The sequence below is a fragment of the Microtus oregoni genome, unplaced genomic scaffold, assembly GCF_018167655.1.
Source record: "Microtus oregoni isolate MIOR12 unplaced genomic scaffold, Mior012 000019F_ref0000042, whole genome shotgun sequence".
In the NCBI taxonomy this organism is placed as follows: domain Eukaryota; kingdom Metazoa; phylum Chordata; class Mammalia; order Rodentia; family Cricetidae; genus Microtus; species Microtus oregoni.
The window spans coordinates 3,014,067-3,074,248 of NW_024543078.1; the positions used below are offsets into that span (position 1 = coordinate 3,014,067).

The 60,182-nt window shown below is 53.6% G+C and overlaps 3 protein-coding genes across 5 annotated transcripts; all 3 read left to right on the forward strand.

Moving 5' to 3' along the window:
- The first annotated feature begins 4,340 nt into the window (after positions 1–4,340).
- On the forward strand, positions 4,341–9,941 carry Fstl3 (follistatin like 3). 2 transcript variants are annotated; one of them, XM_041669988.1, is made up of 5 exons: positions 4,341–4,432; positions 6,094–6,279; positions 7,215–7,430; positions 8,281–8,508; positions 8,592–9,941. In XM_041669988.1, the coding sequence occupies exons 1-5, from the start codon at positions 4,417–4,419 to the stop codon at positions 8,633–8,635; spliced, it is 690 nt and encodes a 229-aa protein (XP_041525922.1). In that variant the 5' UTR covers positions 4,341–4,416; the 3' UTR covers positions 8,636–9,941. The 2 variants fall into 2 exon arrangements, with proteins under 2 accessions (XP_041525922.1, XP_041525921.1); XM_041669987.1 differs by lacking the exon at positions 4,341–4,432 and adding an exon at positions 4,844–4,945.
- Positions 9,942–20,363: 10,422 nt separating this feature from the next.
- Palm (paralemmin) lies at positions 20,364–44,174 on the forward strand. 2 transcript variants are annotated; one of them, XM_041668887.1, is made up of 9 exons: positions 20,364–20,606; positions 31,150–31,201; positions 31,503–31,583; positions 31,898–32,028; positions 33,635–33,785; positions 35,201–35,222; positions 38,619–38,678; positions 40,027–40,158; positions 41,762–44,174. In XM_041668887.1, exons 1-9 carry the CDS (start codon positions 20,602–20,604, stop codon positions 42,283–42,285), a joined length of 1,158 nt encoding a protein of 385 aa, XP_041524821.1. In that variant the 5' UTR covers positions 20,364–20,601; the 3' UTR covers positions 42,286–44,174. The 2 variants fall into 2 exon arrangements, with proteins under 2 accessions (XP_041524821.1, XP_041524820.1); XM_041668886.1 differs by lacking the exon at positions 40,027–40,158 and having other exon boundaries at positions 20,430–20,606.
- Positions 43,616–52,720, forward strand: LOC121459312 (mitotic spindle positioning). Its single transcript, XM_041668884.1, has 5 exons — positions 43,616–43,881; positions 48,682–50,402; positions 50,757–50,887; positions 51,875–51,913; positions 52,508–52,720. Exons 1-5 carry the CDS (start codon positions 43,616–43,618, stop codon positions 52,595–52,597), a joined length of 2,247 nt encoding a protein of 748 aa, XP_041524818.1. The 3' UTR covers positions 52,598–52,720.
- The last annotated feature ends 7,462 nt before the right edge of the window (positions 52,721–60,182 follow it).

Below are 60,182 nucleotides of genomic sequence, written 5' to 3' on the forward strand. Positions count from 1 at the left end.
AAAATGGCTGAAAGACGCTTAAGGAAATGTTCAACATCCTTAGTCATCAGAGAAATGCAAATCAAAACAACTCTGAGATTCCATCTTACACCTGAAAGAATGGCTAAGATCAAAAACACTGATGACAACTTATGCTGGAGAGGTTGTGGGGAAAAGGGAACACTTCCACATTGCTGATGGAAATGCAAGCTGGTACAACCCCTTTGGATGTCAGTGTGGTGATTTCTCAGAAAATTAGGAAGCAACCTTCCTCAAGACCCAGTAATACCACTTTTGGGTATATATCCAAAGGATGCTCAATCGTGCCACAAGGACATGTGCTCAACTATGTTCATAGCAGCTTTGTTTGTCATAGCCAGAACCTGGAAACAACCTAAATCCCCCTCGACCGAAGAATGAATAAGGAAAATGTGGTACATTTACACAATGGAGTACTACACAGCAGGAAAAAAATAACATCTTGAATTTTGCAATAAAATTGATGGAGCTAGAAAACATTATTTTGAGTGAGATGACCCAGGCACAGAAAGACAATTATCACATGTACTCACTCCTATGTGGTTTTTTAAGCATAAAGCAAAGAAAGCCAGCCTACAACCCACAATCCCGGAGAACTTAGACAACAACGAGGACACTAACAGAGACTTACATCTAATCTACATGGGAAGGAGAGAGTAGAAAAAGACAAGATCTCCTGAGTAAATTGGGAGCATGGGGACCTTGGGGGAGGATTGAAAGGGGGAGGGGAGAGGCAGGGAGGGGATCAGAGCAAAATGTAGAGCTCAATAAATACCAATTTAAAAAAATATAGTGTTGCCGGGCGGTGGTGGCGCATGCCTTCAATCCCAGCATTCGGGAGGCAGAGGCAGGCGGATCTCTGTGAGTTCGAGACCAGCCTGGTCTACAAGAGCTAGTTCCAGGACAGGCTCCAAAGCCACAGAGAAACCCTGTCTCGAAAAACCAAAAAAAGAAAAAAAAAGTATATATATATATATGTATATATATATATATATATATAGTGTTGAATGACCTTGGCCTTCCAGAGTCTTCCCCAGCAGAGGGAGAGCAGTTGGCTTCCCCTTCCTGAGTATTGGTCTCTCAGGTATGGGGGTGGAGCCCAGGACTTCTGCCACTCCAACACCCAGAGCTAGAGCTGTGACTCTGTCTGTTTGGGTTTCTAAATTTCATTGTTTTCTGGCTAGCGCCTGAACCAGTCTAGTAGATCAGGCTGGCCTTGAAATCACAGATTAAAGGTGTGTGCCACCACACCTGACTGGCCCTGTCTTTCCCTGCAGCCAGGACTAGCCAAAGCTTGTCATCCTCCTGCCTCAGCCTGGAATGGATGCCTGTGTGGCATCACGACATCGCACTCAAGACTTGGAGGGTCCTTAGCTGGACAGCTTCTTTTTTTTTTTTTTTAAATTTATTTATTATGTATACAATATTCTGTCTGTATGCCTGAAGGCCAGAAGAGGGCGCCAGACCTCTTTACAGATGGTTGTGAGCCACCATGTGGTTGCTGGGAATTGAACTCAGAACCTTTGGAAGAGCAAGCAATGCTCTTAACCACTGAGCCATCTCTCCAGCCCCCTGGACAGCTTCTTGTAAGTAGAGATAGGGACAGATCCCCAGGCTCTGGCTTAGAGCCCTGTCTGCCCCACTCCAGTCGTCCTGGGTGCCTCCGGGCACATCGTTCAGACTCCAGCCCAACAGATCCTTCCTTTGTGCTTAGCTGTAGAGAATGATCTGGAGCCCCAGACCAGTCTGAGCTACAGAGCCAGACATTTTGTCAAAAAGAAATGAGGGTTGGGATGTGGCTGAAGGGCAGAGCACTTGGCACAACCGTGGGGTTCTGAGTTGAGATCCTTGGCACCCGTGGACACAGCTGGGTGTGTGGATATAACCCAGCACTGGAGAGGTAGACACAGGAGGACCCCTGGGTCTCTCTGACCAACCAGTCTAGCTGAATTAGTGACTTAACTTCCAGTGTCCCCAAGACCCCCCATTTCAAAATATAAGGGGGGAGCGATCAGGTGTTGGCCCGGGCCTCTGGCCGCCACGCACACAAACACGTACACACAAATCTTTCCTCAGCTGGCCGTGACCTCTTCTGTTGCTCTCAAGCATGGCTTCACCCTCCAGGCTTTTCTAGCTGTCAGGGGCCACGGGGTCGTGAGCCTGTCATTTCCTCTGTGCTCCTGGGTCTGGGTGAGAGAGAAACCTGGGAAGCTGAGCAGAGATCATGGGGCGTGAGTCACTAGGAAGTGGGTAGCCAAAGAGAAGGCTGAGCTGGGGACACTTGTGCCAAGGGTGTCCCTGGGGAACCCATGGATTTCCAGTATGTGGGAGCAGGACAGAGAGGGGCCCTGAACCTGTGCCAGCCACACAATGGTCCTTTGATTCACCCGGGCGAGGCCACAGCGGTCCAGCATGACAGGTCAGGCCTCGGCCAAGGTCAGTGCTGTCCACCCCCTCCACTCCCTCCTGCAAACTCTTGGTGAGAACATAGGGTCCTGTGCCCCACTCCAACATAGGAACACCCTTGGGGGATTTCCAGGGGCCAGAGCCAGGTCAGGATCCCTCCTCACTGGCACAGAACAGCTATGGTGAGGAAAAGGATGCCTTCCACAGCCAGTGGATCCGCTGGAGCTTCAGGACGCCAAGAATTGGGGGGAAGAAGTCACCTGAAGGGGTCTGGAGTAGATGTTAGGATGGGGGTGATCTCAGGAAATCCAGTGCTCCCTTTAGTACCCTCTGTATTTTCTAGTTCTAAAGTAATTTATCTGTGTATTTTTCAAGTATATTTATTTTATGTGAATGGGTGCTTCACTTGCCATGCCTATGCACCATGTGTGTGCAGTACCTGAAGAAGCCAGAAGAGGGTGTCAGATCTTCTGAAACTAGAGTTACAGACAGTTGTGAGTCTCCATGTGAGTGCTGGGGACCAAACCCCAGTTTTCTAGAAGAGCAGTCAGTGCTCTTAACTGCAAGTCCTCATCTGTGTGTTTTCTTTTTTTTAAAATATTTATTTATTTATTATTTATACAATATTCTGTGTGTGTGTGTGTGTGTCCACAGGCCAGAAGAGGGCACTAAATCTCATTACAGATGGTTGTGAGCCACCATGTGGTTGCTGGGAATTGAACTCATGACCTTTGGAAGAGCAGGCAATGCTCTTAACCACTGAGCCATCTCTCCAGCCCATCTGTGTGTTTTCTTGTCTAAACCATGAGCTGGGTGAGGATGGTTCTAGATCAGCCTTGCTCGTTGGGATATCCCAACACCATGGCGTGTCCACTAATCATCTCAACTCCACGAGCGACTCCATAGGACTCCAGGGCATTTCAAGGAAGAGTGACCTGGCTACTTTGGCCCTCAGATAGGAGGTTCTGGGTTCAGCAGTTACCCTTGTGGACTGTGTTCTACCTGGAGGAGGGGAAGACAGTCTCCCACTCCCTCTCAACACATTGTTTTTGTATATGGGTGTGCTACAGCTAGGTGTACGGGTCAGAGGACACCTTGAAGGAATCAGGTCTCCTGCCATGAGTGTCTGTCCTGAGGACGGGACTCAGGTTGTCAGGCTTGGCTGCAAGCACCTTACCCTTTGAGCCACCTTTTTGCTGTGCTTATTCTGAGGCAGGGTCTCACCATGCCCTGGAACTCACTCTGCAGACCAGGCTGTCCTTGGACTCACAGAGATCCGCCTGCCCCTGCCTCCTGAGTGCTGGGATCACAGGCACCCGCTGTCCTGACTACTTTGACATAGGGTCTTCCTGCCCTGGACTCTCTAGGTAGACCGGTTTGGACTTGAACTTGTGACCCTCCTAAGTGCTGGGATTTTAGGGTGTGCCTCCGTGCCTGATGATGTCTGTCTGAGGGGTGTGGGGGTCCAGATGCACGAATGCACCCACCGAGGCCAGAGGACATGAGGTGTTCTGCTCTAGCGCTCTTGGCCTTACCCCTTCCACACAGACTCTCCCGCCGAAGTTGGAGCTGGGCTCTCAGTCAGTGAGCCCAGCGAGCCCTCCGGTCTACGGTGCCCACAGTGCTGGGCTTATGGTCTCTCATAGGTGCTGGAGTTTTTTGAACAGGTCTTCCTGTTTATATGGCAATCAGTCATAACTCCTGAACGCATCTTCTAACCCCTGGGTTTTGTTTGTTCTTTTTGAGACAGAATCTCAGGTCGCCCAGACTGGCCTGAAGTTCCTTCTGACCTTAATCCTCCAGCCTTGTGGTCAGCTTGCGAGGTGGAAAGGCAGGTGTGCGCCATCGTGCCCACGGAATCCAGGGTTCGTGCATGCTGGGCAAGCCCTCTGCCCACCGAGTTAGCTACTGATGACCTCGACTCGTGTTTGACTCACTCTGAAGCCTCAGCTGGTCTGGAACTCGCAGCAATCCTCCTGCTTCAGCCTCCCAATGGCTAGAATGAGAGGTATGAGCCTTTAAACGGCTGGGAACAGCTCAGGGACACCCTTTGCCTCCTTGGGGCTTGTCAGTGTGAAGAAGGTCTGACCAGAGGTGCCCAGCCCCAACTTCCAGACACTCTCCAGGTGGAGACCCCAAAGGCACCTGGAGGTGTCCACCTTAGTCAACTCCCAGAACATGCCCCCGGGGCCGCAGTTTGTGACCTGACCCCACTGTGGACTGTTCTTTCTAGACAACTGTCTGGTTCCCAGATGGGACAGGGCCTGCCCCCGGAGGCCACCCCCGCGCAGGCCCGGGCCCGACGCCTAGGGGACACGTCCGTCCCGCCGCGCCCCGCCCCGCCCGCCGCCAGCCCCGCCCGCCTTGGGCTTTTATAGGCCGAGGCGCCCGCACTCACAGAGTCCCCGCTGCTCCACACTCGCCATGTGTCCTGGGGCACTGTGGCCGCTGCTTTGGGGAGCCCTGATCTGGGCGGTGGGATCCGTGGGTGCCGTGATGGGCTCGGGGGATTCCGCGCCCGGTGAGTGGGGCTGGGCGGAAGGGGCGGGAGAGTGGGCCACCCACGTGGCCTGCGGAATGCGGCAGGGGGATGTCTGGAGGTGCGCTCTGGTTGGGTAGGCGAGTGGGGTGCTCCACGCCTCCAGCCTCAAGAGAGGACTGACATTTATTTATTAAGCTCTTACTGTTTACCTGCTTTCCCATGAGACTACAGAACCCAAAGTTGTGGGTACTTTTTCCATCCCCGTTCTCAGGATGGGTAAACTGAGGCTTGGGGTCATGAACCTTGTAAGTGACACTGTGGGTGGCTCCTTTAGAGAGACATCTCTTTTAGAGAGACATCTCTGGGTGGCTGGACCTGCTAATGCCATCTGAGTGGAGGGTTTCAGGATCCCCTAGATGGACCGTCTCTGTTGGAATGGTGTACCTGCATCTGGCTGGGAGAGCTCTAGCCTCAGTTTCCCTCTTTTGAAAAGTGTTTGCTGAGGTGCTGGGGCCCAGTTCGAGGAAGGCGGTCGGTAGTGTGTCCTGAGCACGGTTGAGGGGATGCAGCTGTCCCCATTTAAGGGTGAAGAAAGCCGAGGGTTCTGCGTTCCAGCCTCCACCCCGCCCTGCAGGGTTGCTGGCCTCCAGGGGAGCCGAGCCCCCTCCCCTAGGGCTGCGTCCCCCGTCCCATCCCAGGGGAGTGAGCTCACGCAGAGGGAATGTTCCCCAGTTGGAGTGAGTAAGAGGCGGGTCAGGCGAGGGGGGGCTGCAGGCCGGGGGCTCGGCTGCCCTGGGCACTGTCTAGACAGGGCAGAGGCGGGAAGCCAGTGCAGGCCCACAGACCCTCACATGCCGAGTGCCCGGCATTTGAAGGGCTGGGCAGGGTGCCAGTTCTCAGGCCAGAGGCTGGGCAGGAGCTGGTGGTGGAGCACTGGGGTACGACTCAGAGGAAGAGGGCTCCCCACAGAGCAGAGTCAGGGCCATAACTGTGGCTTTCTGTGCCTTTCCCCTGTGTTGGGGGGCGGGATATCCATCATAGCAATGGGCACCTCTCAGTTGGAGGGGGCATTAGACCTGGAGTATGGGGGGTTGGTTAGGAGTTTGCAACACAGAGAATGTCCACACAGAATAATTCATAGGTAGAGATGAGGTCTGGAGTCTCCCTCCTTCTCCATTTCCGCATAGGTGGTGTGTGCTGGCTCCAGCAGGGCAGAGAGGCCACCTGCAGCCTGGTGTTGAAGACAGACGTCAGTCGGGAGGAGTGTTGCGCCTCCAGCAACATCAACACAGCCTGGTCCAACTTCACCCACCCAGGGAATAAAATCAGCCTGCTGGGCTTCCTGGGCCTGGTGCACTGCCTGCCTTGCAAAGGTGAGGGGTGGGGTCCTGACGGTCTCTCTGTGGGCTTGGGGATAGTGCTGGGGACAGACTTGGAGAGAATGGACATTAGATGGAGGGTATTGGGAGACGATTAGGAGTTTGCTGGGTGGAGCCCACAAGGAAGAGCACACCTTCTCTAGGAGGGCCGGCTGCCACAGGCAGCTTAGCCAGGAGTCAAGGCTGCAGACCCGCACTGGCCTCTGGGATAGGATTAATGTCACATCAGCCTGGCTGTGTCCCAAGCCCACTGCCACACACCCCTCCTCCAGACCCCACCCCTAGCTTCTGGGAAGAGGACTCACACCCAGAACGGGCAGGCCTGGGCCTAAGGGCCTATGGTTGCCTCCTGCGTCCCTGGGTCCTGCAGAAAGGAATTTGCCCCTCCCCTTTAGTCCCTTGGTTTCCTGAAGTTGGCTAGAGGGTCAGTTCCCGGTGCATGGGTGTGTGGGTGGGCCCTGTGATGTGGCTCCCTCCGGAGAGTTCAAGGTCTGCACCCACAAAGTAACTGAACTGGGAGAGGGAAGGGTGTCCACGAGTCTATCATGTTCTCAAGCTAGGATGTGTTGGGGTCCATAACAGCCTCAGTTTTCCCATCTGTAAAATGGTAAAAAGGGACACATGGACAGGAGTGGTGGTGCAGGCCCGGATTCCCAGCACTTGGGAAGGAGGCAGGAGGATTAGGAGTTCAAGGCCAGCCTAGGCAATGGGAGATGCTGTCTCAAAATAACAAAATAAAGTCTTGTGTGGGGCAAGGTGAAAACCCCAACACAAGACTTTGTCTAGGCGAGCCTCAGTTTTTCCACCTGAGACATGAGGATGTGCAGGGTGAACCCCTCCCCCAAGCCCTAGTGGGAACCCTCTAGGCTCAAGCACTCAGGCGTTGTGCGCTAAGGTGAACCACACCTGTGCACGTTCTGTGTCCCTAGATTCCTGCGACGGCGTGGAGTGTGGCCCCGGCAAGGCGTGCCACATGGTGGGGGGCCGTCCACACTGCGAGTGCGCACCCGACTGCGAGGGGCTTCCCACGGGCTTGCAGGTTTGCGGCTCTGATGGCGCCACCTACCGGGACGAGTGCGAGTTGCGCGTGACGCGCTGCCGTGGACACCCGGACCTGCGCGTCATGTACCGAGGCCGCTGCCAAAGTAAAGGCCGCGGTCGTGGAGGGGCGGGGCCATAGAAGATGAAAGCGGGGTCTGGGGCGGGGCTTAGGGAGATAAGACGGGAGGTGGTGCATCCCGAGGGTGGAGTCGGGCGGCTGAGGGGCGGGGACTAAGGGAGGTGTGACCAAGCAGGGGCGGAGCCTGGAGCAGAGGCGCTTGGGGAGCGCTGGGCCTACTTAAGGGCATGGTCTGAAATGGGTGGGGCTTAGGCTGCTCCGGGCAGGGCCTTGAGGGGCGTGACCTGTACGGGGTGAGGGGCAAATGTTGATAAATGGGCTCTGTAGAGGCGTGGCCACGACAGCCGCCTTCTACGGAGGGGCCTGAGGGTCAGGTCAGGTGGGTGTCAAAGCCGCCTGGCTGGCTTCAGAGTTTGAGCCCGAGCCCCGGGATAACTGCGACTCTCGGGCGTGTCCGGGGGCAGGGCTGCGCGCGGCAGCACGTAGCATTCCAAAGCCCTGCGGCCAGCGTGCCCTCACAAGTGCTGGCGCGGAAGGGAGACGCTGCGCAGCCGGGAAAGAGGCTAGGGATGGACGGGGAGGGGGGACGTGGGTGGAGCTTGGCCGAACGGGGCGTTGTCCTGGGGGCGGGGCTTGTCTCTGAAGGACTGGGCTGGACGGAGGTGAGCCGGGCTCGCGTTTTAGGGTGGGGGTTGCCCTCTAGGGCGACGTCTTGCCCGAGGTCGGAGCTGGCGTTCCAGGGCGGGGCTTGAAGAATGGCGGTACCTTTAGGTCCTAGGAATGGGGCTTTCTAGAGGAGTCCTAGTCTAAGGGTAGCTGGACTCATTGGGAGGAAACACCATCCAGGACCTGACCCGCCCTCTCTCGGCCCACAGAGTCCTGTGCTCACGTAGTGTGCCCACGCCCCCATTCATGCCTTGTGGACCAGACCGGCAGCGCTCACTGTGTGGTGTGTCGATCTGCCCCCTGCCCGGTGCCTTCCAGCCCCGGCCAGGAACTCTGTGGCAACAACAACGTTACCTATATCTCCTCGTGTCACCTGCGCCAGGCCACCTGCTTCCTGGGTCGCTCCATTGGCGTTCGCCACCCAGGTATCTGCACAGGTGAGACTCGTGTGGGTCTGGGCGTTGGTCCACCAAGGGATAGCACGGACGCTCACTCTCGTCCGTTTCCTCCACCCCTGCAGGTGCCCCCAAAGTACCACCAGAGGAGGAAGAGAACTTCCTGTGAGCTGCAGCAGCTGGGCCTGGGATTTGAGGCCGTCCCGATTTTATTTATTGTCACAGAAAAAATTCTAATTTATGTCACGTGGACATTCCCCAAACCTGGCCTGAAAGCACTTGGGGTCCCCTAGGATCCTGAGCATGTATCACAAGGATGGAAGGGAGGTTCTATAAGAGTTGTATGTGCCATCACCAGGTACTAGGACCGAGTTAGGATCCCAAGGAGGGCAGCTTCGCGGAGACCCCTGCTTGATCTCTCTGCCTGCTTTTCAGACTGGAGCTGAGTCTCAGGGCACGGTCAGTGGTAGTGTGTCCGCCTCAACTGTGGTTCACACAGGACCTCTCGGCCTCAGCTCAGAGAAACCCTGGGTTCTTCCCTATTCGCTCCACTTAAGGAGGGACCTAGTGGGAGCATCGGGCCGTGGCTGACTGACAGGCCAGGGTAGCCAGTGGCTGCCAGGGCTCACTGTGCCCAGAGCACTCCAGAGTCACTCTAGTGCCTACCGCCCTGCACATCAGCCTGGTGCTGCTTGGGGCATGACCCTTCCCTCTGACAGCTGCCACTCAGAGTTACCCATGTGCCTTGAAGGGGACCACGAAGAATGGAGAGCTGTAGCTCAGTAGCTACAGTGCTTTCCCAGCTCCCACAAGTCCTGGCCTTCATCTCCAGCACCACGTAAAACAGACACGGGGGCACATGCCTGTCACCCCAGCACTTGGAAGATAGAGGCAGGAGGATCAGGAGTACAGGGCCACCCTTGATTGCACAATGAGTTCAAGGCCAGCCTGAGACCTTATATCTCTAAAAAACTTACAAAGGGTTGGGTGGTTGTAGGGCCATATTATACAGGCCCATATTTTTACACGCCTTTAATCCCAACTCTTGGGGGGCAGAGGCAGGCAGATCTCTGTGAGTTCAAGGACAGCCAGGGCTGTTACACAGAGAAACCCTGTCTCAAAAAAAAAGTAAATAAATAAATAAAAACTTTAAAAAGGAAGACATAATGTTCAATCATACAGAGAATCATAGCATGCAGAGCCCTCCATGTGGGGGAAAGGATTTCCCAGGGTCTTTTCTATTATCCTCCTTCAAGTCCTCAGCTGGGCCTTTCTTTCAGTATCCCAAAAAGTGTTCTTAGCAGGTAGCCGAGGCAGCCTCTCCCACCCTGGGGTTCTGCCTCACCAAAGAAATAAAGACAATAAAACCACTATGGTGACCAGGACCACCTGCCTTTTCTCTCTGAGCCTAGAGACTAGGGTAGAGCGTGGGATCACCTGAAAGCTTCCAAAGATATAGCGCGTGTTCGTGGGTTCCTGAGGAGCATGGAGCAAGTGGAGGGGAGGGAGAAGAAGAGGGCCCTTCTGGGTCTTAGAGGTACAGGGACAAGATGGCTCAGGAGCGAAGATGAATACAATGATTGCTGTGTTGAGGCAACTTTAGCATAGGAGGCCAGGCTGATCTTCGATTTCAGGGATAGAGTGATACCATTTTTATTTTTTTATTTTATTATTATTATTATTATTATTTTGGTTTTTCGAGACAGGGTTTCTCTGTAGCTTTGGAACCTGTCCTGGAACTAGCTCTTGTAGACCAGGCTGGTCTCGAACTCACAGAGATCCGCCTGCCTCTGCCTCCCAAGTGCTGGGATTAAAGGCATGCGCCACCACCACCCGGCTACCATTTTTATTTTTGTCGTCACTATATATATTAGTCCCCTGTCTATGTGTTAGTGGGATTAGACTGCCGTCCATAGCAAACAGAGAACGCACAGAGGCCCAGGAGCCACCGGCAAGAGGGACCTATGGTGTAGGAGTGGATGATGAGCTCAGGAGCTGTGGAAGGGTCTTGGCACACATCAGGCCATGTGTCATGTGTCCTGCTAGCCTTCAGTGCCACTGTTCCTTTAGTGTGGATGCTGCAGCCCAAGCCTTCAGTTCCCAGGACTCTCCAGCCAGCTCTGAGCCATTCATCTCTGCTCCAGTGGGGACTGAGAAGCCAACATCCCTCACAGAACATCTCAGAACCACATTCCAGGCCACCAACGCATACACCTGAGTATAGACATCCGGAGACCTGAGGAGGAGACAAGGCCATGGGCCCGGCTCCCACAGACCAAGAAGGGTCCCCTGGAGTCTGCCTGGAGTGAGAAAAAAGGTTGGAGTTAGGTGTCCCCCAAAGGAGTCTCTTATACACAGACAGGTCTGGTTTTTTGAGCAATACACAGCCTGCTTAGCAGTGTGCCCCAGCCCTCTGATGTGTTTCCCGAAACAACTGAAGTTTCTGTTAAATCTCAGCTCCCAGGCTCTCCTTTCAGTGAAAATCCCCAACATAGTGTAGAATCAGCTTTTAGGAACCAAGCTGCTGAGAGCGTGGCTGTTTCTGCCCCCTGCTGGGCGTGTTTATGCCTGCAGTCCGTGACACAACCTGCAGAAATCTGTGTGTCTCTCAGCCACCGCTCCCTACCTGGGGCTCCTTTCTCCCTTTAGTCCTCAGAGGTGGCCTTGTCCATCTTGACCCCTCACAGAACCAGCCATCATAGAAACAGAAACCACACCACTGACGGTTCCCACTGTGGGTACAGAGCATGGCAGAGTTCAGCTGGCCCTGCCAGGAGCTGTTGCAGACACTCAATTCCATCAGCCCTGGCAGAGGCCCCAGCAGGATACAAGGCAGCGTGGCCTGGCACTTCTCTGTGCAATCACAATAGCCTCACAGCAGGGCCCCGGGCAGCTGAGCCCTTCAGCTGGGGGAGGAATGCTGCATCCTCAGGAACACCAAGGTACAGGTCCTGTCAAGAATCAGTAGCAGTCTGAGAAATGACGGCGCACTCCTTCAATCCCATCACTCAGATGGCAGAGACAGGTGAATCTCTGTGAGTTCAAGGCCAGCCTGACCCATCTACAGAGTCCAGAACAGGCTCCGAAGCTATACAGAGAAACAAAAATCAATCAATAAGTAGATAAATAAATAAACAATCAGTAGAAGTGGTGCTCCACCCACCATCAGGACCCTTGCCTCCTCTTCAGGCATCTCCATCCTGGACCGGAGATATGACACCCCACCCTACCTCTCAGCTTCCCCCATGTCCTCAGGGTGAAGGCTCCTGGCCCACCATTCCAGCCCCACCCCTGCCAGGCTCCTGAACTGAGGGGTATCTTTCCATTCAGTCTCAGGCCTCAGATAAGACTTCCGCCTTCAGGAACCTCCCAGAGTCCCCAGTGCAAACAGGCACCCATCAGCTGTGGAGCTGTTGGGAGCCTCTGCGAGGTCTCCGGCCACTCACTGAGGTGAGGGCAGAATGACCAGACCTCCAGGGAGGGATTGCTCCAAGCAGCTGCACCTTTACCTCAGTTTCCCCACCTGTACGAGATGTCAGCTGACTTTAGGGAGCCTCACCCCCAGACTCTGGCAGGTGGAACCCTCATTCCCTCCTTTTCATCCTAAGACACTTGGGAACCCGCTTGGCTGTAGGCAGTTCTGAGACACTTCCTTGAGAAGCAGGGCCTCAGGGCTGTTGGCTTTGACTTTGATTCTGGCAGAGGCAGGATTTATGGAGGTGAAAGACAGGATTCAGAAGCCCGAGATCCTGCCAGCCATTTTCAAACAGAATTCCAAGACCACAGGCATGGACCAGTGGCAGAGCCCTTTCCTAGACTAAGTGTGGTGGTGGCGCACGCTTCTAACCCCAGCACTTGGGAGGCAGAAGTAGGCTGATCTCTGAGTTCCAGTGAGACCCTGTCTCGAAAAGAAAAGAGTTCATCCCAACCCACAAGAAAATGAAATGATCTCCGAAACCAGGTGGGCCCGGTCTGCCAGCCACCCTCCTGCAGCTCCTCCTTAACAGGCAGATGTCGTTGGCCCCCAGTGTGGCAGGCTGGTAACCGGGGTGCTGGACAACAGCCGCAATGCTCAACACCTGTTGTGTGGGCTCCAGGCACCACCACAGTGGAGGAAGTCCCTGTGGGGACAAGCGGGTAAGATCACCAGTTCGCCGTGTCGTGAGCTCATGCAGCCCCTCGCTGTCTGCAGGGTTACAGCGTCCTCTACTACTTCGATGCTCCAGCCCTTGCCGTATCAATTTAAAGAGTTATAAAAAACACACTGAAACTGAACACAGTACAGACTTATCTGCTGTAATTCTTTCTTCCATGATACTATTTTGTAGTGCTGAGTATGAAACTAAAAACTTCAAGCTTCTTGCTAGACTAGTGTTCTAACCATAACCTTGCCTCGCCCCAGCCCTCACTGGGGATTCTAGGCGGGGCTCCACCCTGACCACGCCCCCAGCCCCTCTCTGGGGATTCTGTGCGGGCTTCACTCTGACCACGCCCCCAGCCCAGCCCCTTACTGGAGGATTCTAGGGAGAGCGCTACTATTCAACTTCAACTATTTATTTGTTTGTTTGTTTGTTTTTATTTGAAACAGGTTCCCAGTCTAGAGCTAAAATTTAACTTCAAATTTCTATCATCCTGACTCAGTCTTCCAGTCTTCCGGATAACTGGAATTCCCAGACGGTGCTGCTATTCCCAGCAGCGAGTGAAGCGCCCCCTTCTGCTGGACTTTAGTTGATTGCTTAGTGGCCCCAGAATGTCACCTGTCATTGAGGCAGTGGACAGCTGATGTGAAGCAGAAAGCCTCCACAGTGGTGACGGCCACTGAAGCAGAGACCAGGTAGTGCTGGGAATGTCGTGTCACTTCCTGGCCCCACAGCGACCTGGGATAGGTGTGGCTGTGTGAGCGATCAGGATGGGGAGATGGGCCAGTGGAGGCCAGCCCTGGCAAGGAGCAGGGGTGGAGTCTGGGCTGAGAGGAAAGGGGTAAACAGAGACACTCTGGAGACAGAGACAGGCAGATCTCTGTGGGTTCAAAGCCAGCCCGATCCACATGGAAAGTTCCAGGACAGCCAAGGCTACATAGTTGAGACCTTCCCTAACCTGAGAGAGAGGGAGAGAGGTGGGGGTGGGGTTGGGCATCCTGACTGGGTGTGGTGGTGCTCAAGGAGCATCCCAAAAGGTTGAGGTGGAAGGTCAGGAAATCAAGGTCATTCTCAGCTGCACAGCCTTTAATCCCAATACTGGGAGGCAGAGGGATCTCTGTGAGTTCAAGACCAGCCTGGTCTACAAGGTGAGTGAGTTAGTTCCAGTAAAGCCAGGGCTACAGAGAAATCCCCGTCTCAAAAAAAAAAAAAAAAAAAAAAAAAAAAAAAAAAAAAAAAAAAAAAAAAAAAAAAAAAGACAGTCTAGGCGGTGGTAGTGCACACCTTTAATCCCAGAACTTTGAACACTTTGGAGTCAGAGGCAGGTGGATCTCTGTGAATTCAAGGATAGCATGGTCTACAGAGTGAGTTCCAGGACAGTTTCTAAAACTACACAGAGAAAAAAAAACAAAAAAGATTTGGAAAAATGGTCCATCATTTAAAACCCCTGGCTGGTCTTGGTTTTGTTGTTGTGGTTTTTTTGTTTTTGTTTTTTTTGTTGTTTGTTTTTTTTTTTTTTTTTGGTTTTTCGAGACAGGGTTTCTCTGTGTCTTTGGACCAGGTTGGTCTCGAACTCACAGAGATCCGCCTGCCTTTGCCTCCCAAGTGCTGGGATTAAAGGCGTGCGCCACCATCGCCCAGCCCCTGGCTGGTCTTGGGACTCGGGTTCAATTCCCAGCACCTACACGGTGGCTCACATCCAACTCCAGTTCTAGGAGATCTGGCGCCCTCTCCTGGCCTCCTCAAGTACTGCATGCAAGCAAACCGCACATGTAAAAATAAAAACATGAAGGGAACCCAGAGCCCACAAGCCTGTGCCTGAGATGGCTGAAATCCCCATTCCTGGCTCAGCAGTTGGACTAGTCTGAGTCACCGGGAGTCACCTTGGGACGGGGTTTCCAACAGCAGGCAGCCCCAGCATCCAGTCCTGGGCATGGAAGGGATGGGGAGGGAGCTGTGGTCTGTGGTCAGGGCGTAGAGCAGACATTTCTGGGAAACGGGGAAGGTGATTCGATTCAACTCTCCTATATCCCCAATATCACACTCATGAAAGTCCAGAAGATCACATTGTCAGCCCAGACTCACCCGACATCTTCCTACCTGGTCGTCTGTCCCTCGCCAGGCAGCCCCAGGTCAGCACCTCGGCCCTTGGCCATAGTTTCCCCATCAGGAACCTCACGTCTGTGAGGAAGCTGACCCTTAGCAGATCTCGGGGTTTGGCTGACTCTGCTGTATTTAGTGAACCCCTACTGTGTACCAGACTTCGTTGGAAGAACTGGGAATATAGCAGAGGTCTGGGGTCTAGAGATCACCGAGCGGGAAATGCACTAGGCTTGGATGTCTTCATGTTGGGGACTTTTGGGAGAGAATGGTCCCCCATGAACCCCAGGCTGGCCTCAAATTTAGTGGCTGAGGATGATCTTGCGTTGGGGGAGGCTGCTCGTTTATCCTGGCCCACTATAATCACACAGAAACTCTATTAATTAAATCACTGCTTGGCCTATTAGCTCCAACTTCTTTTTTTTTATTGAGAAAAGGAAAAAAAAGTTTCCCCCTCTTCCCAGCCTCCCTAGTTCCAACTTCTTATTGACTAGCTCTTATATCTTAAATTAACCCATCGCTATTATTTTACATTTTACCAGGGGGCTCATGGCCTACTGGTGAGGTTCCGAGTGGCAGCTACCTTGCATCTCACTGACTCTGCCTACTGTCTATATATCTCTTTCATCCTGGCTTTACTCTGTTAAGCCATTGGCCAAAAGCAGTTTCTTTATTAACCAATGGCAGTAAAACATATTCACAGCATACATCACCTCCCTTTTTTTTTCTGTCTAAATAAAAGGGAAGGTTTTAACTTTAACATAGTAAAATTACATATAACAAAACAGGTATCAAGCAAGAATTATAGTTACAGTAGTTATATCTACTTTATCTTTTATCATAACTAAGTAAAACTATAATTATAACTATCTATTCTTCAACTTCATCAAAGACTTCAGAAGGATATACTATTACCTAAGTTAACAGGAAGTGCATAGTAAACAACTTCCAAAACTCTAGAACTGACAGAGACATCTTGCTGCCTGGACAGTCACCCAAAGTTCTTCTGTACCATTGGGGCATCCATCTTCAGCTTTCAGGACAACAGTGACCTGCAGACTTTCCCATGAAGCAGGAAATCCGAAGATCTGTTCTGCAATGGCAAAGCCCAATGGATGCTTTCTTCTGCGTCCTCAGACTCTTTCATGAAGCAGGAACAGTGAAGGATGGTCTCACCTTCCTCAGGCAGCTTCGGCAGTCATTTCTCTGTGGGTCCTGTAAGTTCAGTCAAGAAATTCAAGCAAGGCAGTTTCTTGCCCAAATGGCAAGCAAACTCCATAAGGAGCCTCTTTGGTGCCCATCACTCTCTTGAAGTAGATTGGTGCTGCCAGGAGCAGATGTGTCTTGTTGTCATGAAAAGTCTTAAACTCTTAAAACATTTTAAATACCATATTCTGAAGGTCTTTGAAAGATTTGAAGAATACCTATCCAACTGAAATATATCTCTCTATATCTAGGAAACCTAGCTAATATGACTATAAGCTTGACTATTATAGATGATCATTGATTAACCTATATTTCATAATTATACATTAAATTTTTAAATGAGCTGCACAAACATAATACTTTAATCAAGAACAGGAATATATATATGTATATATAAAAAATTGATACTAAATTTGTATCAATAAACCAAGATCCATACCAATGCAAATCTCTATAACATACCCCCCTTTAAATGTAAACAAACATTTATGAACAATATTTGGGAATTTGGGTGTAGTTCTCTCCAAACTGCTTCCTGCTTTTCATTGGACAAAGCAATTTTTGGGGGTGTACACAGCGACTTTTCAGGGGTTCTTGGTCCATCAAACCTCATTAGTCTGGAAGGAATCCACAGGTTCTCATTCTCTGTGGAAACAAAAGTAGAACCTCTTTTCTAAAGCAACATATCCTTAGACCCAAATTTTGAAATCAAGATACCTTTAAAGTATATATGTTGGTTTAGCTTAGCAGCTCCTACAATGAGATGTCTTTCAGTACTTAGCTCCTTCACAGTCAAAAGATTTAAATAAAACACAATAATATACATAATCAGGACTCTCTGTGTATATTCCATCTTTATGTGGCTTATTCTTCTTCCTCTATTAATTTTTCTGCAAGTTTACTCTCTCTTTGCTCTTTTTCCTCTCTTTCCCAAGCCTATGCACATCTATTCAACACTGGGACCCATTCAGAGGTCTTTTTCATCTGAATCTGTCTTTATTACGTATCTGTTATTATTTTCTGACCAGAATCGCTTTTTTTACAATGCTAAGCAGGCATGGCTAGGACCAACTCCATGGCCCTGCCTGCTTGCTCCGCCCAGTCCAGCATGGGGGAGGCGGAGGCATGTTCACTGCCTCTGAGAGCCATGCACATCACCCCATTTTCAGGCACATAGCGGGTCTATGTTGCCACTAAGCAGGTTGTAGCACTCTGCTCACAGAACCCATTCAAATGCTCTATAGCCAGACCTCCCGAAAGAGCCAGAGTCCTTTGTGCTGGCAAACCAGCCTATCTGAAAAAATGCTGTTACCAAGAAGCTGTGCTTGGTTCCTGCTTTTGTGGGTCTAGAAGCCTTTAAAAAAAAAATTCTTAGACTTTACCTGGAAATTCTTTTTTGTTTGTTTGGGTTTTTGTTGTTGTTGTTGTTGTTTTTTCGAGACAGGGTTTCACTGTTGCTATCAAGCCTGTCCTGGAACTAGCTCTTGTAGACCAGGCTGGCCTCGAATTCACAGGGATCTGCCTGCCTCTGACCCCGAGTGCTGGGATTATAGGCGTGTGCCACCACTGCCCGGCTTACATGGAAATTCTTATCCAATGCTGGTGTGCCAATCTGTTGGGGGAGGCTGCTCGTTTGTTTCCTGGCCACCCAGGCTTCCAATATAATCACACAGAAACTGTATTAATTAAATCATTTATTATTTATTATGTATACAGTATTCTTTCTGTGTGTATGCTTGCAGGCCAGAAGAGGGCACCAGACCTCATTACAGATGGTTGTGAGCCACCATGTGGTTGCTGGGAATTGAACTCAGGACCTTTGGAAGAGCAGGCAATGTTCTTAACCACTGAGCCATCTCTCCAGCCCCTAATTAAATCATTGATTGGCCTGTTAGCTCTAACTTCTTATTTGCTAGCTCTTTTTTCTTAAATTAACCCATCTCTATTATTTTACATTTTACCATGGGGCTCATGGCCTACTGGTGAGGTTCCAAGTGGCAGCTCACATCTTTCTTCTCTGGCAGCTACCTGGCATCTCACTGACTCCGCCTACTGTCTCTATATATCTCTTTTATCCTGGCTTTACTCTGTTAAGTCATTGGCCAAAAGTGGCTTCTTTATTAACCAATGGCAGTAAAACATATTCACAGCATACATCACCTCCCACATGAAGCCTGATCCTCTGGTCTCCAGCTTCCAAGTACCCGATGAGAAGACAGTGAGACCTACCCTGGCCCTACCAAAATGGGAGCTCCAAGCTCCCTCAGAGACAGGAGTCTAGAGCACACGTGGGCTGGACCTGCACTGGTTCATGTTTGGTGACCAATGCCCTAGCTTAGTTGGACACAGAGGCTGGTCCCCTACCCCCCAAAGCTGATGCAAATGTTTGGGCCTGGAAGGGGACATACTGACCTGGATGAACCCAGGACACACAATGATGCTCAGGCCACAAAGGGAGGGCATAGGGCCAGCAAGGCCACCCTGTGGGGAAGGGAAAGGGCACTGGTATCTTGACTACCTCTTCCCCAGGAGGCTCATCCTACCACCTGAGGTTGAAGCATGGAGTTCTGCACCATGGGCTTTGGAGGAAGAGAGGGTCAGGAACAGTGTACTGAGAGGCAGGGCTGGGGAAGGTGATGGCAGCAGATGCAAGGCTGGGGAAGTGGAGGGAGAGATCCCACATAGAGAGGAGAGACGGACAGAGCACAGAGAGAAAGGAGACAGAGGAAGGGGAGAGAGACAGAAAAGAGAGTAACTGGATACAAACAGAGTGAGACAGAGATGGATGGGAGGACAGAGGGACAAGGACAGAAAGAAGCCAAGTCAGCACTGGCAGCCGGTCTGTTTACAGAGTGAGACCCTGACAAACAAACAAACAAACAAAAAGCCTGAAAGAGGAGCTGTAGAGGTGGCTTGGTGGTTGAAGTGCTAGCTCTCCTTCCAGAGGACCCAGTTCAGTTCCCAGCCCACAGGGAGGCTCACAATAGTCTGTAACTCTAGTTACTCCCTCTTCTGGCCTCTGTGGGTACTGCATGCACAGGGCACACATACACAGGAGCACACCCAGAACACACAAAAATAGAATTAGCTGCTGGTGGTGGCGCGCACCTTTAATCCAAGCACTCAGGAGGCAGAGGAAGACAGGGCTCTGTGAGTTCAAGGATAGCCTGGTCTACAGAGCGAGTTCCGGGACAGCCAGGGCTACACAGAGAGACAAGACCACATAGAGCAAGTGAGGGAAAGGTGCAGCCTGCAGACTGGGCAGGGCTGTTGCTTCCCCATTTCCTCCTGCCTTGGTGAACAGTTGTGAAATGTAAAACCATCTTGTGTTCACCTCAACTGCCAAGCTCACAGCAACCCCCAAGAACACTGTATAGTCTTGAGAAATGCACGGAGGTTTTCAGTTTTGATCTGGGGTATGTGGAAACCCTGTGAGTATCAGGGCTGGGGAGGGAGAGAAATGTTTCCCAATATCTCAACCCTCCCATATGCCCACTGGGGTTTTCTCTCTCTCTTTACTTTGTAGTTATTTGTTAATTAAGTTATTGATTTAATTAATTTTGTATTATTGAGACAGGGTTTCTCTGTGTAGGCCTGGTGTCCTGAAACTCACTCTGTAGACCAGGCTGTCCTTGAACTCACAGAGATCCACCTGCCTCTGCCTCCTAAATGCTGGGATTAAAGGTGTGCACCTTCATCACCTGACTGTCAATAATGTTTTGACACATAGCATATAGCCTATCAATACTGATAAAGTTTTATTGGCACACGACCACATCCGTATGTCTCCTCCAGCACCTTTGGTGTTCATGACAGAGAACAGTCCTTGCAGCGCAGACTATCTGTCTAACAGCACTGGCAATGTAAAAACCCGTCAAAGCCACCGGACCCTCAGCGTGTCCTGGGCCCCGTTCTAAGAGCTGTTAACCCTCCAGCAGCCTAAGAAAGTGGGATGGACAGAAAGCCACAGAGGCCAAGAAAAACACAGATCCGAACCCAGGGAAGATAGACAGGTGTGGCGGCGCAGGCCTGGCCGAGGCGGGGGATCCATGTGAGTTTCAGGCCATCCTAGTCTATGAGGTGGGACCCGGACAAAAGAAAACAAAAGCAAGGCTCCTGAGGACGGGAGCCCAGGGTGTCCTTGGACCTCCACGTGCACACAAGGTGAACACACACTCTGCAAAACCAAGCCAAAAGACAACTATTCTATCATAAAAGCGAGTTTTGTGACACACTCCCCCTGCTCCGTCCCAAGGCCTAATGAGTAACTGTTTAGAGCCAAGGGGCTGCAGTCTAGTAGGAACGCAGGAGCAAAGTCTGAGTTAATCCGCTGCCTCTTCACAGCTCTCCCGCGGCTCGGGGCTCCACTTCAGGCCCTGAACTGTATCTGGGCTCTTTTCCTCCCATCCAGAGCTCAGGGTGACTGGGTCCGGGATCTGGGCGACTCTTTGGGGTGCAGCTGCGCCGGTGGGGGCGTCTGTGGCCAGCAGGAGGCGCGAGCGGGCGCGCGGGGTGCAGGGAGCGCGCAGAGGCAGCGCGCGCACGAGCCCACCCGGCCGCGCCCGGACAATACCCGGCGCGCTGGGGACTATGCCCGCGCCGGTGCCGCCCCCGCTCCGCGCAGCCCTGGCCGCCAGGCCCTAAGAGTCGGTCCTGCCCCGCGCTGCACCGCCCACGGACCTCGCGGGAGATGGAGTGAGTACCCGGCCACGCGCGCTCAGCCGCCCCAGGCCCCCAACGAGAGACCCAGAGGCGAAGCGGGGAAACCGTTCCCAGCTGCAAAGGGGAGGGATCGAGCTGGGCCGCGCGCTCCAGGCCTAATCCCCAATTATTGGTGGGGGGGGCACCCGGATTGCACCCACACATCGCTCGCAGGATGCAAAGGAGAGAGGCCCATGCTCCCGCAAGACCCTTCAATCCAAGCTGGGCCACCTGTGGGTGGGCGGCCCCCGAGAGCCTGCGGGATCTCGGGAGTAGTGGGGACCCTTCCTCAAAGGGCAAGGTGCTACCCGCCTCCCCTCCCCCATCTTCGACTCGCGGCTTCTGGCACTTCTGTCGGTCCCTCCTGCGTCCTGCCCTCCTCGTGGCCTCACCGGGGCACGTAGCCTCTTGGCCAAACCGATTCCGGCTCATTAGATGTGGTCCTGAGTTGCCACTAGCTTGAGAGGTGGATTTCCGCGGAGAACTAGGCGGGCGGTTCCCTGTCAGGGGCTCTAATCTGTTTCCCCCTTTCCCTCTTAAGCATGCTCCCCGCCAGGAAAAGGGGGGGACCTGATGGTGTGACTCAAAGGGGTAACTGGTTCAGGTTGAAAACGGTGGCGGTACCCAGTCCACAAACCCAGGCTGGTGTGAGCTGCGGTCTGTTTGTGTGGGTCTGAGAGAGATTTATGGGCAGTGGAAGATTTTGTACACAGCCGGGAGCCAAAAGAGCATGTACGCTCGCTCATTCAGGCATGCGGTCCCTTCTAAGCAATGTGAAGGTGTCCCCCAAGCCCCCCCTACTCCCACAGGTGGGAAGGATAGGTGCTTGAGGGGTGTTGAGGAAACATCGCCTAGGTCACAAACCCGCCTGCTTGGTGACTGGAGTAGTGGTACCCCACGCAGGGCCCCTGTCCTCATCTCAGCCAGGATTTGGGACATAGAAGTCCAGCCAGCTTGGCTGGTGGCCGCTCCCCCTGCCTTTCCCTCCCTGGGTGTGTTTTGTATGAGACAACTTTCCTCTTGGGATTAACCCGTGACCCACCACACCCACTGATGGGTGGAGACTGGCTGTCACATCCCTCCCTGGCCAAGAAGGCTAACTCCCAGTCCCTTACTTCAGAAAGCCCAGACAAAGGCCTGGCTGCTCCCCTCCCCGCCCTGGGAGCCCAGCCAGGGTCTCAGGGGAGCCAACGCCCGGATTGCCTGCCCCACATCCCCTGGCTTGTTTATCTGTTCAGCTGACCTGGCCCACGGGAGCCTCTGACAGCAGGGACAGGCCTGGGTGTGGCAGTGGCCAGGGGTTCACTGACAGGTGAGAAAACTTCCCACCCACAACAGCAGAGGAAAAACATTTTTCTGCATTTCAGCTTCTATTGTTTCCTATTCTTCTAGCTCTTTCTTTCCCACTGACTCAGAGGAGTCTAGGTGCTGCCCCAGGGCCACACAGCACTGAGGCCCTTAGCACCTGCTGCAAGGTTTTTGTGGCTTCTTGACATGGACCTCTCCCTGGGTGGGCGCCCAGTCGGTTACTGGATTTGGAGTGGGTTCAGCAGGAGGTTGGCCCGTGTGACCGTGAATGAGGGATTCCAGTGGACACAGGGTGGAAGGAATTTCCATCTGGCCCTGGCCGACCCTCATTTACCACAAGGGCTGAAGGCTCAAAGGCCAGGGAGAGGGGTGTTCACCATGCATTTTAAAGATCAGGGCTTGGCAGCCCACGCCTCCCAGCACTCAGGCAGCGGGCAGATCTCTGTGAGTTCCAGGCCAGCCAGGGCTACATAGAGAGACTCTGTCTCAACAACCAGAAAAAGCCCTTTAAAAATTGAGAAAAAGAGCCAGGTGTAATGGCACACACCTTTAATCCCAGCAGTCAGGCAGAGGCAGGCTGATCTCTGAGTTCGAGGCCCACCCCACCTCCCGCCCCCACTACCCTGCGTGCCTGTGAGTCTCTTGGTGGCTGTGTTAGGTCTGCCCTGATCGCTGAATGCCAAGCCAGCTTTGGTTTTCTCTGTCCCTGCTGTGTTGCTGAACTTGCAAACTCTGCCTCACGTGTCAGCCCGCTTAACTCTGGGGTGTTTGTCTCCAATACAAGGGAATTCAGTTTGAAATTCAAGAAATTTCTGGTTTGGTTTGGCTTTTATTTTTCTTTTCTTTAAAAAAAAATGATTTGTGTGTGAGTGTGGAAGAGTATATGGATTCAGGTGTAGGTTTTAGGAGTCAGTTCTCCCCTTCCACCGTGTGGGTTCTGGGGATTGAGCTCAGTTTGTCAGCGTGACAGCAAGCCCTCTTACCCACCGAGTCATCTAGCTGGCCCCTGAAATGTGAGTAAAGTTTATGCATCTAGAGAATTTTGTTGCTGTGTTTTAGTTTGTTATATTATTTATTATTTTTGTGGGTGGGGCATGATGCATGCCTAAAGATCAAAGGACAACCTGCAGGTCATTCTGTCTGTCCCCCATGTGGGTTCTGGGAATCAAACTCAGGGCCTCAGGTTTCGCAGCAAGCACCTTTACCTGCTGAGCCATCTTGACAGAATTCTCCTATTCTCCTTGCAATTTTAAATTTTTTTTTTGAGACATGTAGACCAGAATGGCCTCAGACTCACTACATAGCCAAGGAAGACATCAGCTTCTCCGTCACTGCCCCAGCCTCTCCATCACTGCCCCAGCCTCTCCATCACTGCCCCAGCCTCTCCATCACTGCCCCAGCCTCTCCATCACTGCCCCAGCCTCTCCATCACTGCCCCAGCCTCTCCATCACTGCCCCAGCCTCTCCATCACTGCCCCAGCCTCTCCATCACTGCCCCAGCCTCTCCATCACTGCCCCAGCCTCTCCATCGCTCCTGCCTCAGCTTTCTGAGATGGATCACCACATTCAGATTTTCTTTTAAAAGAGTCTTTTTTCCCCCTTTTACTGTGTAGCACAGGTGACTTCCAGTTCGTTACCCTACTGCCTCGGTCTCCTAGTCCACGAAAGATTTTCTGTTTTGTGTTGTTCCTTTCTACGCTGTCCTTTTCTGTAAAAGATTCTCCAGGAGCCGGGTGGTGGTGGTGCACATCTTTAATCCCAGCACTCGGGAGGCAGAGTCAGGGGGATCTCTGTGAGTTCAAGACCAGCCTGGTCTACAGAGTGAGTTCCAGGACAGGCACCAAAGCTACACAGAAAAGCCCTGTCTTAGAAAACAAAAATGAACAAACAAAAAAAGATTCTCCAGAACCTGAGGCGACAGAGGCACCTGCTGGCCAGACTAGTGCCTGCAGACAGACTCAGGGAGACAGCCTTCTGTGACCTGTGCTTGGACCCCAACCCCACAGGCTGCAGAGCCACAGTGTCTGTGCTAAAGGGACCAAGGGCATGGCGGGGCCAGGCGAGGAGGTCAAGCTGGGCTGAGAGGACTTGTGTCTGGAGCCGATGTCAGGCTGCAGAGGCCATCTGTCTCCTGGAGGTCTTACACCAAGAACGACGGACAATCAGAGCATGGTGATGGAGCCCCAGCCCAGCCCTGAATGACTGCGAGAAAGCAGCCCGTGGAGCCAGATGTGCAAGAACAGCTGTGCAGGGTGTGGTCCAGCCTGGGTGCCCAGCAGAGAGGCAGAGACTGGGGTTTTGTGACACCAACACAGGGACAAGAGACCATGTCCTTTGTCTTTTCTCTCTCTCTCCTTGTTGCTTGGTTAGTGTTTTCATTTTTGTTTCGAGAGATGGTCTGTCTATGTCCTGGCTATCCTAGAAGTCTCTTTGTAGACCAGGCTGGCCTCAGACTCACAGAGATCCACCTGCCTCAGCCTCCCAAGTGCTGGGAATAAAGATGGGCACCACCATGCCCAGTAGGCTGGAACTTATGGCACATTGACTGGCCAGTGTGCTCCAGAGATCCCTTGTCTCTGCCTCCCCAGGGCTGGGACGACAAGCCAGGGCCACCATGTCCGTCTTTTTATGTGGGTGATGGGGGGTACTTAAACTCAGGTCCTTGTGCTTGTGCCGCAAGCCCTTTACCTGCCAAGCCATCTCCCCGGCTCCACCTTGTTCGAATCCTCTGTCCATAGGAAGTCTGAGGGCAGGACCAGGAGGGTAGGGGGACCCCAGCCTGTCTTTGGCTCGGCCTTCAGAGGAAAGGTTTTGTGCCTGTAAATATGAGCTGATGAACACATTGTTAAATCAGCGACATGTCTCTGGCTCCGGGGAGGAAGGGTGTGTTCTGACCGCAGTTCGCCTCAGCCGTCAGGGCAGGGCAGCGGGAGCGCGAGGTGGCTGGTCACACTGAGTCCATAGTCAGGAGGCAGAGAGATGGCCCAGGGCTGCAGCCTGGGAACAGGGCTGCCACAGTCAGGGCGGGTCCTCTCACCTCAGTTAACCTAATGTAGTCTGTCTCCATGGCGATTCTAGAACCTGTCCAGTTGACAGCCACTGTTAGCACATTCTCCATGATTTGTTAAAGTTTTTTGTCTGTCTGTTTGGTTGGTTGGTTGGTTTTTGGTTTTTCAAGACAGTCTCTCTGAGTAGCCCTGCTAGGCTGGCCCAGAACTCACAGAGATCCTCCTGCCTCTGCCTCCCGATGTTGGTGGAGGCCACTTGTTTGTTTTCCTGCTGCCCGGGCCCAAAATAATCACACAGAAACTATATTAATTACAGCACTGTTTGGCCAATAGCTTAGGCTTCTTTAACTAAGTCTGACATCTTAAATTAGCCCATTCCTATTATTTTGTAAAACCACAACGAGGCTCTCAGTTTACCAGTCTGGTTCCTGGGCGTCTGTCTCCTTCGGCAGCTACATGGCGTCTCCCTGACTCCGCCTGTTCTCTCTCTATGGCTCTGTTCAGATTTTTCCGCCTGTCTTTACTTTGCTAAGCCATTGGACAAAAGCAGCTTCTTTATTAACCAATGGCAGTAAAACATATTCACAGCACACAGAGGAGAAATTCCTGCATCATCCTGACAGCTGGGATTAAAGACGTGTGCCACCATGTAGATCTTTTTAAATTTATATATAGGTTGGAGAGGTATGTCTCGGTGGTTAGAGCATCCAGCTGCCCTTTCAGAGGACCTGGGTTCAGTTCCCAGCACCCACGTTAGGCAGCTCACAGGCATCTGCACCCTTGTCTCCAGAGGATCCAGTCAGCACATGCACACGCGTGGTACACACGAACTCACACAGACACATGAGAAAACAGAATAAATAAGTCTTTTTGTTTTTGAGACAGGGTTTCTCTGTGTAGTCCTGGCTATTCTGGAACTCAGAGATTCACCTGCCTCTGCTTACCAAATGCTGGGGTTAAAGGTGTGCACCACCACCACCACCTAGCTATAAATGTCTTTTAAAAATCTGGAGTAAGCCAGGAAGCAGGTGTGGCGGCACACACTGTCACCCCGGCACTGGGAGTAAGAGGCTAGACCGAGGATCAGGAGTTCGAGGTCATCCTTGGCTCACAGAGGCCCACGGATGTCCTGGGTTACCTGAATTCCATCGTGAAGAAAAGATAGCTCTGAATATATACGAGACAAATGCATTTTGTGCTTAAACTTGATCCCATCCGTTTCCCTCCAGGGGGCATTCAACCTACATATTGATGCCAAGTTGTTCAACCATCTCCTCTGTCTCCTCTAGAGCCCTGTCAGCCTGTGGGTAGTGACCCCTGGGGAGAGTGTCAAACAACACTTTCACTGGGGTCTCCTCTCAGATATAACAGTAGCCACATTACAGCGGTGATGACGGAATTTTATGGTTGGGGGGTCACCGCACATGAAGAACTGTATTAATGTGTAGTGGTATTAGGGAGGGCGAGAACCATTGCTCTAGAACCTTCCGTCACCCCAAAATGTAGCCCACACCCAACAGCAGTCACCTCACCCCCTTCCAATCTTCCGGCACCCTTGAGTCCCCGGTGGGGTCGCCTTGCTCTTCCTTATGGCTGGGTGCTCCCCTGTGGATGGTCCAAGCTGAGTCCACACAGGGACACTAATGGCTTGCATGTTAGTTTGTAACACTCTGCTCAGGGCGTTGGGCATCCAGGCCCCGCTGTAGATAGTTGTGGGTCGCAGTCACTTGGACTCACAGGACAAGTGTCCCGTGGACGACCTCCCCTGACAAGGCCTCGCCGCTCCACGGTCATTGAGTAGCTGTGTCCAGGAGCTTGTGGATACAAACACACCGTGTTCAGAGCGGGTAACAAGTGTTAGGACGGTGCCTGGCCTGCAGAGATCTGGGGGCATCTGCACCAAGTGGGCAAAAGGGCAAGAACCAAGGCCCTGGGATCACAGCGGGCACTACTGGAAGTGTTGTGGGAGGTGGGGCATCTAGACCTTCCACCCGTGAGGACCAGGGCAGGGCCCAGCCTCTCCGCCAACTGCAGGTTAAGGACAGTGCATCTGTTGCTCTGGCACTGGTCAGCACTGCTCAGCGGTGCCTGAGGCTGCTGGAGCCCGGAATGGGAGATTTGAAGACTCCCTGGAGGAAGAGGCTGTGCCCAGGTTTCTTTGGAGGTGGAAAGGCTGAAGGTGCTCAGGGCAGGGAAGGCCAACCTGACCCTGACCGCTAAGGTTAGGTTAGGGCTTGGAGCAGGCTTGAAACCTGAGGTCTGAGGTTGTCAAATACTAGGAACCCAGGAGACACAGGGTACCCCGAGATAGGGGGCAGCAGACCGGTGGATTGGGCAGGCGGAGGAGGGGTGACCGGCTGCTCTCCTTCTCACCTGCCCTGTGACCACCCCCTCCTGACCAAGGTCACCATCAACTCTTTCCTTTCATTTAGCTGCAGGAATGTTCTGGGCGCTGGGTTCCACGCCTGACCAGCTCCATCCCTCTCATTGTTGTCCTGCTGGGTACTGGAGCTGTCTAGGCTGTGGAGGAATAAGCGTGAGCAACCCCCTCATCTCCTATCCCTGCCAGATCTACCCTGTCCGCTGTGTGACCTTGGGCCTGTTGCATAACTTCTCTGGGCCTTGCAAAAACAAAACTGGAAGCCAAGGCTTGGGCTTGCTGTCACTGGATTCCCATTATCTCATCTGGAGCTGAGTTATCTCAGGAGCTCGGAGACGACGCCCTCTGTGGTCCGCAGCCACCCACCCACATCAGCGGAGGAGCCCAGATCCACCCCCCCCCCAAGTGCTTTAAAATGATCCCCAGAAAGGGCGACTCCTTGAGCTGCAGGGTGTCAACAGCTCTGGACAGTGCCCGCCGTCCACAGAAGAGCCCGCAGGTCACCTGTCCAGGGACACAGCCCTGCACAGAAGCTCAGCCCATCTCACAAGTGGGGCGCATAAGACCTTTGGGGATATGGCCTCTGTTTGGTCATTCCGCAGGGGCTTTTCTCAGTGACTTAATTGCTTCCTCACTCTGTAGCCCAGGCTAGCCTCGGCTTCCCAAGTGCAGGGATGACGGGCATCAGCCATTATACCCAGCTCCATTTGCACGCACACACACACACACACAACACACACACACACACACAATAAAATGAGTACATGTTTTTTTCTTCAAAACGGCTCTTCTGTGTAACTGTAGTTGAACTGGAACTCACTCTGTAGACTAGTTCTGTAGGACCCCGACCTCCTGCATGCTTGGGGGGTGTCCGCCCTCTCGGCTCCCCAGTCTCTTTTCATTCTGTATTTTGAGACCAGATGTTACCTAGTTTTCCGGCTGGCTTTGAGTTCACTGTCCTCCTGCCTCAGATTCTCTGTTGCCGAAATCACGGGCATGGCCCTTTGATATGACTTGGGTTTAATGATGTGCATATTCTCCCTTAACCTTCACTGCCTGGTCCAGACCCTCCCCAGAGAGATGTGTGGGAACGCCAAAATGAGAGAAAAGGCAAGGGCCTTGCCCCCTCCAGTCGACACCCCTTCTCCCCGCTCCAGCCCAAAGCAAGTGGAACCCTCACAGCCACTCAGCGCTGGGCCGGGGGTGGATGCTCAGCACAGGTCCCTCCTCCACACTCAGGGCCTCGCGTTGCCATGGGAACAGCGAGGTTGCCAGGGCGACCGCCTCCCGCGGGCCCGCCATCCCTCACAGCAGTGGCGCCTGGGGGTGGGGAGGGTCACGGGAGGGGCTCAGCTGCGCGCCTGTACGACGACAATCTGGGGACCGCTGGGCCAGAGGGATGGAAGCTGTCTTCTTGGGACGACTGAGAACATTGTCTCTATGCCGACTGCCTATGTCCACCTGACTTCCTCGTCCGTGCTGGCCTGGAGACACTGAGCGCCTGTCTCTACCAGCCCAGCAGCCACACTGCCCCTGTGCCCAGCCTGAATGGCCACCGGATTCTTTGGTGGGGGAATAGCACACTGGGTGTGTAACTCCCCGCGGCCCGTTTCTCCCGAGGGTCTTGAATCTTTCCAATTTTATTTTTAAACAGAGCCTCTGGCTGGCTGGGAACTCATTCTGTAGGCTGCTGCCTCTGGGTGCTGGGATTAGAGATGTGTGCCACCACTCCTGGAACCCTGGGAGTCTTGGCCCTCTCCCCTGTGCCCTGTTCCTAAAATGGAGGAGGAAATGTGGGGTACCACAGGAGCAGCACCTTGGCCCCTCTGGGTGTTAACATTGGGCCTTGGAGAAAACTCGCCAGACTGGGCGACCAGGGGGTGCAAAGGTCTGGGTAGAAGAAGAATCTGAGTCTCAGTGGCTGGAATAGACTCATAGAATAGACTCATGGAATAGAGCGAGGGGGAGGAAGGAGGGGCAGGGAACCAGCAGGTAGATAGATGTAGCTAGATCTGTGGGTAGGAGGAAGGAGGGGTGGGAACCAGCAGGTCGATCCGTGGGCTAGGCTGACTCAAGTGGAGTCTCAAGAGGGTGTGTGAAGGGGAGGGCTGGGCTCTGATCAGTGCTGTGAGAAGCTCCGGTTGTTGGGAGGAGGCTCTCACCAAGCTGTGTGGAGCCTCACTGAGGACAAAGTCAGGCCCAATGCATGACCCAGGTGAGGCAGGGGTTTCGAAGGCTAGTATGGGCAATTTAGTGCGGCAGTGTCTCACTACAGAAAGCAAGGAGCACACGCCTTTAATCCCAGCACCCAGAGGCAGAGGCAGGCGGACCTCTGAACCACAAGTTCAAGGCCAGCTTGGTTTACAGAACTAATTCCAGGACAGCCAGGGCTGTTAAACAGAGAAACCCTGTTTAAGAAAAAACAAATAGCCGGGCGATGGTGGCGCACGCCTTTAATCCCAGCACTCGGGAGGCAGAGGCAGGCGGATCTCTGTGAGTTCGAGACCAGCCTGGTCTACAGAGCTAGTTCCAGGACAGGCTCCAAAGCCACAGAGAAACCCTGTCTCAAAAAAAAAAAAAAAAAAAAAAAAAAAAAAAAAAAGAAAAAACAAATAAACAAACAAGCAAAACAAAACAAAACAAAAAAAAACACGAGCTGGGTGGTGACTGAGGAACGACACTCAGAACTGGCTTCTGGCATCCACACCTATCTGTATCCACGTGTACAAATTCATGTACCAAACACACACACACACACACACACACACACACACACACACAGTAAGAAACAGGGCTGAAGGCATGGCCACCGTGGAGCCCCTGCTTATCATGTCCAAGGTCCCATCCCCAGGCCTGTAAAAATAGATAAATCAGTGTGTGCTCACTCCACCAGGCCCCAGGAGGCACTGAGAAGGGAAGGTGCTTCCTGCCAGGAAGGGAGCAGCTGGACAGGGTCACCTGCCAGGGCATGGGAGCCAGGCCTCAAGTGAGGTCACGAAACTGAACCCGAAAGTGAGGGCTGGGGAGGCGCCGCTGGCTCCAGGTTGCCTGGGCGGATTTGGGTAAAGGCTCTCCGCTGTGGGGCCTGCTGGACTGCCTCCCTGTTACAGTCCTGGACAGGCTCAGAGCTGGGTGTATCTCCTGCTCCTGAGTTGCTCAGTGGGAAACTGAAGCCCAGAGAGGTACAGGGAAGCCTGAGTCCAGGCCAAGGGTGTTGAGCATGGCTGTAATTTCAGTCTGTGCAGATAAGGCATCAGGAAAGTGGGGGTGGGGGGCTGGGGAAGGTGCCCAAGGCTAGCCCCTGCCGCCAGCTGTCTCAGGAATAGGGGGAGACAAAGCCTTGGCTTTGCCGATGCTTTGCTCTGTGTTCTGGGGAGACGCACTCTGTCTCTGGAATCTTGGGCTGTCATTTAGTTTGCAGGGGTGGGAGGTTGAGGGGAAGCTAGGGCACCCTTGATCCCCCCTGTGTGTTTTCAGGGGTGGGAGGTAGAGGGGGAGCTAGGGCACCCTTGATCCCCCCCTGTGTGTTTGCTGGGGTGGGAGGTAGAGGGGGAGCTAGGGCACCCTTGATCCCCCCTGTGTGTTTGCAGGGGTGGGAGGTTGAGGGGGAGCTAGGGCACCCTTGATCCCCCCTGTGTGTGACTTGGTCGAGAGGAGGGTCCCTGGGGGTCATCTTAATAGATCTAGTCTTTCCTGGGAGGTGACGCTCACTCTATTAGTTGATATCAAGCCTAACAGCACCCTTTCCTGCACACATCCCAGCTCTCTAGGCCTGGAGGTCACACCTTATGGGGGTCTAGGGTTGGCGGCGGTCCTCTCTGACTTTGTCTCCTATATTCAGGGTCCTGGCGACAGACACTGTGTCCCAGCAGGAGCGGCTTCAGGTCATCGCAGTGAGTTCCTCCCACTGTGGATTTGAGGTCGTGAGTGGGTCGGAAAGGATGGGGTTCCAGGATTCTTGATGCACAGTCTGGGGCTCAGAATTTGGGTACAGCAAGCAGAGAGTTACCTAGGGGTCCCCAGAAATGAAAATAGACAAGTGGGGGAACTGAGGCTAGCATTTGTCACAATCTAGGCCCACAGTCAGCTGATGCTGCTATGTCCAGGTCCCCTAGCTGTGTTGTGTACGGTTCATAGGGGTGCTGGGTACTACCCACCAGGTGATGCGGCCCTGACCTGGTCCTCCACTCGCAGGAGAAGCGCAGGAAGCAGGCAGAGATCGAGAGCAGACGGAGACAACTGGAAGATGACCGGAGACAGCTGCAGCATCTTAAGGTGGGGCCGAGGGGGGAGGGCAGGGCGGGGCTATAGGTGCGCCGAGGGGAGGGGAGGGGTTATGGGTGGGCGGGGGAGGGAGGGGTGGGGCTCTGTTGGAGCCCTGGTCTTTGGGATGGACCCTGGTCTGTGTGGGGCCTACGGGGGCTACTGGCATGTATGCCCCTTGGAATGGTTTGGGACTAAGGTCACTGGCCTCCAGCCTGACCCTGACTGACCTCATTCATAACCCTAACCTTAAAATGAATCCTAACCCTGACTTTGATCCAGTCGTGGCCTTGCCTGGATTCTGAGCCTCTTCCCTGCCACCCTAGTCCAAGGCACTGCGGGAACGCTGGCTGCTGGAGGGGACGCCGTCCTCGACCTCTGAGGGCGATGAGGACATGAGGAAGCAGATGCAGGAGGATGAGCAGAAGGTCCGGGTCCTGGAGGAGTCCATCGCCAGGTGGGCAGTATGGTCTGGGCCTGAGGACACTTGGGGACCCCCGCATCAGGGATGGGCATGTGTCTCATTGAGGGTCACACAGCGCCCAACCAGTGTGGCTGTGGACACAGAAGCTGCCTCGGGTTTCCTCCTCTGGGAGTCCTGGAGGAAGGGAGGTACCACCACCAATCTCCCTGAGGACTTCCTGGCGCCAGCCCAGCTGGCCCTTGCAGCCCTAATAGAGACCACAGAAGCAGCTGGGCCTGCAGGAAGCCTTAGAGGGGTCCAGACAGGGAGAGCAGCCTTCCGCAGTGGGGGCTGTAACAAAACACGAGTGTTTCCGGCAGGCGGCTGGTGGGGGTCTGGCTGGGAGAAGAGGGGTCGGGGTAGAAGGAAATTACTAACTTCTACACTGTCTGCCAGCAAGGAAGGGACACCCATATGAATTCAGTCTGGCCACGAGAGACCTTGTCTATGGGGTTGGCTGAGATTTCCCTGTCCACGTGGGGAGCGGTGTAAAGATAGCATCTGGGGCCTTCCTACACGTTAAAGGAGCTATGTGCGATCAGCGAACTCCCCGGGCTTCTGTTTTCCTTCTTATGAACCAGTTAGCGATCCCGTTGAGTGTTTTGTGAGGTTTTGGTTTGATTTTTGCCTGGCTGGTGAAATCAAAGACCAGGATGAGCCTAGGACAAGGCTCCGCCTCTGGCCACGCCCCAACCCCTCACTGGGGGATTCTAGGCGGGGCTCCACCCTGACCACGCCCCCAGCCCTTCACTGGGGATTCTAGGCGGGGCTCCACCCTGACCACGCCCCCAGCCCCTGACTGCCCTCCCCCTTCTCCTCTTTTAAAAATTCTTTGATTTTGTTTTTTTGAATCTGAATCTCTATAGCTCAGACTGACCTAACACTGGCAGCAATCCTCCTGCAGCGGCCTACCTAACATTGCCTGGCTCTGCCCTAATTGGTTTTTTGGGACTTGTTTGTACCGAGCTCTTCTGATGCTTGTGATAGTGACACACATTTTTCCATTGTCCCTACAAAGCTCACCCTTCCTGTCAGTTGTAATTGGGAGAACAGGGAGGGGAGTCTGAAGCAGCTTAGCACACAATGAACTCAGCCCTGCTGCCTGCTGGCTGGGAGAGTCACAGAATCACCAGGCCTACAAAACAACAAAACATAGACCCGGTGGGATCACTCAGAGGGTAAAAGGTGCTTGCTGCCGAGCCGAGTTCGATCCCCAGAACCCACTCCTATGGTGACCTCCACACTGCGCACACAAAAATCTTGGCATTCCTTTAATCCCAGCACTTGGGAGGCAGAGGCTAGCCTGGTCCACAGAGCAAGCTCCAGAACAACCAGGGCAATACAAAGAAACTCTGTTTGTGTTTGTTTTATTTTTTTTTAAGATTTTTTTTATTGTTTTGTTTTTGGAGACAGGGTATCTCTGTAGCTTTGGAGCCTGTTGTGGAACTTGCTCTTGTAGACAAGGCTGGCCTCAAAATCACAGAGATCCGCGTGCCTCTGCCTCCAGAGTGCTGGGATTAAAAGCATGCACCACCGTGGCCCGGCACCAAAAACCTAAATTTGAGGAGCCACCGTGTGTGACCTTTCTCTCTCTACAAAGGCTCGAGAAGGAAATTGATGTCCTGGAGTTTGGAGAGGCAGCGCCAGCCGCCCCAGAGAAGAACTCCTCAGCCCGCAGCCCAGTCCGGCCTCTGTCTGCAAGCCCAGCCAAGGAAGAACAAAAGTCAGATGCCCTGGTGAATTCTCAGCAGGTAAGAGGCTCCTGGAGAAGCCAGGTCCTGGGTGACCCGAGAGATACTGCTTGGATGGACTCTCTGGGTCCATTGCCTCTGTGTGGAAGCCACCTCTGTGCCTGTGTGCTGGCGATTCCATAGCAGCCAGGCCTTGGCCCCAAAGTTTTCCTTTCTACTGTTTTTTTTTTCTTTTTCTTTTTGAGGGGGGTGGTGCTGTGCACTGAACCCAGGACCTGAGTCGTGATGGAGTAGTAACCAACAATGATCCATCCTTAGCCTAACATCTGTATGTTTAATTTTATCTATTATAGTCTCCTGGAGAACAGAGGTCCCGCTGTGGAGTCAGTTCTGTCCTTTAATCTTTTTTTTTTTATATTTATTTATTTATTTATTATTTATACAGGATTCTGTCTGTGTGTATGCCTGCAGGCCAGAAGAGGGCACCAGACCTCATTACAGATGGTTGTGAGCCACCATGTGGTTGCTGGGAATTGAACTCAAGACTTTTGGAAGAACAGGCAATGCTCTTACCCTCTGAGCCATCTCTCCAGCCCCCTGTCCTTTAACCTTTATGTCGGTCCCAGGTCTTTAGACTTGGTAGCAAGAGCATTTGCCCTGTGAGCCACCATCTTGCTGACCCGAGTTTTGGATCTTTTGAGGCGATTTCTCACTTGTGTTTCTCAAGCTGGTCCACCTTGGCAAGCCTGCTCCACCACACCCAGCTGGCTATGTTGTTTTTTATTTCTCTGTTGTGTGGGTGTGATGTCTGTGCGCGCATGTTGGTGCATATGTACACAGAGGCCAGCAGGGACCGTGTGACTGCCTCAGTGCGCATGCCTGTGTGTATGTACACAGAGGCCAGCAGGGACCGCGTGACTGCCTCAGTTGAGCTCCACATTATTATTATTATGTTATTTTATTTATTTATTTATTTATTTATTTTGGGGCTAGGGTCTCGCTGTGTAACCCTGGGACTCACAGAGATCCTCCTGAGTATAGAGATTAAAGGCATGAGCTACCACACCTGCCCATAAATCACTTTTTTAAAACTTCCGTTTGATGGAGGGAGGACCAGACTTAGGGGTCTGCTAGCTGACCAGAGGGGCAGGGCCGGCCGAGGGCGCGCTCACAGCCTGTGTATGCTAGGAAGGAGCTGTGCTGTCCAGCCCTGGTCTGTGTGGATCTGAGCGCCGTGGGACACACACCCTTCCCCCGGAGCACGAGGACGGCGGGCAGCCTTCCCAGAGCGGGCGGGCTTTGAAGGTTGAACAGGAGCTCTTAGGCACAGGTTGACAGAATTTGCTGGAGACCCCATTAGGGGTTGAGCCTGTCTCCCCAAGACTCCCAGCCCCGCAGGCCCATTCATCAGCTGGGGGTGGAGCTTAGGGCAGTAAGGGAGGCGGAGCAGCCCTAATCCTTCTCCTCTTTTTCAGATGCCGCTAGGCACCTCGAAAGGTAAGCTTCCAACCGGGAAATGCGGCCTCTGGTGCCCTCTGGTGGTCAGAGGTGGGATGGCGGGCTAGCGTGGAGGAGCTAGTGTGGAAGCTGGCTGGGGCGGATGCCCTGGGCTAACCAGTTCACAGCCAACATCTGTAAAATGTCACACCCGACACCCCAGGGTTGAGGACGCCAAGGCGGCAGGATCTGGGCTCTCTGGCTGGCCGGCTCGGCCTTATCAGCTAGCTTCAGGGCTGGGAGGTGGCAGACAGCTCACAGCAGCCTGTAACTCCAACCTCAGGGGACCTGGCAGGCACAGACACACCTAATTAAAATGAGTAAACTCAGAAAAGGTGGAGAACGGCAGTGGATACACAAAGTGTCAGGTTCAGGCTTCCATCTGTGCATGCACACTCCTGTACTCGCCTCAGGAGTAAGTATATATACCACACACATTAAAAAAGAGATACCAGGCCGGGCAGTGGTGGCGCACGCCTTTAATCCCAGCACTCGGGAGGCAGAGGCAGGCGGATCTCTGTGAGTTCGAGACCAGCCTGGTCTACAAGAGCTAGTTCCAGGACAGGCTCCAAAACCACAGAGAAACCCTGTCTCGAAAAACCAAAAAAAAAAAAAAAGAGATACCAGGCGGTGGTGGTGCACACCTTTAATCCCAGCACTCAGGAGGCAGAGGCAGGCCTCTGAGTTCGAGACCAGCCTGGTCTACAGAACAAGTTCCAAAAATATAAATATATGTGTGTGTACATACACACATGTGTCATATATAAATACACTTTTTAAAAGCAGAGGCTCTGGCAGCCTGGCTGGCTTTAGACTCAGTGTATAGCCAAGGATGATCCCCTGACAACTGGGAATAACTGTGTGGTGCCAGGGATGGGACCGGGAATTCCTGCAAGTCAAGCGAGTGGTCTATCCACTGAGCCCCAACATAGCCATATTTATTTATTTATTTTTGAGACAAAGTCTTCATCCGCATAGCCCAAGCTGTCCTGGAACTCACTATGTAGACCATCCCCAGCCTCTGGCATGCAGCACCACGCCAGACCAGGTCTGTGTTTCCTGCCCAGTGCAGCTGGCGTTGCTGGCAATGCGGCCTTAGGGCTCTCTGGCCTGATTTACTGTTAATTATTCATAGGAGATTGTCTCCCGGTCTTGCTGTAGAATTAAAAATTAATAATTAAAAGAAAATCCATGCAGGCCTCTCAGGGATTTTGTGATAGTCATTTTTGTCTGGATAACGAAAAGTCTGTGGGGTTCAGCTGGGCTGGCTGTGGGGCGAGGGGCCCTGGGCATGCATAGGTCTGGGGTGCAGGTCATGTATTGGGTCTGGGGTTCAGGTGCAGGTGTTGGGGTCTGGGGTGCAGGTCATGTGTTGGGTCTGGGGTTCAGGTCATGTGTTGGGGTCTGGGGTGCAGGTGCATGTGTTGGGGTCTGGGGTGCAGGTCATGTGTTGGGGTCTGGGGTTCAGGTGCATGTGTTGGTTCTGGGGTTCAGGTCATGTGTTGGGTCTGGCGTTCAGGTCATGTGTTGGGTCTGGGGTTCAGGTGCATGTGTTGGGGTCTGGGGTGCAGGTCATGTGTTGGGGTCTGGGGTGCAGGTCATGTGTTGGGGTCTGGGGTTCAGGTCATGTGTTGGGTCTGGGGTTCAGGTGCATGTGTTGGGTCTGGGGTGCAGGTCATGTGTTGGGGTCTGGGGTGCAGGTCATGTGTTGGGGTCTGGGGTTCAGGTCATGTGTTGGGGTCTGGGGTTCAGGTCGTGTTGGGTCTGGGGTTCAGGTACATGTGTTGGGGTCTGGGGTTCAGGAACATGTGTTGGGGTCTGGGGTTCAGGTACATGTGTTGGGGTCTGGCATTTGGGTGCAGGTGTTGGGGTCTGGGGTTCGGGTCACGTGTTGGGGTCTGGGGTTCAGGTGCATGTGTTGGGTCTGGGGTACAGGTCATGTGTTGAGGTCTGGGGTGCAGGTCATGTGTTGGGGTCTGGGGTTCAGGTCATGTGTTGGGTCTGGGATTCAGGTCATGTGTTGGGTCTGGGGTTCAGGTCATGTGTTGGGTCTGGGGTGCAGGTGCATGTGTTGGGTCTGGGGTGCAGGTCATGTGTTGGGGTCTGGGGTTCAGGTCATGTGTTGGGTCTGGGCTTCAGGTACATGTGTTGGTGTCTGGGGTGCAGGTCATGTGTTGGGTCTGGGCTTCGGGTGCAGGTGTTGGGTCTGGGGTTCAGGTCATGTGTTGGGTCTGGGGTTCAGGTACATGTGTTGGGGTCTGGGGTTCAGGAACATGTGTTGGGGTCTGGGGTTCGGGTACATGTGTTGGGGTCTGGCGTTCGGGTGCAGGTGTTGGGGTCTGGGGTGCAGGTCATGTGTTGGGGTCTGGGGTTCAGGTGCATGTATTGGGTCTGGGGTACAGGTCATGTGTTGGGGTCTGGGGTGCAGGTCATGTGTTGGGGTCTGGGGTTCAGGTCATGTGTTGGATCTGGGGTTCAGGTCATGTGTTGGGTCTGGGGTGCAGGTCATGTGTTGGGGACTGGGGTTCAGGTCATGTGTTGGGGTCTGGGGTTCAGGTCATGTGTTGGGTCTGGGGTGCAGGTCATGTGTTGGGGTCTGGGGTTCAGGTCATGTGTTGGGTCTGGGGTTCAGGTACATGTGTTGGGGTCTGGGCTTCAGGTACATGTGTTGGTGTCTGGGGTTCGGGTACATGTGTTGGGTCTGGGCTTTGGGTGCAGGTGTTGGGTCTGGGGTTCAGGTCATGTGTTGGGGTCTGGGGTGCACGTCATGTGTTGGGGTCTGGGGTTCAAGTCATGTGTTGGTGTCTGGGGTTCAGGTGCATGTGTTGGGTCTGGGGTTCAGGTCATGTGTTGGGGTCTGGGGTGCAGGTCATGTGTTGGGTCTGGGGTTCAGGTCATGTGTCGGGGTCTGGGGTGCAGGTCATGTGTTGGGGTCTGGGGTGCAGGTCATGTGTTGGGTCTGGAGTGCAGGTCATGTGTTGGGTCTGGGGTTCAGGTGCATGTGTTGGGGTCTGGGGTTCAGGTCATGTGTTGGGTCTGGGGTTCAGGTCATGTGTTGGGTCTGGGGTTCAGGTCATGTGTTGGGTCTGGGGTTCAGGTCATGTATTGGGTCTGGGGTTCAGGTGCATGTGTTGGGGTCTGTGGTGCAGATCATGTGTTGGGTCTGGGGTTCAGGTCATGTGTTGGGGTCTGGGGTGGAGGTCATGTGTTGGGGTCTGGGGTTTCAAGTGAGTCAAGCAATCTGGGGTTCCAGCACATGTTAGTCTGTATGCAGGACTTGATTGTCTGTGGAGCAGGTATTTAGGTCTGTATTCATGTTCCTGGAGGGATGTTTTGAAGTGATCGTGTGATCCCTTCTCTGACTCCATCTTGTTTTCCACCCTGCGCCCCGTGCAGAGAATCGCATGTCCTCCACACCAGTGCGGACTCCGGGGGGATCCACCATGATGAAGGCAGGTAGGTTAGCCCCTCCTCCGCACCCTGGTCTGGCAGGGTGGGGTTCTCCCAGACCTCAGTACCCATCTGCTTGGCTGCAGCACACCCACCCACTGGCCAGCATGGGGGCTCTAACCCAGTGCCCAGCGGCTTCCATTCCTAACCTCAGCACACAGGCTGGACTGGCTCCCACACGCCTGAACACGCTTGCGTCAGTTCCTGCCTGCTCCAGGGGTCCGTCCCAGCATCACACTGACTTCATGTGGGACCTGATGTGTTCTGTCCTGGGGGAGGGAGGGCCGCAGGAGGCCTAGAATTTCTTGCACAGGGTTCAAGTTCAGGAGGCTAGGGGCGTTTCTTAATTGAGAAGGTACCACCAGATACGGTTCCTCCTGTCCCCCCAATCTCTTCAGTCAGTGACTTTAAATGGTGCACACCCTGCCCAAGTGAGTGGGGCTGTCCTGCAAGCAGATATTTAGGTGCAGAGACGAATGATTAACTTACAATCAGTTATTCATTCAACAAATGCTTACGGAACCAGGCATGGAAGAGGGGGAGTTGGTATTCTGATTGGTGCAAGTGGCCGTCCAATTAACCTGCGGAGGAAAAGGAGGACGAGGACATTGTTTTGGGTCCCTGACCTTGCAAGGAGGGCCTCTCTGAAAAGAGTAGGACTACTCATTCTGCTGCGTGCTTACGAGTGCCCTCTGCTGGCTGCACGGAGAACAGACACTGGTCCGGCCTGGGTGGGTGGGGTGCTGTGTGGGTCAGCAGGGGACCGTTCTAGATGTTTCTGGTGGTGACTGTGATGGAGAACGAGCCAGTGGAGGTGGACAGCGGGCTACAATGGAGCCCTGTGGACCCTGTCTGGGTCAGTGTGAGGTCAGCTTGGGATACTAAGGGTGGTCGTTAGGGCTTGGCATTTTCCATAGCGCCATGAGGAGGCTTGTTGGTGGGGGACACACACGGTCAGTGCCTGCCTGGGCAAATGCTGTTCAGATTCATCTCATGGGCATGGTGGCGCTCGCTTTTAATGCCAGCACTCGGGAGGCAGAGGCAGGGGGCTCTCTGTGAGTTCGAGGCCAGAGTCTGGTGGCTCAGCAGGGCACAAGGACATGGGGTCCTGGGTGGGACGGAAGCGCGGGCTGTGGGTTCTGAGCAGAATGCTGACTTGAACCCTTAGCATTAGGAGCTGTAGAAGGTGTAGAGAGGAGAGGGTCACGACTGGGTGCTGTGCCCAGTGTCCCCAGTGTGGCTGGCATCACTGCTTGGCTCTGCTGCTATCTTTCTTCCCTGGCTTGGTCATAGCCCGGTGGGGGATGCCTGAGGGAGGAGGAGCCTTAGGGTAACCCCGTGCCTCTCCTGTCAGCCATGTACTCGGTGGAGATCACAGTGGAGAAGGACAAGGTGACCGGGGAGACCAGGGTGCTGTCCAGCACCACACTGCTCCCCCGGGACCCACTCCCTCAGGGCGTGAAAGTCTACGAGGACGAAACAAAAGGTATGAGAAGCCACGCCTCCTGCAGGGGCACCCGCAGAGCCCAGGTCGCCTTCCCAGTCCATCATTCAGAACCTGGGCAGTACGCTGGGCACTGAAATGGAACCTAGAGGCAGGTTCAACAAAGCTCAGACCTGCCACTCAGAGCCGGCGTGAGGAGGGAGCTTCTCAGAGGCCCACAGTTGCCAGCCAAGAGAAGGGAGCAGCGCTCCTGGCAGGAGCCAGTTGGCTCAAGGGCTACAGGGAAGAAGGGACCGTCGTCTGGCTGGAGGGGTACTGGGAGCTGTAGAAGAGACAGCTTCTGGATTTTTATGTGCCGGTGGTGCTGGAGACAGAAATCAGGCCTCCAGAAGGCTCGGCCAAGGCTAACAAAGCCACGCCCCCAGCCCCTCACTGGGGGATTGTAGGCTGTTCTTTCCAGCTTTCCTGACTGGCTTTCTAGGTGTTTTCCAGGACTAAGCTGTGGGGAAGTCATTTTGAAGGAACTAGGGTACATCTAATCAGGAACGATTTTAGCGGGAGCCTTAAAGTCCAACTGGTCCCCTTCTGATTTTTAAGAAATAAATACATATCCTGTATGGTTTATGAGGTTTGGTCCTTGGTGTACAATAATCCTCTCTGCTTTCAGAGCATCCCATAGCCCAGAAGAAGCTCCGCATCCCCACAAGCTTCTCCCCATCCCCACAAGCTTCTCCCCATTCGGTCCCCAACCCCCATCACTCACACACCCACTTCTGGTCTCAGGACTTCACTGTTTGGGGCATTTCCCATCATGGAGTCCCACACTATGTGGCCTTCTGTGTGAGTCTCTCAATGAAGAGTATCTGAAAGGTCCTTCCGTGCTACAGTGCATTTAGAACTCCCCTCCTTTTCACATGATACTCCGTGTGACATGTGGAGGGACCGTGCTGTGTGTCTGTGTGAGCGCACGCTGTGTCTTGGGCATGACTGTTTAAGGACGGGTGTCCGTTGCACGGTCCCACTCATGTCTCTCTCTCTGCTGCTCCACCGTCTCCTCTCTCTGGGGACCCGGAACCAGCTAGACTGGACCCTGGCTGCTTAGCAACAGCAGGGGCTCCGTTTCTTTGGAGGCTGGTGGATTCTCATCTCAAGAGCCCAGGCTCATGGGAGAGGTTTGACCCTGCCTTCTTCACCCCAGTATCACCAAGAGGCCAGCCAGACACAGTGGCTTCTCTTCCAGAGGGTGGAAAGCTGACATCTGGGGAGGGTAGCCCTGAAATTTCCTGGATTCCTGGGGCCACCCTGTCTCCTTCCCCCGCAGTCTAGGATCCAGGAGGAGTTTGCCAGGCTGAGGTCCAGGTGTGTTTTTGGGGCTGCAGTCAATTGGTCCCCTTGGTGAGGAGACACTACCCTTAGCTCACCACAACTCAGAAAGCGAGTCAGGCCTGTAGTGCACACTTGTGTCCCAGCACACAGGAAGCCGAGGCTAGAATTGCCGGGACTCACTGCAGTCCTTCCTCGGTCCCCTTGAGCACTGGGACGCCAGACGTGCACAAGAGCTGGCTGTCACAGTGGGGTCTCCTACAGTCTCCCTGCCCTGCCCTTGCAGCTCCCCAGCTGACTCTCTACGTGTGTCCCCACACAGTGGTCCATGCCGTGGATGGCATCGCTGAGAACGGAATCCAGCCGCTAAGCTCCTCCGAGGTGGAGGAACTCATTCACAAGGCCGATGAGGTCACACTGAGCGAGGCAGGGTCCACAGCCGGGCCAGCGGACCCTCGGGGACTCGCAGAGGATGCGACCAGGACCACACCGGCAAGGAGGGAGATTACAGGAGTTGCGGCTCAGCCAGGAGAGGCCACATCGGGCCCACCAGGCATCCAGCCCGGTCAGGAGCCCCCAGTAACCATGGTCTTCATGGGTTATCAGAATGTGGAAGATGAAGCAGAGACCAAGAAGGTACTGGGCCTGCAGGACACCATCAAGGCTGAGCTGCTAGTGATCGAAGATGCAGCCACCACCCCCAGGGAGCCGGCGCCGCTCAATGGCAGTGCGGCTGAGCTCCCAGACACCAAGGAAGAGAACCAGATCGGGCCCTCAGCCACTCCCAGTGATGCCCAGGATCTCGACATGAAGAAGCCTCGCTGTAGATGCTGTTCTGTCATGTGACCCGTCGGGGGCGCTCCCGCCCCCATCCCCGTCCTACGCTCCACACTCCGCCCAGCAGCCCGGCCCTCCCCGGCGCCTGCCCACCCTCACCCTCTGCCTCACGGGCCCCAGACACGTGTGTGGTCCCTATGCACCTCGAGTCGCAGATGGGGGGGTGGCTCTGTCCGTCACCACTCTCCACACCCCAAACCTCTGAGCCGTGCGTCTTCCCTTGGTGAGAGACAGGCCGACCCATCTCAGATCTGCTAAGAATGGGGACCCCCCCCCACTCCAGGTCACAGCAGGTTTACACTGGCGACCCACACACATCATGGTCTCAGCCTGGTGTCCCCTTGCCGCCCCAGGCCAGCTTGTCTGTGCCTTATTGCTACTTTTGGGGGTTCTCTGAGGGGGACCTAAAGAGAAGGTCTCCCTGACCAATGTGCCAGCGACCTAATGTGGGCAGATGGGGTGAGGCCACACTTCTTTTGAGACTCAAAGTCCTAGGGTGGAGGACAGGCACCTGTGGATTCCCCCCCCCCCCCCCCAGTAAGTAGCAGAGCTCAAAATGGGGATACCCCTTTACTGGTGATGGAAACATCACCCCCAAGATGGGGTCATTGTTGGCAAGGCCCCACATCAGCCAGTCCCTCTCCTGGGTCCCCCCCACCATGCACACACTGGGCCCTTCTTCCTGGTGCTAATTTTGGGACCCTTGGAGTCACCTCTGCCCTCTTGTCTAGTTGGCTTGGACCAGGGTCCTCGGTTTCCCACACACACCATACCCCAGCAATCAGGGGGTATGTCTGCCAGCGCTGTGGAGCCTAGCCTTTCCAGGCAGGTTTAGGTCGCCCCACACACACCTTGGGTGGGAGTAAGGGGATCCCCCATCTGCCACCTGGCTAGACAGGAGCCACGGCAGGGGATCACCCACCTGTGGGCAGGCAGCAGCAGCCACTTTAGTTCCAGAGGCGCTGCCCTGTACACAGACACTGGCGCAAGCAACCCTTTCCTCCCTCACTGGCTTCGCAGGACCACGCCTGGTCCAGGTCCCTTTCCTTGGGACTCCAGCCCGGTGTGTAGGGTGCAGGACCACCTGTGAGGCCCTGTCACTACCCGCAGCTGCAGTAGGGCACGCAGAGGCCACAGGGTCTGTGTCCTGTCCTTCCTGTGGCCTGGAGGAGAAGCGTTCTTCCCTGAGGGGTGACCCGTGGCCACGGCCATGGTCATGACATCCCTTCCTCTTCCTCCTCTGAGTCTGCCTGAGTCCCTCGAGCCCTGAGCCTCAGCTGAAGTGCCCTTGCTGCCCCCTTCTGCTTTTGACTTGTGACGAGGCCCCACCCTTCACCCCATGTTCTTGACTTTCCCAGAGAAAGAAATTAAAAAAAAAAAAAAAGAAAAGAGAAAAGAAAAAAAAGTGTGCAGAGCCAGGTTGCTGCACTTCTTGGGTTTCACCTGGGCGGGAAGGGGTGCGGCCTCCTGGTGGTGGAGCCATAAAAGCCCAGGCCCAGGCCCGGCAGGACACAGGAGAAGCCTTCTCTCCCCTGCAGCCACTGCACCCTTCAGGGTGCACCCCTCACGGTGGACCTTCCCCAGGACTCTGCGGCACTCAGACAGGTGAGGGGCAGCTGCGGGAATCCACTGAGGGCCTTGGCTTTCATATCTGCTATGTCCTTGTACTGCGAGATTGGGGTAGAGAGGTCCCCATAGACACCCCACAAGCTCTGAGCTATGTTCCGAGGAGTAGTAGAGGCCCAATTTCTTTCTTTCTCTGTGGTCTTGGAAAAATTTTTCTCCTTTGGCCTCAGTTTCCCTATCTGTATAGAAGAGCTGGCTAGGAGCCCTGTGTTCCCAGCACACTGGGTATCCCAGGCTTGAATAAAAAGTCTGTAACCCAAGCTGGCCTCAAACTCGCAGCTATCCTCGTGCTTCGGTTTCCTGAGTGAGTACCAAGATGTCAGGTGTGTGGGTTCAATCTGGGGGCCCTTTGGGACTCAATTTCCCTGTGGGAGTGTCCAAAATGTGGGGAGAGAGTTATGAATTCAGATCCTGCCTGACCTGTGGGATTGGATGTGCCCACTTCTGCTCACAGCTATAAAGAGGTCCAGATGGACCCTGGGAGAAGCTGATGTACCCCACAGCCTGGCTTTGACCCTCTCGGCAGTGGAATGTGGTTGGTGGGCTCTGTTCCCACATCTGCCAAGTCCCCTTGGAGCTGGGGGTGGACCACAGCCTGGAGGGAAGAAAGGACAGAAAATCAGAGGGGCCCCTCAAGCCAGCCCTGGGGGGGGGGGATGTCGGGAATCCCAGCCACTTGGACCCAGAGGGCAATGGTGGGTGTCTTGGCCTCATTGTACTGGGATGTAAACCTCGCCTCTCTGGCCAGTGTTCCTGGGCGTTTTATTTGTTTTTGAGTTTTGGAGACAGGTCTCACTGTGTAGCCAGGGCTGACCTCAAACTAATAGCAATCCCACAGCCTCAGCCTTCTGAGTTCTGGGATGACAGGCCTGTTTCTCCATATGAGGTTTCTCTGGGCATCATGTGAACTTTCGTGTGTATGTGACCTGGAGAATTCCCATTTCCTGAATGAGAAAATAAGGCTCAGACGGTTGGCTAGGATCCAATCCAAAGCCCCGCCGACCCCTCCCAGAGAACAGCGACCTGAGACCTTCACCCCGAGTTTCGTAATTCCAGCCACTATGCATGCGAGGTTGGAGACATCCACATGAGTCCTTGAGTCTCGCTCGATCAAAGGGGCATTGGCTGGAAGAGATCGACATTCAAAGGGATCCCACGAGCTAGCCCAGGCTTGGGATTCGGTCTCTCCATTCCACGGGAGCAACAGGCGTTTGTGCAATCTCAGGCAGGAGTAGCCCCCATTCGCAAAAGTGGGAGGGTGGGGATGCCGGGCAGACACGGTTCCGGCTCTGTGGGCCAAGGCCCGCAGCGGGCACCGTGCCAGCCCTCGTAGGCCTGAGTATCGTTTTTCTGTCTTCTCTGGACTTTGTTTCCCATGTCCGGGTGGGGACGGGGAGGAGGTGCACACCTGCTCCTGGGTGGGGCCTCCGTCCCCTTGGCAACATGTGGCCAGGGCAGAGCCCAGGGGCCTCCCTGCAGAGGACAGAGCCTGAGGCCAGGAGGCAGCCTGGGCACCTGGAGCTGGCAGGGAGGCTGGAATGGGGAGATGAAGAACCTGTTTGCGGTGTGCCTATTGGCAGTGTTGAGCCTACAGGGAGTCGTCCTCCCACCCCACCCCCGGTCTGTACCTCCAACAGCCTTGGCCCTGGCTGGGGCCCCACATTGTCCTCCTGGATCTGAGAACTTGCTATTACCCGCTAACTCGAAATAATTCCTGGGCCTATGTGGATAGGACTTTTATCTGCACCCCAGAAGTCAGAATCCCAAGCCCTAGACCACTGAGAAAGAGACGGAAACCACAGATGCTGTCATAGGCAGAGGTCTGTAAACCCATGGGTTTGGTGCTGCTCAGACTCAGGCTAACCCAGGGGTAGCTCAGGGATCAGCCTTGGACTGGTTTCCCCAGGGCCAGCTATCTAGGCAACAAGGAGGCCCTGAGGAGCAGGACAGACAGAGGACTCCTAAGGACACCACCCTACTAGATGACCTGCTGGCCCCACCAAGGCACCTTTGCCCTGCGGGTAGGAAGCCAGAGCAAGCAGGTGTGCCCGCAGGGACCATAAACTCAGTTTCTATAGGGAGCCACAGTTCCAGGGTGGGGCTGGGTAGAGCAGGCTTCCTGGAGGAGGAGGTCCTAGCTGGGAAAGAACGGGCTCCATCACCATTAGGGGAACTTGTAACTCCACCTCTCTGTGTCCCCTTGTCCTCGATGGGCAGAGCTAACAACAGACCCCTGTGGAGAGCTGAATACCTTGAAGGGGCCCTTTGTCCCCACCAGGGCTTCTACAGACTGGTTGCCAACCACCATCAAGCAGTGGCTCCTTCGGGGACCCTAAAACCCCTGCTGGATCTGGAATTTCATCTGTCAGATTTACAGTCACTGCAAGCATCTGTTGAGAGTTTGTACCAGGCACAGAGAGCTAAATTAGGATTTGTTGCTGCTGCTGCTGCTGCTGCTGCTGCTGCTGCTGCTGCTGCTGCTGCTGCTGATATTGTTTTTGGTTTTTGAAACAGGGTCTCTCTATGTAGTTCTGGTTGGCCTAGAACTCACAGAGATCCTCCTGCCTCTGAATCCCAGAGGTTAAAGGAGTAGGCTGCTAACCCAGCAGAACTCAGGTTTATAGATCCTTGGCAAGGCAGTCCTACCTGTGCAGCCCACAACAGAGAGGGGCCCAGTGGCCTTGAATCCCAACCAGGAGCTCCACCCTTTGACCTGAGTCACTGGGGAAGAATGAGGTCCCCACCCTACGGTAGGATGACACCCTTTCTCTAGAGGTCGTGACTGACTGTGCACACATTAGTCAGCACTGGGCTAGAGCATGGGAGACAGCACCCAGGTACTGCAGCGGAGTTCACCGAGTCAGTCTTTATAGGTGCTTGCCTATGAGTTAGGAATATCCACCCAGACGGAATGGAATCCTCCCATTCCCCAAGGCTCTGACAGGGAGAGCAAAGTGTGGGCGGCACAGGGGAGATTGCCCTCCACAGGAGGATTGCTGGAAATACCACTTGAGATGCCGGCTGGTGGCAGCACAAATGCCTTTAGTCCTAGCACTCGGGGAGGCAGAGGCAGGTGGAGCTGTTAGTTCAAGGCCTGCCTGGTCTACAGCTAGGGCTGTTGCACAGAGAAACCCTGTCTTGAAAAAAAACAAAGCAAAACAAAAAAGAATAGCTAGGGACAGGGCCCTGCCTAGAATCCACCAGTGAGGGTCTGGGGGCGTGGTCAGGGTGAAGCCCTGCCTAGAATCCACCAGTGAGGGTCTGGGGGCGTGGCCAGGGTGCCTCCTGGCCCCGCGCCCCCCCTAGAATCCCCAGTGAGGGGCTGGGGGCGTGGACAGTTGTACATACTTGCTGAGCTTGGTGACCCTCTGGATTGCACAGTCAGGTTGTGGCCTTGAGCATTGATTGAGGGCAGCTGCAGGCTCCAGGAAACTGAAGAAACAAAAGCAAAAGCAGGTCTGAGTGCCAGGAAAGGAGCTGCGGGAAAGGCTGAACCCTAGATACCAGGTCAGGGTGTCACCCATGGCTCTGAGCCCTACCCAGGTCCAGGGACAAAGTTCAAGACACTCCCGGTTCTTGGCTTTGTGGCACTGACGCAGGTGCTGGGAAGATGGTACCAGGTGCTCACGGGGACAGAGGTCCCAGGTGCTGGGAAGATGGTACCAGGTGCTCACGGGGACAGAGGTCCCAGGTGCTGGGAAGATGGTACCAGGTGCTCACGGGGACAGAGGTCCCAGGTGCTGGGAAGATGGTACCAGGTGCTCACGGGGACAGAGGTCCCAGGTGCTGGGAAGATGGTACCAGGTGCTCACGGGGACAGAGGTCCCAGGTGCTGGGAAGATGGTACCAGGTGCTCACGGGGACAGAGGTCCCAGGTGCTGGGAAGATGGTACCAGGTGCTCACGGGGACAGAGGTCCCAGGTGCTGGGAAGATGGTACCAGGTGCTCACGGGGACAGAGGTCCCAGGTGCTGGGAAGATGGTACCAGGTGCTGACGGGGACAGAGGTCCCAGGTGCTGGGAAGATGGTACCAGGTACTCATGGGGACAGAGGTCCCAGGTGCTGGGAAGATGGTACCAGGTACTCATGGGGACAGAGGTCCCAGGTGCTGGGAAGTGGACTTTGCTGCACTCTCTGAGCCCCAGTTTGCCCACCTGGCATCATTGGTCTCCAAGAGCCAAGTGACGGTCAAGTGCAGAGATAGCAGACACGTTTCCTTCTGGGAGTTAGTGAGGGATGGGGCGTCCTGCTAGAGGGGGCGCGGCATCCGTGCTGGGAGGCCTGCGGAGACTCCTCAGTCGCAGACTGTTTAGACAAGAGGTCAGCGGTAGCTGGGCGTGATGGCACATGCCTGTCATCCCCGTAGTCGGGTGGCTGAGGCACAAGGATTGGGACGAGTTTAACACAGTCTGCACTACAGATTGAGAGCCTGTCTCAGGAAGACTGAGTAGAGATCAGACAGGAAAATGCGTTTGTCGTCTGAAGCTTTGGGACATCTAGGAGCTCAGATGTTATGGGGCGATGCCATGTTGGGGTTGGGATGCCGGGCGGTGGCGCACGCCTTTAATCCCAGCACTCGGGAAGCAGAGGCAGGTGGATCTCTGGGAGTTCGAGGCCAGCCTGGTCTACAAGAGCTAGTTCCAGGACAGGAACAAAAAAGCTACAGAGAAACCCTGTCTCAAAAAAAAAAAAAAGTGTTGCCTGTCAGGGGTCTCCTGCAGTCCCCGGAAGCTGTCCCTGTCTCTAGATTGTCTGACCTGGTGTCCTCTCCTCTCTAAGTGAGCCTGGAGATCTCCAACTCCCGGGAGGAAGGTCACGCACACCCAGACCCCTTGAGATGGATCGTGTGACCAGATACCCCATCTTCAGCAACCCCCATTCAGCACGTGTCACCAGCTTGGTGCTGGATGAAAACACCAGCTACACCGTTGAGCTGGTGGGCGTGGGGCCCGAAGCCAGTTGGAGCCATGAAGATCTGCAGACCTGGTCCACTGAGTACCAAACCAGGCCAGATGTAAAGAGAACAGGTGTGTCCTCCACCAGGCAAGTCTTCCTCGGCCAGTCCTCTCCGAGGTCACTGTACTTGGAGGACGAAGACGAAGAGATGGAGGCATACCACCTGGATGACACCAACAGTGCCCTCCGCAGCCAACCGAGGGACCTGGATGCCGAGCGCTGGGCGGTCATCCACAGTCAGGCCATCAGGAAGGGCAGCACAGTGGCCACACTCCAGGGAGAGCCCAGGCCCACTGGCCAGCCTCGGCCCAAGTCCACTGATGAGATCTTGGTGGACACGGAACAAATTGATTTCCTGGCTGCTCGGCAGCAATTCCTGAGTTTGGAGAAAGCGAACACGAACCCCGTTCCTCGGAGCCCCACAGCCAGGGAAACCTTTGTTCAAGCCCCACCAGGGGTCAGCCAAGCCTCCAAGACCTCCACCAGGCCCCACTTAGTCAATGGCTACGCAATACCTACCGTGCCACCAGCGAAGGAGGTGACTTCAGAGAAGACTGTCCATGTCTCCCCAGCTGGGCAAACAGTAGCAGTTCATGCAGCTAACGACCCTGGCCCCTGGACCCGAGCAGAGTCTCCTGAGACCCCCAAAGAAACTCCCATCGAGAGAGAGATTAGACTGGCCCAGGAGCGTGAGGCAGAGCTGCGGGAACAGAGGGGGCTTGGGCGGGCAGCTGGACATCAGGAGCTGGTTCAGATCCCCAGTAGGCCGTTGCTCAACAAGGTGAGCCTGGCTGAGTCTCCAGTGCGCAGAGATAGGGGCCGCCCATCCCTCTATGTGCAGAGGGACATGGTGCAGGAGACACAGCGAGAAGAAGACCATCGTCGGGAGGGTCTGCAGGTGGGCAGGTCGTCCACACCCGACTGGTCCTCCCAGGACCTTCGGCCTGGACTCCAGAGAAGCCTGAGTTCTGACTCCATCCTCACCCCAGATGCCCGAGCCACTGACCCAGCTCCAGAGGCAAGAAAGGTCAACCGGATCCCACCAGATGCCTACCAGCCATATCTGGGCCCTGGGACCCCCAAACTAGATTTCTCAGCCTTTGGAGTATACAGCAAGCCAAATGGTGTCTCCACAGAGGACACCAAAGCTGTGACCTTCCAGAAGGCAACAGAATCTCCAAGGGATGTCTCAGAATATTCTAGAAGGTCTCTGAGCTCAAAACAAGAGTCCTTGAAGCCTCTGCGTGCCAATGTGGGTGTCGTGCAATTAGAGAATTTTCACCTGCGTCCACTGCAGTTCAAGGTCCCAGACGTCCCCCAGCAGGCTGAGACCTCCCATACCTGGGGCTGGGAGGTGGCCGGAGGCCCAGTGTTGAGGCTACAAAAGTCACAGTCTTCTGACCTGCTGGAAAGGGAGGTGGAGGACGTCCTGCGGAGGGAGCGAGAGGTGGCTGAAGAGCGGAGAAATGCCTTCTTCCCAGAGGTGTTCTCCCCAGGGCCGGAGCAAGAGGAGCAAGACTCCCGGAGTTCCTCCCGAGCATCTGGTAAGCGGGGTTCCAGAGGGTGGCTGTTCTGTCCTGAGGTCTCAAGGGTGGAGGAAGTAGATTCCGGAGAGAAAATGCCAACTTTGCTTTAGATTTTTTGAACGCTGTTATTGGACCAGTACAGGTTAGCAGCTGCTTATCTTATTGATGGATTGCTCCTCTTGGTTAATCACAAATTCCCTACCTTACTTCCCAGTATCCGTGACTCACTGTCTGTCTAAAGCTCTCCTGGTGTCTACTCCAGCCAGGGTGTCACAGTGGGCTGCTGTTCGTCTGTCTGCTTCCCTGTCTTTGTAAGTACTCCAGATTCTTGTCCAGAGACCTCCCTGACGACACCATCTCTGCCCCCCACAGGCATCACCGGCAGCTACGCAGTGTCAGAATCCCCAGTATTCACCCCCGTCCAACTGCATTCAGGCCTGGTGTGGAAGGTGCAGGCCCCCGAGGACACCGCTCTGGGACAGAAGACAAAAAAGGAGGTGTGGGTGAGTGGACAGAGCTGCTGCCCGCGGGGACTGGGTGTTTCTTCTAATCCCTGGGTTTCTAGTCTGAGGGGGACACAAGCAGGGGACACTTATTGTGGGGTCACTCTCAGGGTCAAAGGTCAAAGACTGATGAGGAAGAAAACAAATATCAAATGGTCATTACTACCATTTTGTTTTTGTTTTTACTTTATAAGACAGATTCTTGCTCTGCAGACCAGGCTGGCCTCAAACTCACAGAGATCGCCTGCCTCTGCTTCCCAAGTGCTGGGATTAAAGGCGTGCACCACCATGGCCCGGCCTGACACCATTATTTTCATATGTGAACCCGAGTGCCCCTGTGCATATATGAAGATTGTATGACAACCTCTGGTTTGATTTCTCATCTCCCTGACCCCACAGTCATGGGTCTGCCACACCCTGCCGGCCACATCACACCCTGCAGCCTGCAGGCTGCACAGAAACCACACCTTCAGGTCTTGGCATCAATCCTTCATGGCTACTGAGCTCACAAAACCAGTCTAATTTCAAGATGGGTGGTGGCAGCGCTCACCTTTAATCCCAGCACTCAGGAGGCAGAGGCAGGCGGATCTCTGTGAATTTGAGGACAGTCTGGTCTACAAGAGCTAGTTCCAGGACAGGCTCCAAAGCTACAGAGAAACCTTGTCTGAAAACCAGAAAAAGAAAAAGAAAAGAAAAACAAACAAACAAAAAAACCCTAAGTCTGATTTCAAGTGTAGGTACCAGGTACCTGGGCCGTGCTGGGAGGGTCCAAAGGACATCACAGAGAACGGCACATGTCTGACCCTACCAACCTGGTCTCACAGCCTGACCCCATTGTACATGGAAACAGATGGCGGGAGACTCTGGGAGAGCGCCACAAGCTGGGCTTCCAGCTCTGAAGGGATGATTTGCCTGTGAGAGGACTTTCAGGCAGGCGCAGGGGCTGGGCAGCAAGGATGAACACTGATTCTTGTTCCTTTCATGCAGTATGCCGGAATCAACTCCTCGGACCGCGTCAACTCAGAGGTGAGTGAGCTCCAGAGGAAAAGGTCGCGGTCTGTCCCTTCCTGTCAGCACCTCTACCATAGCACTGGTCACTCAGGACCGCTACTTTGCTGACAATCTGCTCTGTTGATGGAGTCTGCCTGGGATAGATTGTGCTGTGATCTACTTGTGATGCCTGCCATGGGTACAGATTATGGATAAAGATCTGAGTGAGGTTTTGGTGGGGGGGGTTGTTGTTGTTGATTTTTTTTTACCAGAAGACAAAGATTTCAACAGGAAGAGCTGCAAATGAGAAATTATTGTTGTTGTTATTATTATTATTATTATTGATAGTCTCACTATGTAGCAAACTAAGCTGGCCTCAAACTCACACTCTTCCTTCCTCAGCCTCAGCCTCCTGCGTGCTGAAATTATAGACGTGACCCTTTCTAGGCTGAGGCTGGTTTGACTTCTTTGCTGTGGAAGTCAACAGAAGTCTATGTCCCTTTGCTTGAAGAAGACGGTGTGAAACAGAGGAGGGGAGGGTCTCACCTCGCTCTGCGCCAGACCATCCTGCATGTCGTCAATGGGGAGGCAGCTGGGGCGGCTCATATGTCCACACCTCTCTGTGTGCAGGTCCTGGGAGCCACGCGAGTAACAAGACACAAGAGCCTCTTGGCAGAGCGCTGGGAAGCAGGCATCTATGCCAGCGAGGATGAAGACTAAGCCTGGAACGAAGGACGTCTACTCCCCTTTGTCCAACCCCAGCCCCATAGAAGCTGCCAGACCCGCCCCAGCCTCTGCAGCCACGCCTGGCCCAAGCTGATGTTTGTGGCCCGAACACTGGTTCTGTTTTCCTGGGGTGGGGAGTACTTCCTACGTGGGGGTGGTTCTCAGATGGGGCTAAATGATAATTCTGCCGGCTCTTTGCCGAATGCTCTGGTCCATGGGTAGGATCAGGCTGCCTGCCATGGGATGTAATGCCCTGGAAACTGTGGGTCCAGGGCTCCCCTCTTACAGCCCACAGCCTCTCTGCAAGGTGCGCCAGTGCTGAGCAGAGCCCAGATCCACCACCCGACAGAAAGAGGCTTGATCTAGGGACCTGCCACTGCAGTCTGGCCAACCCTGCACGTGTCTGTGTTGCTACTAATAAACTTCCAGGCTGCCTGCCTGGAGTAGAGAATGCACTCTGTGTAGACCCCCTCCCACCCCCTTCCACCCACTCTCCTCCCCACCCTCCAGCCAGCCCCGTTCTTTCTGGGGACATCAGTCCTGTCCCTCCCAGGACGTGAATTCCAATCAGGCTCAGGTCCTGGGAGTTTGTTTATGAGAAGCTGGGATGCTAACGTAGCGGAGCAGACAAGGCCGTGTTCACAGAAAATCTAATAGGGTGGACCCCAACACCTGCAAAACATGGGGTGCTGTGCTAGTCAGGACTCTCTAGAGCAACGTCTTAGAAAGTGAATATTCAGGGGCTGGAGAGATGACTCAGTGATTAAGAGCACTGACTGCTCTTCCAGAGGTCCTGAGTTCAATTCCCAGCAACCATATGGTGGCTCACAGCCATCTATAATGAGACCTGGCACCCCCTTCTGGCTTGCGGGCACATATGGAAGGAATGCTGTATACACATAATAAATAAATAAATATTAAAAAAAAAGAAAGTGAATATTCATACAGCTGTGAACAGAGTCCAAGAGTCCAGCGGTTGTTCAGCCCATGAGGCTGGGGGTCTCAGCTGCTCTTCAGTACGGTCTGGGACCCCAAATAGACTCGAATTCCAGAGGAATGGACGTGCCAGCAAGGTGAAGGGAGAGTGCTTCCTTCTGCCGCGCCCCTATATAGGCTGCCAGCGAAGGTATGGTTAAAGTCTGCTCCCTACCTCAAAGGTCTAGAAAAGGATCTTCAAAACAAGCCCCCCAAAATCTCTCACAGGTGTGCCCTCCATTCTGGGATCATTGTCCATTCCAGATATAATCAGGTTGACAATCGAGAGCGGCCATGGCAGGTGCCGTGGCCAAGTCCCCTCTGCAGTGGACAAGCTGTGTAACCTTTCCAGGTGGCCCTAAGAGATACCGCAGCTGGACAGTGAGAGTGGGGCTCCCCAAGCCCTGCTAGGAGCAGCTGGAGACAGACTCTGTCAGCCCTGCTTGGTCCCTGAACCTTGCTGCAGATGTTGGGAGATCTATATCCTGAGGTTCCCACATGAGGTTCATGGCAGATGCGGGCACTGGAAGTAGCTCAGACCGAGACTGCGGAGTCCTGTGTGGGTGACGGGGCACAGCATCTGGGCAGAGGCAAACCCGAGGGAGCAGGTCAGCCTCTTCCCCGCTCTCCGGTTCAGCAGCATGGTGCTTGCTGTCTCTGCCTCTGACCCTCCCATCTCCTCTGAGTAACCTGTGGGGACCTGAGCTGAGAATGATTCCGGATAATCCCATGACCAGGCCTTCAGTTTGAGCTCATCTGCAGGTCCCTTCTACCGCAGCAGGTGACAGGGCCTCCGCACCCAGGACTTCCGTGGTGGAAGTTCTGGAGTTTTCCTAGGGTGTGTGGATACCCTCTTCTTCCTCAATCAACCATCGCCTTCACTTTGATTCCCTGAGATGGGCTGAGAGGTAGTTCCGTGTACAGAGTTCCTTCCACACAAGCATGTGGTCGCATGTGTGGATGCCCAGCCCCATGCAAATGCTCATCTGTCATCCTCACACAAAGGAGCCGGGCCAGCTGGCCAGCTAGACTAGTCAGATCCATGAACTTAGGCAAGGAGGAGAGCCGTGAGGAAGGACATTCTGGTGTCAGTCTCCGGCCTCCACATGTGCACCACACTCATGGGAAGGTCAGGGCAGGCTGGAGAGATGGCTCAGAGGTTAAGAGCATTGCCTGCTCTTCCAAAGGTCCTGAGTTCAATTCCCAGCAACCACATGGTGGCTCACAACCATCTGTAATGGGGTCTGGTGCCCTCTTCTGGCCTGCAGGCATATACACAGACAGACTATTGTATACATAATAAATAAATATTTAAAAAAAAAACTACAGAGAAACCCTGTCTCGAAAAAACAAAAACAAAACCGCCTCACACAGCCTTTTACAGACGCTGACCACAGGGCACACAGGACAGGGCCACCTGCCAGCCTGCAGCCCAGGGGAGAGTGTCCCCAGCCCACATCCTCTGCCTCTCACCTCTGCATCTCTCGCTGACTCCCAGTCTTGTGCCTCTTCTTGATCTCCACCCCAGCCCTGGGACATCCTCACACCACCATCCACACATGACTGAACCCTCCTCCTAGGTTCTTGTGCTTCTCCTGCAGGGCCACAGAGACCCAGTCACAAACAGGAAACTGAGGACTCGAGGCCCTGGTGTCCTCGGGTGCAAACCTGGGTCTTAGGGCCGTCTGAGGCTGGGCTGTTCTCTCCCCTCCAGTTATGAGCAAAGCCCGTGCAATGCCATGTTGTATCTACTAATTCCAGAAAAATCCATCGACGCCAAAAGGAGCCCTAATCCCAAGAGCATCAAGTGTAGCCCGCCTTATGTACCAGGTGAACGCATGCCATCTGCGGCTATCACTTCCCTGAATCTCCTTAATCTAATATTTCCACAGGAGTCCACCGAGTGCTTAAACAGCCTCGGGTATCTATCATTTGGCAGTTGTTCCTGTAAGGATGTATTAGGCTGGTTGTTTGAAAACCTTAGGCTGTTCCTCTCTAACCCTGTATCACAATGCTGAGATTGGTTCTCCTTTAAATTCCTCTGTCCAAAGCTGGGCTGCGGTGGTGCACGCCTTTCATCCCAGCACTCACGAGGCAGAGACAGGTGAGTTCAAGGCCTGTCCGGGACAGGCTCTAAAACTACAGAGAAACCCTGTCTGGATCTGAACATCTCTGTGATCTGTTTTATTAAGTTTTTCTAAAGCCTGTATGTCGGCACTCATATCAACCAACTTTATTAGAGATAAACCAAGAATAAAGATTATCAAAATGATAATTTAAATGTCAGTCCCGGTTATCCCTTCATCTGATTGCCCCATTTTTAGATCACACACTGTATAGCCATACAGAGACCTCTCTCCATCGTAATAGTGTTTCCCATTTTATATCTTGGAAAAACCTCTATTTTTTAACTAATTCCTAGCTTTTAGAATTCCCAATTTTCTCCCCAAATCTGCCGAAGATGACGATGAAGCATGAGATTCGCTGCTGCTGCATAGCACAGAAGAAGCCTGCCGGCTTTCAAGGCCGCTACCTAGCTTGACAACAGCCCAAGGAGGGGGTCCAGGGAGAGTCTACACCCACCAGGAGGAAGGAAAGGAAAACCTAGGTGGCAGGGTGATGATTCCAGCTGCATAGCTCCAGCCCACTGCAAAGCCACAGGCAAGCAGTTTCCTTAGGAACTCACGCCCCATGTTGGGTTCCAGATGTAGCGAGAATCTAATTGGTCTTAATAATAAAAATCAGAATTAGGGGGTGAAAGCTGAAAGATCAGAGAAGTGAAACACCCAGTCACTAGTTCTCACCTCTATGAAATCCTCAGACTGAAAGGGGTATCCTGTCTCTACAAGTCCTCATACTGAATGCCTGGAGCTCCTGTCTCCTCCCACTTTATATTCCTCTCTCTCTGCCCAGCCATACCCCTTCCTATCTACACCTCCCTGTGTTGGGATTAAAGGTGTGTGACTCCCAAGTACTGGGATTAAAAGTGTGAGCCACCACCGCCTGTCTCTGTGTCTCTGAGATTTAATCAATCTAGTATAGGCCAGGGTGGCCTTGAACTCCCAGAGATCCCTCTACCTCTGCCCCCATCCAGTGCTGGGGTTAAAGGTGTGCGCCACCACTGCCTGGCCTCCATGGCTATCTAGTGGCTCTCTCTACACTCTGATCCTCAGGCCAGCTTCATTTGTTACACCACAAACAAAACATCACCAGACCAGGGCCAACCAGGTCCCAATCACGACATGGAGACTTGTTATTAGTTATGAATGTCCGGCCTAGCTTAGGCACGGTTCTGGCTAGCTCCTTTAACTTAAATTAACCTGAATCTTTATCTTCCTCTTTCCTTGGGGCTTTCTCCTTTCTTACTTAGGAATGCCCAGTCTTAACTTGGTTTATTTCTAGCCACCTTTTCTAACTTAAATTAAGTTGACCTGTCTTCCTGTCTTCTACTACACCTTGCCTCTGGGCTTTTTGCCTTTCTTTATTCTATATATCTTTCTTGCTTCTTATTCCGAGGCTGGCTGCGTGGCGGGTCCCTGGTGTCCTCCTCTCTGTTTCTCGCTCCCCCCTCTTCTTCACTGGAACCCAGATTTATTCTCTCTGCCTAGCAGCCCCACCTATCCTTCTCCTGTCTAGCCATTGGCCATTCAGCTCTTTAATAGACCAATCAGGTGTTTTAGACAGGCAAAGGAACACAGTTTTGCAGAGTTAAACAAATGCAACATAAAAGAATACAACACATCTTTACATCTCGTTTAACAAATGTACCACTCATAAACAAACGTAACACACCTTTTTTTTTCTTTCCAGACAGGGTTTCCCTGTGTAACAGACCTGGCTGTCCTGAACTTCCTTCTGGCCTCAAACTATACAGAGATCCGCCTGCCTCTGCCTCTGCCTCCCGAGTGCTGGGATTAAATGTGGTGGCATTCTGTTCTTTTTTTTTTTTAATATTTTTATGGTTTATTTAACTTTATTTTTTTTATGTGCATTGGTGTAAAGGTGTCAGATCCCTGTGAGCTGCCATGTGGGTACGGGGAATTGAACCCGGGTCCTCTGGAAGAGCAGTCAGTGCTCTTTTTTAAAAAAATATTTATTTATTTATTTATTATGTATACAATATTCTGTCTGCATGTGTGTTTGCGGGCCAGAAGAGGGCACCAGACCTCATTACAGATGGTTGTGAGCCACCATGTGGTTGCTGGGAATTGAACTCAGGACCTTTGGAAGAGCAGTCAGTGCTCTTAACCACTGAGCCATCTCTCCAGCCCCCAGTCAGTACTTTTTTTTTTTTTTTTGGATTTTCGAGACAGGGTTTCTCCGTAGTTTTTGGTTCCTGTCCTGGAACTAGCTCTTGTAGACCAGGCTGGCCTCGAACCCACAGAGATCCGCCTGCCTCTGCCTCCTGAGTGCTGGGATTGAAGGCATGCGCCACCACCGCCAGGCTCCCCCATTCAGTTCTTTATTAGACCAATCAGATGCCTTAGGCAGGTAAGGTGGAACAAAGCAAACATCTTTTCATAATTAAACAAACACAACACATCCTGACATGGGCAAACACACGCAGCATAAACTATGTAACACACCTCTTCACAGTTGAACTAATATTCTGGGGCATAAACTATGCAACACACCTCTTCACAGTTGAACTAATATTCTGGGGCATAAACAATGTAACACATCCTTGCCTAGTTAAAATAATACTCCACAGGCCGGGCGGTGATGGCACACGCCTTTAATCTCAGCACTTGGGAGGCAGAGGCAGGCAGATCTCTGGGAGTTCGAGACCAGCCTGGTCTACAACAGCTAGTTCCGGGATGGGCACCAAAGCTACAGAGAAACCCTGTCTTGGAAAAGCAAATAAATAAATACTCCACAGCAGCCTTCGGTGAACCCCTTGCTGTGTGAAACACGCTGGAGATCAGAGAGGTAGGTTGTGTTATTCCTTTAGGGTCACAAGGTCATAGCTGGACACAGGAAGACTGACAGGAGATGTGGGAACCAACAGCAGAAGGTCTTTGGAAAGAAAAAGACAACGCAACCAAAACAACTCAGGCTGGCTTTGGAAAAAACAGAATTTGTTGGTTCTTGTACCAAAAAGTTAAAGTAAACTCAGCTTCAGGCTGAGCTGGATGGGGCATTCCCATTTCCTGTCCCCTGTCTGAGAACACAGGCCAAGTCGAGGACAAATCCCGAACCCAGTATCCCCCAAATGACTCCTCTCTCCCAGGCTCAGTTTCCTCTTCTGTGAGGAGCGGTGACCCTGCACCACCCACACCGTCGGGGCAGAATGAATGCTGGTTTTCTGCCCTTCTGGTTCCATACAGCGTTTACACTCGGCCACTAGAGGGAGGCAAAACACAAGCAGCGGATGGTTTCCCGCTGGGCTGGGGAGGAGCTGTCTGTTGGGGTAGGGGTAGAGATCCTTCTCTGGAGTCTGAAAAGTGTCCCACCCCAAGTACCCAAGCAGGAGGAGCAGCTGAGGCCAGGGCCTGGAACAGCCCGGGCTGCACAGACCACAGGAAGGTCAGCCAGGTACAAAGTCACAGTGTTTAGCGTAGAGGTGGTTGGGGCTGCACACAGGCAGGGTGTACCTGAGCATATTTCTTGGGATCTATTGAGTCTTAGGTACTTGTTTAAGTGTGGGATGGCTCGAGTGTCAGAGGGACATGGAGAGCAGAGGACGCTTCTGTGGAGCGGGCATTCTGCTTCTGCCTGGCACAGGTTCTCTGGGTGCACTCAGATCTGACTTACACAGCAAGTGCCACTGCCTGCTCCACAATCCTTGCAACCCGGTGTTTGCTTGGATTTTATTTTTTTTTTGTCCTGTGGGAACTTAAAGCCAGAGCTGCCAGTGCTCTTAACCACCAAGCCAACTCCTATTTTGTTTTGTTTTGTTTTATTTCAAGAGGACGTTGAGACAGGGTTTCTCTATGTAGCCCTAGCTGTTCTGGAACTCGCTCTGTAGATCAGGCTGGCTTTGTACTCACAGAGATCCACCTGCCTCTGCCTCCCAAGGGCTGGAGTTAAAAGCATGTACCACCAGGCTGAGGAACTGTAAAAAAAAAAAAAATTAAGTCAGGGGGCTGGGGAGATGGCTCAGTGTTTAAGAGCACTGGCTGCTCTTCCAGAGGACCCGGGTTCAATTCCCAGCACCCACATGGCAGCTCACAAGTGTCTGTAACTCCAGTTCCAGGGGATCTGACACTCTCATATAGACATACGTGCAGGCAAAACGCCAATGCACATGGAATAAAAATTTAAAAAATAATAAAAATTTAAGCCGGGCGGTGGTGGCGCACACCTTTAATCCCAGCACTTGGGAGGCAGAGGCAGGCGGATCTCTGTGAGTTCGAGACCAGCCTGGTCTACAAGAGCTAGTTCCAGGACAGGCTCCAAAGCTACAGAGAAACCCTGTCTCGAAAAACCAAAAAAAAAAAAAAAAAAAAAAGACTAGCCTCAGCTATGCAATGAGACCTGGTCTCCATACATACATACATACATACATACATACATGCACACACACATACATGGCTGTAGCTGGGTGAGCTGACTCTCACCTACCTTGCAGGAGGCCCTCCTCCATCCCCCACACCACGTAAAC

Coding starts and splice junctions, on each gene's coding strand:
- Palm (XM_041668887.1), top strand. Junction 32,029..33,634: donor CTGGAGGAGTCCATCGCCAG/GTGGGCAGTATG, acceptor CTCTCTACAAAG/GCTCGAGAAGGAAATTGATG. Junction 38,679..40,026: donor ATCCACCATGATGAAGGCAG/GTAGGTTAGCCC, acceptor CTCTCCTGTCAG/CCATGTACTCGGTGGAGATC.
- LOC121459312 (XM_041668884.1), top strand. CDS start 43,616: ATGTTCTTGACTTTCCCAGAGAAAGAAATTAAAAAAAAAAAAAAAGAA. Junction 50,888..51,874: donor AGACAAAAAAGGAGGTGTGG/GTGAGTGGACAG, acceptor CCTTTCATGCAG/TATGCCGGAATCAACTCCTC. Junction 51,914..52,507: donor CGGACCGCGTCAACTCAGAG/GTGAGTGAGCTC, acceptor CTCTGTGTGCAG/GTCCTGGGAGCCACGCGAGT.
- Fstl3 (XM_041669987.1), top strand. CDS start 4,849: ATGTGTCCTGGGGCACTGTGGCCGCTGCTTTGGGGAGCCCTGATCTGG. Junction 7,431..8,280: donor GTACCGAGGCCGCTGCCAAA/GTAAAGGCCGCG, acceptor CTCGGCCCACAG/AGTCCTGTGCTCACGTAGTG. Junction 8,509..8,591: donor CCACCCAGGTATCTGCACAG/GTGAGACTCGTG, acceptor CCACCCCTGCAG/GTGCCCCCAAAGTACCACCA.